Source organism: Caretta caretta, chromosome 2, assembly GCF_965140235.1.
Source record: "Caretta caretta isolate rCarCar2 chromosome 2, rCarCar1.hap1, whole genome shotgun sequence".
In the NCBI taxonomy this organism is placed as follows: Eukaryota; Metazoa; Chordata; order Testudines; family Cheloniidae; genus Caretta; species Caretta caretta.
The window spans coordinates 82,818,277-82,890,365 of NC_134207.1; the positions used below are offsets into that span (position 1 = coordinate 82,818,277).

The 72,089-nt window shown below is 41.8% G+C and overlaps 1 long non-coding RNA gene across 2 annotated transcripts; it reads right to left on the reverse strand.

Moving 5' to 3' along the window:
• Positions 1-2,343: 2,343 nt before the first annotated feature.
• Positions 2,344-9,605, reverse strand: LOC142070787 (uncharacterized). Of its 2 annotated transcripts, none has more exons than XR_012666721.1 (3): positions 9,519-9,605; positions 4,666-4,737; positions 2,344-2,672 (listed from the first exon to the last, which is right to left on the reverse strand). It is a non-coding gene; the product is annotated as an uncharacterized LOC142070787 (long non-coding RNA). The 2 variants fall into 2 exon arrangements; XR_012666720.1 differs by lacking the exon at positions 9,519-9,605 and adding an exon at positions 5,380-5,460.
• Between the last annotated feature and the right edge of the window lie 62,484 nt (positions 9,606-72,089).

Consider the following 72,089-nt stretch of genomic DNA (forward strand, 5'->3'; position numbering starts at 1 on the left):
TGGAAAAATCAATTATGTGCACAGCGCTATTTCAGACTGACAAAATAATACGGAAATAGTACGAGTGATGGTTTTCAGTAAGAAACAAGGAGCAAGGCATATTAGACCAGTGGTTCTCAAACTTTTGTACTGGTGGCCCCTTTCACATAGCAAGCCTCTGAGTGCGACCCCCCCCCCTTATACATTAAAAACACCATTATAAATGCTGGAGGAAAAGTGGGGTTTGGGGTGGAGGTGACAGCTCACGACCCCCCATGCAGGGCCGGCTCTAGGTTTTTTGCCACCCCAAGCAAAAAAAAAAAAAAAAAGGGGTGGCCAAAACGCCGCCCCTGGGATTGTGCTGCCCCAACCATGTGCTTGCTTTGTTGGAGCCTAGAGCCTGTCCTGCCCCCATGTAATAACCTCCCAACCCCCTGAGGGGTCCCAACCCCCAGTTTGAGAACCCCTGTGTTGGACCTTGCTCAGGCAAATTTTAACGGAATGACATGAATGACAGTGAATGTTACTTGGCTGGCTGGCTATTGACATTACTTTGGCATGTTAACATGTCACAGTGAACTAGAGCTCAAAAGAGAGGAAGCTAGTAAATATTTCCACCCCAGAATCACTTTATAGGTTCACTGCATTAAAGCATTTTCTTCTTTCAAGCACATGTATACAAATAAATACACAGGGCTAGTTCCTCAGCTGATGTAGATCAGCAGAGCTCCATTGACTTCAGTGGACCTATGCCAGTTTACACCAACTGAGGATCTGGTCCACATGAACCGCTTTTAAATTTATTGAAAGATGTTTATTTTTATCATACCTATTACACTTTAAAGATATCCTTTAGTCCTGCAATCAGTATGCAGCTAAGAAGCTGTGCGGGTTTAAGAAACAATCAAGCAGTGATCTGTCACCTCTGGAAGTACAGTCGAGTCTAGCGTGGGACTAACTCTCCCCTTTAACCACAGCCCTCGGGGTGGGGGGGGGAGGGGTTCCTTTATTTTTTGTGGTTTGCTTTTAACATGTTGCACACGGTTCACTTTTAAATGCAATACTGTACAATTCAGAAGACAAGGGAAACAGAACATCATTTGCACAAGCCACATTCTAGGCAATGCAGCTTCACTTCCTTTGGATTTTTGACTCCCTCTTTTCTCCCTTTGCTAGTGTCCCAGCTCTGTGTCTAATAAATAACTAGTCCACATCACTAAACTACGGCACATAACTCAGAGCAATTTGTTACTGTTGGCAATGTCTGTATAGTAGAGGCCCAGGAATAGGCCGGCATGGAAGCAGCATTACCTCCCACTCTTAAAGAGCATGATTTCTGCCTGATTACAAAAGGGGTCATTGGTAGGACAATGTAGGGAAGGTCAGACATATTGACTTGCAGAGTAACTGCCTGGGATGAATTCTCCTTTCCGTGAGGAGTTACTCCAGATTTACCCTGGAGTATCTGAGAGCAGAATTCGGTTCCACCTTTTCAGCACTGCAAGTATAATGGTACATTTTAAATTTTTATATCTTTTGTTTAATTACTGATTTTTTTAAATGTCTTAAGCAAATACAGTCTCATGCTCAGAAGTTCATTTAAAATATATAAATACTTCTAAAAGTAACGACACAACAATACCACCACTAAGCCTATGGCCTTTCCAAAGCACTACTCCCTGTGTGTGGTTAAAAAAAACAATGTGTTTGTATAATTTCAAAGGAAACTGGAAAGGAGAACGACCTCCTGAGGTCTCTTCCAACCCTAATCTTCTATGATTCTATGTTTTGCATTGATTCCTCCTTGGCTTATGTGATCTTCAACTCAGGGGCATGTCCAGTGGGTGTCATGGGAGGAGACAGTAATGCCCCCGTGGAAGAGCCCATGGCAGGGCAAATATTTTCTTTGCGTTTGTCCCATGAAATAACTAACTGGGAATCAGGGATGGAAGGAAACTGGAATTTTCAGGGTTCAGCATAGAAATTTGGCAGACATTAGCCCTCCTAATAATAAAAAATAAAGGTTTGATTGTTTTCTGTCTAAAAGGGGAGAAGAGGGAGCTAAGGGCTGCTGAAGATGGGAGCTTCCCTCGAGGAAATTTAGAAATGCATAGGGAGAAGGAATAGTAGTTGCCATAGGCATCGACTTCCCCTCTGCCCGGTGGGTGCTCGACTCCCCTCCGCCCCTGCCCCCGCCTCTTCCTGCTCCTGCACCACCCTCGCCCCGCCCCCATTCCACCCCTTTCCCCCAAGTCCCCGCCTCTTCTCCGCCTCCTCCCCTGAGTGCACTGCATCCCTGCTCCTCCCCCTCCCTCCCGGAAAGTCCTAAGCGCCACCAAATAGCTGTTAGGTGGGGGGGGGGGATGCAGCACACTCGCGGGGGGAGAAGGAGGCAAGGAGCGGGAGCTTGGCTGCTGCTGGGTGCAGAGCACCCCCTAATTTTTCCCTGTGGGTGCTCCAGCCCCAGAACACCCACGGAGTCCGCACCTGTGGCAGTTGCTGCCTCCTATTCAAAGAAAGGTTGTTTTCTTGTGAGATACTTGGTCATACTCAGAGGTGATGATCAGTCTCAGCTTTTCTTCTGTGTTTATTGGTAAACACTTGTCAACGTGTTCCTCCCATCTGCTCTTTTCCTTGTAGCCATCTTCCTTCAGACAGCTTGAGTACACCACCCTGGTAAGGTACAACATCCTCTGGATATAAACAAAGAGTATCTTATCTACAAGCCACATTTTTAGGAGTTGGTAAGTAACTGGTCTCATCAAGTGCCAGGATTCTTTGAGCGAGTCTGCAAAATATTGGGACCCATCAGAATATAGTCAGATGGCAGGTGAATCCTGATACTGTAGCAGGTCAGGAGGAGCAGCAATGTGATGGACAGCCATAGTTACAAAAGCTGGCTTGTTATGGCTGTCACATCCAGAGCTCGGATATAGTTTGTGCTCTAGAGATGGTCAAAAAAAATTATTTGAAACTTTTTTTTGTGACAAAAATTGCTTTTTAAAATGGGAAACTTTCAGAAAAAGCTTTCTTAAAATTTTCAGTGTTTTCATCAAAATCAAACATTTCTAAATTTGCTATTTCAGAGTTTCAAAATGTTGGTTGTCAGGTTTTATGTTTCTTTTCCCTCTTTCTCTCTTTTTGCCATGGAATGCAACAGAATGAACAATGTCCAGGGTTTGGTTGGTTGGGTGCTGGGGTGGGGGATGCTGGAGAGATTTTTTTAGTTTTTGCCACTCTGTAACTTCTGAAAATGTCCTCAAGTATGTAAAACTTATAGCGTGGCAAAAAAGAAACTTGAAAACAAAAAACAAAAAAGTGAAAAAAGCCAAAAAAACCCAAACCATAGATATCATCCATTCTACTGCATTCTTTGAGACAAAGGAAAAAGTGAAGTGGGGTGTGAAAGAAGGGAAGAGAAATTTTGGAGTTTTTCCAAAAAAAATGTTATGAAAAATTTCAAGGAAACAAAAAATTGTTTCATTTTGGAACAAAGATGACAAACGTTTTCATAATTTGTTTTATTTTTCTTCTGCCAAACTGTTCTTGTGTGTTGCAAACAGGATGCGACAAGAAAGAACCAGTCAGGCACCCACCAGCCTTAAGCATAAAACCAAGATGATTATGCTTGCTCTGGTACTGGGTGTAGTACAGTGTAATGTTCATTTAACAGAGGGAATCCCAAGAGCTTTGTATAAAAGCCTCCAGAATCGTCCATGACATTCGCTTGGGCCCAGAGAGCTCTCTGTGAGAAGTGCCTCATTTCCAGGTAGACTAGTGAGATCTGAAGAGGCGGATAATATAGTCCAAGCAGTGGGTAAGGAAATTATTTTGGCTGCTGCATGCTGGATATACTGAAAAGGACCAAGATGGGGAAAGGCAGCCATTTTGAAGGAGGCTGCAGGAGTAAAGGGGAGATAAACAAGGCAGTAAGGAGAAAGCCAATGGGCACATGCTCCCCAGCCTCCTGAAGCCAGGCTGCCCAGAGAGAATAGCAGATTTTACCACTCAAAAAGCCACAGCTTAACTGGAGTTCCACAATAACAATAACATAAAAGGTAACCATGCTGATGACTAAAAATGTCTACCTCAGTAATCTAAGGAGGAGAACAATGGAAAGTGACCTATTATCTTCAACACCAAGCAGGAAGATAAACTTAATAGCCTAAAGGACCAGCAAATGATAGCCTCTTTCCCCATCTTCCTTAAGACTTATCTTGGTAGGTTGATGATTAATATCAACGTGTGGGTGCCCCAAAATATTCTATAAGCCCCACCACACTCTGCTGGTTACTAATTGATAGTCTTAAATCAACAACAAACTATTCCTAAAGGGAAACATTAAAATACATTTACCAGTTCTAATTGCATCATCCACAATAGCTACATCTTATTGGAAAAGAGAGGATACAAATCTCTTACAGCTACAATTTGGGGGTTCACTTTAGTTTGGATGTTTCAGTTTCACAGAAGTAAGGGACTGACTCAGCAAGGTGCTGAAACGTGTGTAATGTGAGCTCTAACTATGAGTCCATAAGTCGTCCTCTGGAAGTCAATGGAGCTACTCACACGCTCAGAGTTAAACACCAGCTTATGTACCTTGCTGAATCAGGACCTAAATTTCTGACGTCTCCAGAACTGGGCAAGAAATCTCTCAAGAATTTTCACATGACTTCCAGTACTTACGGTTTCTGGCTGGACTGCAAATCTTGCAAGAACATTCCTCAATACTCCAACTTCATTTTGGGCACTGTAATTCTAGCCAGCACCAGGAAATGCAGAGTTTCATGAAAAATTAAAAATAGCTTAAGTTGTCCAAATGCATTCAAAACTCAAAAAGATTCAGTTTGGTTCAATTTTGGGCATACGGTTCAGCTCCACTTATTTATTTTTAATCAGAATTAAATTTGCCTGTTAACATCTTTTCCATGATCTCTTTCCCTGACTCAGTCTTTTCCAACACTGCCAGAACTGCTAAATCTACACCCCTACCCCACTTATTTAGCCCCTTATATCCCATTGTAACTAACATCCATCACTGTATCAGCACCTGTCTGAACAGCACTAGAGAAGAGAACTATTTCCTACTCTTCATAGGTGTTACAGCAGTGGTTCTCAAACTTTTTTTTTACTGGTTACCCCTTTCACATAGCAAGCCTCTGAGTGCAACCCTCCCACCCCCTTATAAATTAAAACCACTTCTTAATATATTTAACACCATTATAAATGCTGGAGGTAAAGCGGGATTGGGGTGGAGATTGACAGCTCGCGAGCCCCCATGTAATGATCTCATGACCCCCTGAGGGGTCCCAATCCCCAGTTTGAGAACCCCTGTGTTATAGCAACATTAAACCATCCTAAACTTATAAAAGTTTCCATTTAAAACATTTGTAAACATACTTTTTCCTCCTGCTATTCCTTCTTCCCCATGGATGCCTCAGCTCCACTGGTGTGAAGGGTGAATGCCTTTTACACTTGCACAAAAGCAAAGGGAGGGACAGATTTTCCCTTTACTGTATAGCAAGACTCATTAATAAGAAACAGCAAATCTGTGCACTCAGTTGCACAACTGTATGAACTGTACAGCACACTAAAAACAGGAACTGCCACTCCTAACATCAGTCACTGCCTAACACTCTGTGATGGGAAATCTGCTGCTTAGTATGGTCAGATTCAGACAAACTGTAGCACTAGCTAACCAAAATAATCCCTCATATAGAAAACACATAAATATAGGCATGAAACCAAACAGATATTAATGCTTAATTTTATAAAGATTTCTATATACACTTTGTAAACTTTATTTATTATTTCTATTATAGTAGGGTATAAGAACCCCAATCAAGAATCAGGACCCAGTTGTGCTAGACATGGTAAAGACACATTCCTTACCCTAGAGAGTTTAAAATTTAGATGTCTGTGAGGATGCAGCTGTTGGACAAAACAGAGAAACAGGGAGAGGTGTTTGGGAAGGATAAGATAAACAGTTTTAGAAGAGAAGTAGAAGTGTGTATATAACACTGATATATTATTAGATTCCCTTTTTTTCTCTGCATTTCTCAATTTTCATTTTTGCTCCCTGTACATATGTTTGTGTGTGCATATGTACACACACACACACACACACACAAGTATTTGCTATAGTTCCATTATCTTGCAGCATTCTCTCTTTACCATGCTGTTGGTTTGTTCTGCATTTTATTTTCCAGTTTGTGATTTGCCATTTTATTGAGAAGAGTCCAATAGTGGTTTTTAAAAAGGACAGGTGGAACCTTTGTACCTAGGTTGGAGTAACAGCCACAGTGTGAAAAGTTTAAAAACAAAACTCACTGCCAACAATGTGAGAGAAGTGATAATATATGGGAGACTAGCTTATTCTCACACTGTTGAAAGATGTCGTCTATCTTCACCCTACACATTTCTCATTTATTAGACGTTCATCAGACGATGCAACCAGTGTCTCATCCAAGGAAAAAGTCAAGGCCTTGGAGAGTTTGGCTTTTGGGACTCAAAACTCTGATTGTTCTAGACATCCTCTCCCCGCTGGGCCTAAGTTCATGCTAGTCAGCAAAGTGCCACAGAAAACAACAGTTTCCTGAACTCCAATGTTATAACTGTATTCTTCCCTGTGGCACTCCAGGAAATGTGAAGGGATTTGTATATCTGGATAATCGTGTGGGCTGGGGGATTATTGCTATGGTTGTTAGTACATATTTAGAGCATCCGCCAACAAGAGAACATCTACCATTCTCAAATGTCATCCCCAGAAAAACAACAAGGAGTCTGGTGGAAGAAGTGGTGTTTTACCCATGAAAGCTTATTCCCAAATAAATCGGTTAGTCTTTAAAGTGCCACCAGACTCCTTGTTGTTTCTGTGGATACAGACTAACATGGCTACCCCATGATAATTGATCCCCAGAAAGTGTTTCTCTGGAGGAATAAGCATGACATGTGACTTTCACTTGCTGGTGATCACTGTTGAGAAGTCGCAAGTTTACTGCCTCGCAAGTATTTGACTAGTAGAAGGTTCACTGGATACTTTCAAAGGTGGGTTTAAGAAACCTTTACCTCTCTCCCCATCCTGGGGCATCCAGATCATAGCATGAAGCAGAGCAGGCTCAAGGCTACTTCTACTTTACAGTGGCTGCTCACAGTCCCAAGGTTGGGGAATGCTATAGGAGCCACTACGATGGCTCTATGCCACACAAGGAATCCTCACAGGACAAGCTTACCACCTAATTAATGATTTAATGAATCTAATTAGAGGATAAATAATAATCAAAGCTGAAGTATTTATTCACCAAAACCACGCAACTTCTGAACTAACATAACTGATCCAGAAGCTTTTAAATTATTTGCAAAAGTATATTCAAACTGTAGTGCTCTGAAGTCCAGAAAAACAAACTGCAAAAACAAATGAGGGTAATAAAATAATACACTATGTAAAGGATAAAGAAAAAGGTTAAAGTCAGCATTTTATCTGATAGGCCTTCTTCAGGAAATGCCTGTGAAAACAGCTTTGGAAAGTAATAATTCGCTTTATGGATTCCTCTGCAGATATTCCTTGAAGCAAATAAGGCACAAAGTTCTAGTGCTTTTTTTTCAAATTGAAAACAAAACAGCTTTCAGTGGAAGCAGAGAGGCATCTGCCACTGCTTGTAAAAGGCAGGCTGGGTTATTAAAAGTCAAAAATTAGAAGATACCAAACTGCTAGGAGACAGATTTAAATTTCTGAGATCAGAGCAAAAGAAAACACATCCACGCTGAAAAGAAACAAATAGAAAGTGATGGCCAAACACAAGGAGAGACCTATGGGATGGTTTCAAGTAGTTACCTAGCTAACTTCTCTCCAAGTCTGTGGGTGCTATCATCTTGCCTTTCCTGGAATGTTTGATGTTATTTTATTGACAGACAGTTATACAAGTGAAAACCATGGAATTTTCTAATTCACAGCACACATTTCCTTTAATCACAAGAGACGTATTCTTCCAAGTAAAAAGATAGATGAGAAAGATGATAGGGGCCATGTTACTATCAAAAATTACATAATACAATAAGGAAGACACTTTCATTATTATAACAGCATCGTAGCCAAAAAAGCACTATAACTATCACATCTAAAAACCAGTGTATCTCTACTGATATCACTGGACTTACACCTGGTTTACATTGGTGTAAATGAAGAAGAATATGGCTCATTCTCTCACTTGCTTCAAAATCTTTTCATAAGGGCCGAACTTCACCAACACTCAACAGCTCATCCACTAACCAAGTTGTATCTTGAAGATACCGCAGAAAAGTTCATTGGGAATATATCTCATCCAGACAGCTCTTTCTTGGAAGTACCATCCTGAAATGCAATAGTTCTATGAATATTACTGGACACCAGTAACTGGATGACATCTCTAGGTTATCTCGGGAAGTATAGTCTTTGGGAGGTGATATTTTTGGGAGCATAACAAAATAGGCTGGCCACCTCCAAACTGAGGCATAAGCAGACATATGTCTATATTTTATACTCTCCGTTTCAAAGAGATTCTCTCTTTCTTTGAGGGTATTGGCCTACATGTAACTGGAGGGTTTGAGGATTGGAGCATGAGCAGCTCTGTGACTGCCCAGAGCTCCAGCAGTGTTGATGAGACATGTGTTCTGGTCTATTTGGCTAATGTGAGGGACAGGGTCCAAATGTCTTCCTCAGTTCTGGTATGTAGTTTGAGGAGAGGGACAGAGTTGACACTATAGAACAGGGAAAGGTCAAATGCCTGTTCTATTTACATGCTACAGAACTGACAGAATCAGAGTCCCAGCTGTTACCTGAATGAAAACGGAAAGCAACAGCACCAAACAATGGCAGCTATATGGATTTCTGTTTAGAAATTGCTAACACAAACTACAGCACAACTCAGGACAGCAACCTAATCCATTTTTAAAAACATGATGCTCCAGCAACAGCAGCATATGGAAGACAATAACCATCCTTTTATACTAGCTGTAGTCCTCCAGGACTGGAGAGAAAAAAGCAAGTGAAGGATCAAATGGATTCCAAGTCAAGTAAAGCACTGTGCAGACTGAAGATGTTTGAAGCCAAACTACCGGACACATTTGTCAAACTCTTAAAAAAATAGCAATGTGGGATCAAAGCAGAAACACTTGACAAATATCAACATTTGTCACCTACTTTTACTTTTGATGTACTTCATTTTGAAGACTTTTTTTTAAAAAAAACAGGACAGTCTAATCTTTCAGCACACATAGTTGGCTCCTTCAAAAAGAAATGCAAAGACAATATTGCTGAAACATGGAAGTTTTTAATGAGGGCAGATTAAAAGAATCAGTGCATGAAAAACAAGTAACCCGTGAAACTGTGTTAAGCAACAGTGAAGAGCTCATTTCTTGGAGATGTCATCAAGATGTATAAGTGTTTGGCTAGTTCTCCCCCAAAAAAACAAACATGAAACAATAACACATTGTCTTATTTCAAATTTAAGTAAGGGGTCATGGAGCACTTAAGTCAACAAAAATAGAGAGTTATTTTATACCTGGACAGTGGGAAAGAGCCATCCTTGATAGATGTCCATTCATCTCAGGGGAGGTGTGGCAGTGATGAATCCAGATCAATAAATTTACTCTCTGATCCAATATGTGGACAGAAAAGAAAAAAGAGTTAGAAACCTTTGTCCTGACCACTTTCATTTGTGTGTTTTTCTCAAGCTTTGTGAACTGTGCAGTCCATATTCTTCAGACAGAAAGAGACAGAGAAAGTAAGTCAAGTCCTTGGGTTAGTCATGTTAACGTTTCTACAGGCCTGGGCGCCAGTTCTATTTTCCTCATCCCTTCCATCAGATGCTTTTCTTATCTGCACTGACATCTAGAGCAGCAAAATTCCAGTTTGAATCTGAGGACCTTTAACTTGTTTTATGAGTGACCTTCTCCATGCTGAAAGATTTACAATTCTGTGGTCAAGGTATTTCTCTGCATAATGTGAAATACATAATAACAATAATAATTTAGGAAATTCAGTAATTGTTAAGTGTGGTAAATCATCTTTAAAGCAAACACTCTTAAAGTCTTAGAGATAAAGTTCATTCCCCCATGAAGAGGTGATAGCATGGAATGCCATGAGGTTCTGGGCAGGGTTTCAAAGCAGTTAAGTCACATTAGGTGAGATATAGTTGCCTATTGCTGCTGGGATTTCTGGGAATGCTGGCATCTGGGTAACATGCCGGATAATCTTTAACAGGGGAAGTCTGTCTGGTGCCTGTCTTTTGTTCCAACTTCACTTTCATAATTGAGAACCCTTATGATATACTTGCTGTTCACAGCAATGCTTTAGCCGATCACAAGTGTGGCCCTGGTGATTAGAGTTAGGCAAATAAGGAGAGAACCCACACATGTTTAAGTCCTTCAAAGTATCTTTTTTGTTCAGTTTCCATTTGTTAATATTTTACCGAGCCTGTGGTTTGAACAAGTACTTCCCAAATATATTTCAGCTTTTTTGAAAAAAAAATAATTATAAGGTGCTAAGAGCATTTATGGATAGAACTAGTTTTACAGGTTTAGCCATCTGTCCCTTCCTTGCACAGTGCTACTCTTGTAAAACTCTGTCATATAACTCGTGAACTCACAATGCCCCCATGGCATTACATTCATTTCCTGGATGTCTAATCAAGATAATTTCTTAGAGATTGTAAAGCAGGAGATCTAGGAAGAAGTGGCTCAAAATACTTACTGCTGCAATTGGGAAAGCTGGCATTCAAACGTTGAAGGAAATATTTGAAACTTTGCTTCACTTTGCAAATGATATTGTAATCAAAACTCCTTAGAAAGGTGCTCATGACCCTGGTTACACTAAAACAAACTGTTACCATAATGAAAATTATGACTGGAGCAAAATGATTATCACTAAGGTTATTAGTTACCTGGGGGCTAGACTAGATGCCCCTTGAGGTCCCGTCTAACCCTATAATTCTGTGATTACAGTAGAACCTCAGAGTTACGAACACCAGAGTTATGAACCGACCAGTCAACCGCACACCTCATGTCATAAATATAAAGGGAAGGGTAAACACCTTTAAATCCCTCCTGGCCAGAGGAAAAACCCTTTCACCTGTAAAGGGTTAAGAAGCTAGGATAACCTCGCTGGCACCTGACCAAAATGACCAATGAGGAGACAAGATACTTTCAAAGCTGGAGGAGGGGAGAAAGAAAGGCCCTCTCTGTCTGTGTGATGCTTTTGCCGGGAACAGAAAAGGAATGGAGTCTTAGAACTTAATAAGTAATCTAGTTAGATATGCGTTTGATTCTTTTTTGTTCAAGTGGCTGATAAAATAAGTTGTGCTGAATGGAATGTATATTCCTGTTTTGTGTCTTTTTGTAACTTAAGGTTTTGCCTAGAGGGATTCTCTATGTTTTGAATCTGATTACCCTGTAAGTTATTTACCATCCTGATTTTACAGAGGTGATTCTTTTATTTTTTCTTCAATTAAAATTCTTCTTTTAAGAACCTGATTGCTTTTTCATTGTTCTTAAGATCCAAGGGTTTGGGTCTGTGTTCACCTATGCAAATTGGTGACAATTTTTATTAAGCCTTCCCCAGGAAAGGGGGTGTAGGGTTTGGGGAGGATTTTGGGGGGAAAAGACGTTTCCAAGCGGGCTCTTTCCTGGTTATATATTTGTTAGACACTTGGTGGTGGCAGCAATAAAGTCCAAGGGCAAAAGGTAAAATAGTTTGTACCTTGGGGAAGTTTTAACCTAAGCTGGTAAGAATAAGCTTAGGGGAGTTTTCATGCAGGTCCCCACATGTGTACCCTAGAGTTCAGAGTGGGGAAGGAACCTTGACACCTCATTTGGAACCAGAAATATGCAATCAGGCAGCAGCAGGCGCACACGCACACACACACACAGAAAAAGCAAACCCAGTACAGTACTGTGTTAAACGTAAACTACTAAAGACAATAAAGGGAATGTTTAAAAAAAAAGATTTGACAAGGTAAAGAAACTGTTTCTGTGCTTGTTTCATTTAAATTAAGATGGTTAAAAGTAGCATTTTTCTTCTGCATAGGGAAGTTTCAAAGCTGTTTTAAGTCAATGTTCAGTTGTAAACTTTTGAAAGAACCACCATAACGTTTTGTTCAGAGTTCTGAACATTTCAGAGTTCTGACCAACCTCCATTTCCGTAACTCATTCTTGTAACTCTGAGCTTCTACTGTATACCTGAATTCCGCTTCTGTTATGCACACAAGGAATTTCAAATATTTGTTCCATACATGTGGGCCACGCTCTGTCCTATCACTAAGGTTGCATGTATAAACGAGGGCAGAAATGTCCTATGATTGAGAAGATTTCTGCTCCCTCACTTTTTTTGTAAAGAACGCTCAGTTTTGGCTTTCGTGTACTGATATTATCAAATATTTATATGATGGTAGTGCCCAGAGGGCCTATCGTTATATTTATCATTAGCACACCGACTGTACATGATGCTTTACAAAAGTTGGAATAGAAGAGGTCCTATCCCTAAAGAACTAGGAGCTGCTATTCCAAATATTTATTAGTGCTATGTAATCACAATACAGGCAGCCTGATTCTCATTTACACTAAATCCCCTTCACGCCACCACTGGCACAGTCAAAAGCCTCAAAGTGGGTATAAATTATATCAATTATATAGTATTTATGTAAATTACATATTTACACTCACCTTAAATCCCCTGTACACTGCCAAGGTAATACAATGGAGTGTTACTGTAAATGAGAATCCGGCCCAGAATTTTTTCCTACAAAGCATGTATGAGAATTCTGATGTCTATTTTTGCAAGCACCAAAATGTTGTTTACACACTATATAAAGTGGTGAAAGGGGGAGGTTGTAATATTAACCAATGAAGGAATTTCAAAAAGAAATGTTAATGTTTCAGTTCAAGGCATCATGATAGAATTCAACACAGGGACAATGATGTTGTCTTAAAAAACAGTGGCATTTTACTAACTTTTTTATCAGATTGTATTGCATTATCACAGTAAAGTAAACATTAATAATGGATACGCCTCAAAGGTTGGCTTTGGACAGTGCTTAACACAATGGGAGCTCCACTCTTGGTTAGCTCTTAGCTGCCCCCAAAATAAACATGATTATTAATAATAAGAAGAATTGTTCCCTGCCAAGCTCACCTCCTATTTCCCCACTGGAAGACCTTGGATAAACCAAATTTCTTCTAATTACTTACAATCTCCTACAAGCCCTAGTGGGAAAATAGACAACCTGCATGTTCTTGTTTGCAGAAGTTCAGAGCGCTGTTGAACAACTCCCCTTTAGCTTTGTAAACTAAGCCACTGAATAGTTCATGTTTTCAAAGCATAAATCAGGTTTGTATCTTGGATGCAACTGGTACAGTTACAACAGGGTCTGTTTAAATCAGCTCAGAAAGTGAAAACCAAATAATGAATGAGCACAGAATATTAGGTTGGCAAAACTCCATCATGATGATTTGTTTTAGAAGTTGTAGCTGATTTACAGGTTTGGGGCCTTCACTGGTGCTCTGTAGGTTTAAGGCAAAATAGTTCCATAAAAATTATAGCTAACCACAGTTCTGCTGATCCAGGAAATATTCTAAGGATGACAGTATATGACAGAGATACATGAAACAGCGTTATATTCTAGCCAGTTCCATTATACTTTTGAACAATACATTTTACTGGAATTCCTAAAGTTCTGGGACATATTCTTAGCCCCAATACAGGCCCTTTGCAGTGCTGTAGTGGCACAAAGGGGTCCTAAAGCAGGTTTAGCAAGATTTTTATGGATTCCCTGGTGGAATCCATACAGGGGCAATCTCTGGGTAGTGTCGACAGGGCCGGCTCCAGGCACCAGCGTTCCAAGCAGGTGCTTGGGGCGGCAGTCAGAAAGGGGAGGCAGAGTTTCCACGACGGTGGCAATTCGGCGGCAGCTTCCTCTCTCTCCTGCCATCCGCGGCAGCAATTCAGCAGCAACCGGTTTTTTCACTGCTTGGGGCGGCAAAAACGGTAGAGCCGGCCCTGGGTGTCAAGCTAGAGTTGTGGCTTTACATCCCACCAGCCCCGGAAAGAAAGGAAGAATGGCCAGGTCATCTCTACTTCCCAGCCATCCCCTACCACTGGAGTGGTCCTTGGTGACCAGACTTTATGCTGCTTTAAGTTGTGCAGGGTGCAAACCTGTCCGCCCCTCCCCCCACTCCAGCCCCAGGAATAAGGGTATTTAAGGTGGTATAAAATCACCTTTCTCCCACACACCCTGGTCTTGTACCAGCAAACTTAGGCCAGACCAGGAAATCTGAGCCTCTGATTTTAAACTGACCTCTCCCCCCAATGATTTTCCTTGGTGCGTCACCCCTTCCACATCAAGGAGAACAACATAAAGAGCCTTGAAAAGATAATATTGCAGAGAACATAGCCTTTGAAAAGTTGCTGTCTTGGGCCTAGTGTAATGTTTCTTTCATTGGGAATGAGAGGATCACTGCTTTCCCCTGCAGTATAATTGTAATATGTTTTATTTTTGTAGTATCACCTTTTAACATCAAACACGTATCCTTCAGAAATAGCTCCCATCCTCATCCCTGACATGAAGGACAGGCCATTTTCATATGATTAAAGGGACACAACCAAAGTATTTTTCAGCATTAGTAAAACCTTCCCCCCTCAGTGCTGATTATAATAAACTGGAATCTGTTTCTTATCCTTTTGTTAGAGATACTGATGGCTGGGATAGAAGTGATTCATACACCTGAATTCATCAGTTTCTTCTGTAGGGACACTGTCTACATGCATTAACAGGTTGTATCAAATAAAGCACATTTTTCTCTTGTACCTTGCCGTGAGACAATGGAAATAGAAACTTAAGCTATGTTAAGGCAAGACAATATGCCAAATTCAGAGCTGCTGTAAGCAGGTTGCAACTCCACTAAGTTCAGTGCTGGGAAGCAGGGCTGTTTTTAGCCACTCCAATTTTTTATTTTTTTAATGAAAACAAATACAAACTCAAGGGGCCAAATTTTGCCCTCAGTTAAACCCATGCCACAAAGCTCGAGTCAACTGCGCTTTACAGTGTGCCAAAGAGCAGAATTTGACCTACAAAGAACAAAATGTAATGGCCAGGAAGCCAATACCGAGCTTTGGCTAAGGTATTGGCTTAGCCAAAGCTAAGATTCTCCTGTAAAATCAGACAAAAAGAGAGGTCTCGTTAGGCCTGGCAAATCAAAAAGAGGCAACAACGGAACATTATTTCAACTAGTACATGAGAAACAAAGAGAGGGAGGATCTCAAAAGATCCAGGATAAAGGCTGATTTATTTTTCCCAACCACTGGAAACTAAACACATGAAACAATAAGCTAGAGGCAATAACATTTCAAGACTATTCTTCTCCCTTGGTGATCTGAAAAATGAAAATAAAATGCTGTCTCAAAATATGCGCATTTTAGAAATACTATCAGCGACCAAATTATCCCATAATGAAGGGATAGAGCTCTTGTGCCAATGGCTTTCTGGTTAAAATTAGGAGAGTAGATACACTTGACCTGGGGAACATGTATGGAGTTAGTCATACAAACAAGTAATGGGTTTAATCTGCAGCAAGGGGGAGTTAGGTTAGATATTAGGGAAAACTTTCTAACAAGAAGGATTGTTGAACTCTGGAATAGGCTTCCAAGGGAGGTTGTGGAATCCCCATCACTGGAGGTTCTTAAGAGCAGCTGACACCTGTCAGGGATGGTCTAGGTTTACTTGGTCCTACCTTAGCACAGGGGGCTGGACTTGACCTCTCGCGGTCCCTTCCAGCCCTACAGTTCTATGACTCTATAAAATTATAGGCAACAACTTAATACACAGTAAAATATCCAAGGTTGATATGAAAGCATCTTAAGGCTTAAGTAAATTTTAGTAGATTTTACAGAGCTTCATAGATTGGGACTGGAATACTCCAGATTTTGTTAGTATTGCTTGATGTCTGCTGGTTCCTGGATATTGTATGGCTGTTTTGGTCTAATGGGAAAACACCTTTGATTAAGAAAAATGTATACAAAAGTTGGTCATTAACAGAACAATACCATTCTGCAAGCATGGGGCCCAATTATTCAACAGCATCTCCTGTGATGCTCCATTGATTTCAAAGGAGACTATGGGTCCAGGGATCCATGCAGCAGATCCATCTGCAGGATCAGAGTAGAGCAGGTCACACTGTACTTGATCCTTTAATGTACCCTGCGTTTGGGCCCCAATCCAACAAAGTATTTAAGGAATGATTTTTCATTAGTTCAATATTTCATTAGTTTCAACATCTTGAAAGTTTTTATTGAAAATTTTTGGTTTTGAACATTTTCATTTTTGAATTTATTTATTTTTCTGTCATTTTCCTTTTTCCTTCTCCACTCTCCCCATTTTCCCTTATTATTCCCCTTTTCCATTCTGCCACCAAAAATGGAGGGGAGGAGAAAAAAGGTGGAGAGAGAAAAGGAAAAGGAAAAACAATAAATCAGAAAGCCAAAACATCAAACTAGCTTTTTGTGTTGGGCTTTTTTTTTTATACTTTCTGATTTTATTTTTTAAAAAATTGAAAAACAAGAGGATTTTTCAAGAAAACTTTGTATTTTGAAATATAGCACATTTTTGATAAAAACATTTTCATACAAAAAATGTCAACCAGCTTTACTCAATTTCTACATCTATAAAGTGGTTCTAATTAGGGCTGTCAAGCGACTAAAAAAATTAATCACGATTAATCACGCTTTTAAAAAAAATAATCATGATTAATCACACGATTAATCGCACTGTTGAACAATAATAGAATACCATTCATTTAAATATTTTGGATGTTTTCTACATTTTCAATATATTGATTTCAATTACAACACAAAATATAAAGTGTACAGTGCTCACTTTATATTTATTTTTTATTATAAGTATTTGCACTGTAAAAAAAACAAAAGAATTAGTATTTTTCAATTCACCTAATCCAAGTACTGTAGTGCAATCTCTTTATTATGAAAGTTAAACTTAGAAATGTAGAATTATGTTAAAAAAACTGCTTTCAAAAATAAAACAATGTAAAATTTTAGAGCCTGCAAGTCCACTCAGTCCTACTTCTTGTTCAGCCAATCTCTCAAACAAGTTTGAGGAGATAATGCAGGAGATAATGCTGCCCGTTTCTGGTTTACAATGTCACCTGAAAGTGAGAACAGGCGTTCAAATGGCACTGTTGTAGCCAGCGTCGCAAGATATTTACATGCCAGATGCGCTAAAGATTTATATGTCCCTTCATGCTTCAACCACCATTCCAGGGGTCATGTGTCCATGCTGATTACAGGTTCTGCTCGATAACAATCCAAAGCCGTGCAGACCGATGCATATTCATTTTTATTAACTGAGTCAGATACCACCAGCAGAAGGTTGATTTTCTTTTTTGGTGGTTCAGGTTCTGTAGTTTCCGCATCAGTGTGTTGCTCTTTTAAGACTTCTGAAAGCATGCTCCACACCTTGTCCCTCTCAGATTTTGGAAGGCACTTCAGATTCTTAAACCTTGGGTCGAGTGCTGTAGCTATCTTTAGAAATCTCACAGTGGTACCTTCTTTGCGTTTTTTCAAATCTGAAGTGTAAGTGTTCTTACAATGAACAACATGTGCTGGGTCATCATCCGAGACTGCTATAACATGAAATATATGGCAGAATGCAGGTAAAACAGAGCAGGGGACATACAATCTCCCACAAGGAGTTCAGTCACAAATTTAATTTACGCATTATTTTTCTAATGAGAGCATCATCAGCATGTCCTCTGGAATGGTGCCCAAAGCATGAAGGGGCATATGAATGTTTAGCATATCTGGCATGTAAATACCTTGCAATGCCAGCTACTAAAAAAGTGCCATGCAAATGCATGTTCTCACTTTCTGGTGACATTGTAAATAAGAAGCGGGAAGCACTATCTCCTGTAAATGTAAACAAACTTGTTTGTCTTAGCGATTGGCTGAGCAAGAAATAGGTCTGAGTGGACTTGTAGGCTCTGAAGTTTTACATTGTTTTGGCTTTGATTGAAGTTATGTAACGAAATAAATCTATGTTTGTAACTTGTACTTTCACGACAAAGAGATTGCTCTACAGTACTTGTATGAGGTGAATTGAAAAATAGTGTTTCCTTTGTTTATCATTTTTACAGTACAAATATTTGTAATAAAATATATATACTTTGATTTCAACTACAACACAGAATACAATATATATGAAAATGTAGAAAACCATCCAAAATATTTAATACATTTCAATTGGTATTCTATGGTTTAACAGGGCAATCAAAACTGTGATTAATAGCAATTCATTTTTTTTGAGTTAATCACATGAGTTAACTGCGATTAATTGACAGCCCTAGTTATAATAAAAACTTACCTAGCTCACAGTGGGTTTGAGAATAAATTCACTGATGTTCATCATGTACTTTGAGATCCTCAAACAGAAGGCGTTAAAAGACATGCAAAGTATTATTGCTTCCTCTTATTCAGACATAAGCATCCAACTGAACATTCATCTGATTCAGAGTGCAGCATCTAGGAAAGAAGAAGACTGGGAGCTAAACTCGAAGCTGAATTCATGCTGGCTACCAGAGAAAAATGGTAATAATGCCCTTCTGTCTGCTGAGTGAGCTATTTAATATATTCTGCTACTATATATTAAAGGATAATTCAGTTTTATAATATGTCATTCATGTAGAGTGGAAATGATGTTGGCAGCTGCAGGATATTTTTCTGCACGTGTTTCACATTTTTCCGAGAAATATGGGACAAAGTTTTGTGTAATTTTCAAAGTGACCTTGATTATGCAATTCAGTATAACTGCAACTCCAGACTACCTCAAAGCCTCCACTAATTTTGTCAGGCACTAAGGAGGAACTGAGAAGAAACATTCAGTGTGCATATGGCTATATACCATGTGCCTTGCTTCCCTATTCAATGGTCATATAAGAATGAGTGAATGCAGAGGAAGGAAAGATCTAAAAAGCTTCCACAGTTTGGGTTCCTTTGGGCGATATACCCGAAGAAGCAGCATGTAGATGATGATCTATTGCAAAGAATCCTAGCCTAAATTTATTTTTGTTAGAAAGATAAATATAGAGAGGTCCCAGTTCAACAAAGTACTTCAGTACATGCTTAACTTTAAGCAGAGGCTTACGTTCTATTAAAGGCAAAGGGTGAAATCCTGGCCCCATTGGAGTAAATGGCAAACCAGTGCTTTAATATAGAACTGAACTGCAAAATCGTTTCTTTTTTAGAGAAACTTTCATGTAGTCAGTGGCTTTAGTTTGTAATGCTTTCAAGTTTGAAGCCAATACAGGGTAGGGGCCAAACGTATTTACTCACATGAATAGTCATAGAAATGAATGGGAAATCTTGCATGGGTAAAGCCTTGTAAGGTCAAAACCCTGCTCCCCTCATCAAACTTGGTCAACCATCATAACATTTAATGTCACTGACCTGTGTTGAGGAGACAAGCAAAAGGAACGAGAAATAACTTTTCACAAAGTGCCCTTTGCCATCAGAGTAACTGATGTAGCTTAATAAAACTGCTCTCCTATCCTGTTACCACTGTATGTGAGCAACTCCCACTAACGTCAGTGGGAGATGTGCAGGCAACAGAACCAGATTAGGATACCTGGTGCCATTTTGCACTGAAAAATATCTAACAAGTTATCAGAAATGACAACGGGGTTATCTTTAGATTCAATCATGATTTAAACATACAAAGATGTAAGCCGTCTACCCTCAACATCACAAATTCCCAACAGAACGACAAAAAAAGGAACCTAAAAGAGGCTTCTTCACCGGGCATTTCTCTCATTTCCTTGACATCTTTCTCTTCTGTCTTAAAACCTGGTGGTAGCTTTTCCCACCCAGGTGACATGCCTTCCAAGTCTTGTTGACTTGGTGAGGCAAAGGCGGCTAGAAGAAAGATTTTCCATTAATCACTGGTTTCCTAAAGACTGGGAGTGCCATGTTTCTTGCTAAATTGGACAAGAATTTCCCAGTCATTGCAGGTTCCTTCCTAAAGCATCTCCAAAAAGATCAACTCTGGTCAATCAAACCCCAGTTCTCTTGTCTCTAGCTTGTGATATGTTTTATGATCTGAGACGCAACAGATTGCTAGCCTGCAATGTTTGGAAATAGTAGATCATTAAACACTCTGGCCAGGTGTAAATGCAACCTTTGTCTTCTGAATGCTGTGTGAGAATTACCTTCCTGCTCAAAGTCCTCAGCTGGCACTGCTTGCATTCAGTATTATAAATGTTCCCTACTGCAGTTACAGCCAAGATGACCTCCCACTTTCTAATCTATGAATGAAGCAATGAAATATGTATCACTAGATTTTCCTGAGTTACTGCAAAAATGCTGAGCAAGCGACAAAAAATTTGAAAGAATGTGGTCTGGGAGTTGTGGGGGGGGCTTTTTCCCCCCCTCCCTTCCCCTGGGGGATTTTGTACCAGGTAAATAATAAAAAATGTGTAATGATTTACTAGGCTTTTAAACCTGAACTGAAGGTAAGTTTGCATTGCTGTTCCAGATAAATATTCTCACTGGCTCCTTTTTTGCCTTTTCCATGATTGTCACACCACAGAGTCCCCCAATCCTGATTTATCCTTTAAAGGTCAGCTCTGAATGTTGCCCAAACTGCTGAAGAATAGAGTCATAAACTGTTTCGCAATGAAATAACAAGAAACAATATTGAATAGCTAGGTTTCCATTGGGTTTCTGCTGAAAGGAAAAGACTCCACAGTATAGCGAGAGAGAGAGAAAGCATGCAAATAATGTGGATGTTTCACTGTGCAATTAAATTGCTAAGCTGAGGGGCAGACAGCCCTGTGTCCACACTAACCAGCATCAGCAGAGTAAGCCCTTTGAGAATCATTCTCCGAAGCCCTTTTATTTACTTTTTAAGATAGAGCTCTCACCAAGAGGCATATGCTGTAGCAAGATTATTACTGAACAAATACCAGGCAGTAAGAGCACTCTTGTATTTTCTCAATACACTGGGTCTGGCTACTGTTCAAGGTGAAATTAAAGGTAGCTAAATCAGTCTCCAAGTATCTTTATTTAACTAAAACCATTTCCCCCCTATGCTTTTTGTTTATTTGAACTTTGCCTGCCTATAATCCACACTACACACACACACACACACACACACAAAAACCCACCTCTGCTTTTGGTCCTGTTGACATGCCTTGAGGGGCAGGACTGCGTCACCTGCTATTGACTCCCCTGAACTGATCTTTGGAAGTGGAATGACTATACCAGAATCAAGTCATTTTTATTCTGGCATGGCATCCACGTGAGGTGGTAAAACACCATAGTTATAACGACGTAATTATACCATTATAGTTCTGCCAGCCAATATCCCTGTGTAGACAAGCCCTTTTGAGTAAGATGCTGAGACTTCAGTAGCTTTACCACAGAAAATTGGAATGTAAAGACTTTGGGTCAGATGCCCAGCCCTCATAAGGTTGCTCAATATCCTTAAAGCCATGGCGAAGTAACCAGGTGGGGATTCCCGGAATAGGGGAATCACCAGATGGCGTAGAGCAAACTCTAGCTGCCACAACAGGCCCTTGGTGGTTAAAAGTTAAATCCCGAAAGTAAAGTTACCTTTGCCTTCAAGTTCTTCTCAAGTTCTGCTTGGGCAGATCAGAGGATTGTGGCCATTGTTCAACTACCACCATCACAACATCCTATCAAGGCTATGTAAAAGCAGAACCCACAGTTTGGCTCATAAAATATCAACTCCCCCTCATTACAAGGGAATCCCCTGATTTTAGATCCAAATTTCACTCCTGCTCATTACAAAGCTCTTTATAGTTTGTAAATGTTCTGTTTTGAGACTTAAATAAAAGAGCCACACAGACAAAGGAAACAAAATTGTGAAAACACCATGCTTTGCTTCTGACATGGAGTACAGTTAGCCACATCTGGAATGCAGGGTCAGCAGAAACACGTTTGCAGATACAAAATGTGCAACTGCATGTATATCTGTCTATTTGTACAAGCAACCGTCCATTTCATATGTACTAATACCCACCAGCGCACAACAATATGCTGATTTGCAGGTGTCACCGTTGTGTGCACATTTTTGCAGTTTCGTCAGTGTTTCATCTTTGAGAAATTTGGTCTAATACTTTGTTCTTATTAAAAATGCAAGTGTCATGTAATAGTCTGAGAAAGATTTGAAGGTCAAACTCAGTGGATTTTTATTTGGTGAGAAGGACACTATTAATATATATGTATATGCTAGATGCAGGGCCTGATTTTCACACAGATGAGGCATGCAATTGTGAGCACACTAACATGTCTAATTTGTCTGCGCAGTTGTCGTGACTGGGTACACAAAGCAGGTAATTTCAAGCCCAATGCATCTAATTACCCATTTGCTCATGAAATTCACAATTACACAAAGTCTTGGTTGCAAATTACAAATATTTGCCTTCTTAAATTAATTCAATTTTTAAATGAAAATCAGGTCTATAATCTAAACTTGTTTTATTTCCATAAATCCTTTTACATCAGAATTATGAAGCTATGAATCTTTCTAAATGTTTATACTACATTCATGAGCATGGTATCTGAGCACCTTAAAATCTATATATATATATATTCTGTATAATCCATTACTTACCTATTCCCTGTACCGTTTAAAAATGGAAATACACATCATTAAATCCTTCTCCCTGCCTAATTTTTGTTGTGCACTTTGGAATATCATTCCATAGTTTGAACATCAATCAAATGTATCCCTTTCTCACCCACTTATCGGTAACATCCTGGTTGTCCCACCTTCAGTGTAAATTCCACCAGTTTACCTCTCAACTTTGCAAGACATCATTGAGGTTAACAGGGTACAAAATAGGTTTAGACATTTACGTGGTTAATGTGAACATATAGAGTTACTATAGCAATGATTAAAACACCAAAACTTACTACTGGGAATAAGGAACCAAAGTTTTATTTCTATCAGGTTATTCCATAATTTTCCACTACAGGGCTTTCATAGAAACATAAAACCATAGGTTTAGAAGGGACCGCAAGGGTCATCTAGTCTAATCCCCTGCCAAGATGCAAATTTTGTTTTGTCTAAACCATCCAAGACAGATGGCAATCCAGCCTCCTTTTGAAAACCTCCTGTGAAGGAGATTCCACAACTTCCGTAGGCAGTCTGTTCCACTGTCCTACTGTTCTTACAGTTAGGAAGTTTCTGCGCTTCCTATAAAGCATTTGTATTGCCTGTGGTTGGAGACAGGATACCAGACTACACGGGTGGACATGCAATGTGGCAACTTCTAAATTCTGATAGCTCTGCTGAATTAGAACGATTCCTAGTCCTATCTGCACGCTCATCTGAACAATGGAGCTTAAGCCAGAGAGTTTTAGTGTAGGGGAGATGATAGTGCTAGAAAATGGCAGTAGCAGGAGTCCTCACAGAATCAGTAGGGACTAGAGGAGTGTGAAAATTCTAATCATTGGAAAACAATGATCCCAAATGATATTTTTTCACTATTTGTGAAAAATAATAATTTTTTGAATTTTGAAGAGGAGGGGGCCCTTATATGTAGCAAAAGCAATTTTCACAAGTAAAAACATTCTTCTGCTGAGGATCTTCTACCTTATTCTGTGGGAAAAGATTGTTGAGGCTGCGAACAGAACTGGTGGACGGTGGGAGCTCTAGTGCATTTGGATTAACAATATAAGCAAATAGACAGGGCTTTTTCCCCCTGTCAGAGTCCTGTTTCCCTTGATGTACACTGCTTACCCTGAACCCTCCTGAGACCCTCATTATGGCCACAGACCTCAGGGCCAGACACAGCGAAACAGGATTCCCTTCAGCATCTATCAGCACCACACCTCACTTTCCTGGCCCTCTCTTCCATCCCACAGAGCCAGAGAGAACTACCAAGACTTGAATCATGAGCTTGTACATGGCAGCACAGACTAGATTACTACTGCTAGGCCCCTGAGCTAGCCTGAACGTAACCATTTTACATTGTTTCTTTCTTGCATCTGCTTCTTAGCTAATAAAATGTACATTCAGGGGCACAGGGGAACATTCTCCTGCAGCTATGCCAGACTTGAGTTTGCCATACCCAGTATTGAGCGGGCTTCCACGGTGAAGCCTGCTCACCTGAAGTGGCACTGCCATGCCTTTCTATCTAGCTTACTCATCATGGCCTCATGTAAGCCCCTACCCTGTGTAAGAACAATTACAAGAATAGTTCTCTCTTCCTACCAGCAAGAATCAGGCTTGGGTTTTGATTTGGTTTATTAATATTTATGCTTTTGTTTTGTTTTCTGAGCACCCCAGATGGCTTTGTTGCCTTTTATTGTATCAGGAAGAGTGGTCAAAGCCTTTGGGGAGGCATTCATAGTACTGCAGGAGGGGAGTTATGAATGATAATCAGGTCCAGAAGTTCTGAGGCCAGAGACATCAGAGATGATTCAAACTAGCAGAGGGCTGAGGATGGGAAGCAGAGGCTATAAGGAAACTACAATCCATTGGTGATCTTCCTGATAACACCATCCTGGCCACTATGGATGTAGAAGCCCTCTACACCAACATTCCACACAAAGATGGACTACGAGCCGTCAAGAACACCATCCCCGATAATGTCACGGCTAACCTGGTGGCTGGACTTTGTCCTTACCCATAACTATTTTACATTTGGGGACAATGTATACCTTCAAATCAGCAGCACTGCTATGGGTACCCGCATGGCCCCACAGTATGCCAACATTTTTATGGCTGACTTAGAACAATGCTTCCTCAGCTCTCGTCCCCTAACACCCCTACTCTACTTGCGCTATATTGATGACATCTTCATCATCTGGACCCATGGAAAAGAAGCCCTTGAGGAATTCCACCAAGATTTCAACAATTTCCATCCCACCATCAACCTCAGCCTGGTCCAGTCCACACAAGAGATCCACTTCCGGGACACTACAGTGCTAATAAACGATGGTCACATAAACACCACCCTATACCGGAAACCTACTGACCGCTATTCCTACCTACATGCCTCCAGCTTTCACTCTGACCACACCACACGATTCATTGTCTACAGCCAAGCTCTACGATACAACGGCATTTGCTCCAACCCCTCAGACAGAGACAAACACCTACAAGATCTCTATCAAGCATTCTTACAACTACAATACCCACCTGCAGAAGTGCAGAAACAGACTGATAGAGCCAGAAGAGTTCCCAGAAGTCACCTACTACAGGACAGGTGAATCTAACAAAGAAAATAACAGAACGCCACTAGCCGTCACCTTCAGTCCCCAACTAAAACCCCTCCAACGCACTATTAAGGATCTATAACCTTTCCTGAACGATGACCCAACACTCTCACAAATCTTGGGAGACAGGCCAGTCCTTGTCTACAGACAGCCCCCCAACCTGAAGCAAATACTCACCAGCAACCACATACCACACAACAGAACCACTAACCCAGGAACCTATCCTTGCAACAAAGCCCGTTGCCAACTGTGCCCACATATCTATTCAGGGGACACCATCACAGGGCCTAATAACATCAGCCACACTATCAGAGGCTCGTTCACCTGCACATACACCAATGTGATATATGCCATCATGTGCCAGCAATGCCCCTCTGCCATGTACATTGGTCAAACTGGACAGTCTCTACGTAAAAGAATAAATGGACACAAATCAGATGTCAAGAATTATAACATTCATAAACCAGTCGGAGAACACTTCAATCTCTCTGGTCACGCGATTACAGACATGAAAGTTGTGATATTACAACAAAAAAAACTTCAAAACCAGACTCCAGCGAGAGACTGTTGAATTGGAATTCATTTGCAAATTGGATACAATTAAGTTAGGCTTGAATAGAGACTGGGAGTGGCTAAGTCATTATGCAAGGTAACCTATTTTCCTTTGTTTTTTCCTACCCCCCCCCCAGACATTCTTGTTAAACCCTGGATTTGTGCTGGAAATGGCCCACCTTGATTATCATACACATTGTAAGGAGAGTGATCACTTTAGATAAGCTATCACCAGCAGGAGAGTGGGATGGGGGGAGAGAAAACCTTTTGTAGTGGTAAACACCCATTTTTTCATGCTTTGTTTGTATAAAAAGATCTTCTATACTTTCCACAGTATGCATCTGATGAAGTGAGCTGTAGCTCACGAAAGCTTATGCTCAAATAAATTGGTTAGTCTCTAATGTGCCCCAAGTACTCCTTTTCTTTTTGCGAATACAGACTAACACGGCTGTTACTCTGAAAGCTGTAAGGAAAGGGATTTGTTGTCTCTGGATGTGATGGTAAAATGATCCTATGGGACAAGTAGCAGCAATTGGGGATAGATGACTTGTTTCAGGTGCATTCTCATGCTTACAAATGAATCACTGCTGGAAAATTTCCTCCTGATTATTCTCTGGTATATAATGGAAACTCTGATTACTATGGCAGCGCCTCATAAACTGTTTCATCCACCTTCTCTTACCCAGGTCTTTTGAAATTACTGCCAGATTATGCCTTCTTGCATTGTTAATTTCTTTTCCAGGGTGAAAATTCTTCCCAAATCACCCCCACACACACACACACAAGCACACTTTTTAGAAAGTGTTTACTTATGTGGGGGCAATAGTTGAAAAGATAAATGGAAAAGAGGATGTAACCTGGATGGCTTAGCAACACAAACAGTGTCAGAGGGGAAAGAACCTGTGCCTGTTCTTTCCCAGCCCAGAATTGTTCTAACATGACACCCCTTATAATTAATTGTACAGCACATGATTAGTCTTTATTGACAGACCTAGAGCCAATTGACTTTTTTTATCTGGCTGAGGAGAAAACATGAAGTGTCTGCAGCCATGCATACAATATGCCTTCTCATGATTATACCAGCTAGCTGAGCAATTAGAATCAGGTGTACTAGCTCATATGTTAGAGGCAGGAGCAGCAGGATTACTGTCTAACTTTTGCCTTTAAGATGAAAATGAAGAAGGTAGCAACAAATTCAATAAACCATAAAAGCCAAACAAAGTCCACTTGCCAATAAACTGAAAGGCTCAGAGGAAAAATGCAGTTGATGAAGGTGCTCATGGTTCTCCAGGGGCTGATAGGATCAAATACACAAGAGAAAACAGGCACCAATGGGGGGAAACCAAAAACAAAACAAATGGCAGAAAAATGTGTCCCGTTCATTTTCAGGAGACCAAAGTTGAAATGGATTTGCTTATAGCACCTTTTACATTCCAGGCATCCAGGAGTGCTTTGCAAAGCAAATGAGCGTGCTGGTTGTGCAGTGACTAGACGGGCTGTTTTCCACATAGAGAGAGAAGAACAGGGACTTTCCGTTTAGAGGGTTTTATTTTAGATTAAGGAAAACAATAAGCAGAGACAACTAAAACAAAGTCTCCATGACAGAGAAAGCAGAGTGGCCCTTTCTCCCTGCAAGATCCTCTACCTTGAATCGCTAAGCAATTTGGCCCCTCAACAGACAGGCTGACTTCTTAGGCCTCATCTGCACAAGAAAATTATATGAATTTAACTACATCATTTTGGAAGCCCTGGGTAATTAAATTGGTGCAACCCACTTGCGTGGATGCTCTCATTTCAGTTTAAAACAGAGCACCTTATATCCACTTAGCTAATGTCTACACACAGAAGCTGCACCAGTTTCATTTCAATTGGTTTTAAAACAATGTTAAAAAAAATGGGTTAAAACCCCTGCATGGGTTCCCTTAAACTTATTTAAATCAAGCTCATATCAGCTTAGCTTACACTTGAATTTACAAAGCCAGGTTTAAACCAATATAAAGGAGTTCACATAAGAGCTTGCACCAATTTCAATAGATCTGTTGTTTTTTTTAAAAATCACATCTTTACCTAACCAGCACAATCTGTGTGTAGGCCAAGCCTTAGGAACTGATCTAAGCTAAATCAAGGTAGAACATGCTTAAACCAAGATAAGTGCCTCTATGCAAGAGCGTTGCACTAGTTTAACTTAATCAGTTTAGAAGATAATTAAGTTGAATTAGTATAATTTTCTCGGTATAGGTAAGGCTTTACCTTAGCAGGAGCAGTACGTAGGAAAAAAGAATCATAGCTCCATACACACGTTACGAGTCCAGTTCTCCCTTCCACTCTATGGCTGCAGCCTCCCATTGAAGTCACGGGGACTTGTACCCTCCTCGTCTGAAAGCAGAACTGAGGTCTTCATGTCCAGCAGTTGCTCACATGCAGCCTTGGATATTTGGCTCTGTTTTACTGAGCAAAGGAATGTTGCCAGGGCGTTTGAAGAAATTAAATGAGGCCTCTCCTAAAACTCAAACCAAAACTTTGTTTTATAACCTAAAACCATAGTCATTTTAATGATTATGTTGTACTGTACTCAAAAGCATGCTAGGTGCTTTATATGATGTAGAGAAACAGGCCCACCCAAAGAGCTTACCATTTAAAGCCCAGTTCTTCCAAGAAATCCGGTATGGGAGTAACTTTTTGCATGTGAGTAGCACCACAGAATTCACACCCCTGAGTACTTGCCTATACAGCAAGTTAATGTGCAGTAAGCTGAGGTGTAAATCAACAGCGCTCCAGTGTGCTACACACTAACTATCCACATGGCCTTTGCTGCTGAACACTAAAAGTTCCCTAATGCACTTTGACCACGTATGCAAAGTGCACTAAGGAAATGTAGGTGTACAGCTGCAGGGACCACACAGATAGTTAAGAGCGTGGCACTCCGGAGAGTGGTAGGTTTACACCCCAGCTTGCCACACACTAACTTGCCGTATAGACATGTTTGCACAATTGGTGTCTTAATAGGGACATGCCGTAGCAAATGGTTTCATGAAAACTAAAGGGAATGGAGAAAGTGAAAGGAGAACATGAAAGGAGAACAGGGATTATATTATTCAGAGTAAAGCATGCAACTTGATTTTTTATTTTTTTCCTTTTGGCTCATTTTTGTAGGCAATCAGACATCTTTAGCTATTGTTTTATTTCTTAGTTTCAAGGGAGAATTTTTTATCTTATTTTTCATTATTTGTGGGTGCATCCTATCCAGAGGCTTTGTGATACCACAAGAAAGCCTGCTGTCTGTGTTTTCCATTACAGACAGCTGTTATTCAATTACTACTACAAAAATTGTATCCAGAAATCATATTTTGGATTCGATTCTGCTCCCACTGAAGCCAATAGTAAAAATCTCATCCCAGAAAGGGGATTCATAATCTGCATATATTTTACATCATATTTTGAAACATGGGCACCTAAACTACATCTGCAAATAATGTGTGTATATTTTATGTACATAATAGAGGTACTATACTATGAATATTCAACAATTATTTTATTCATATTTAGCTGTGGTGATAAATGCACTGTCTAACGCTGGCTCTCAAGGAAAGAGACTCCAAAAGTTGTTTTAAAAACCCGTTCAACAGAACAATTTCCAAAACACGGAGGTTCAGAAATTTACAGCCAGTTTATTACTTCTTCTGACCCACTACCAGACTATTCAGTAATACTTAAGTTGCACTTATATCTCCAGAGGGAACTTTTAGAGCTCACTAAAGAACACAGTCTTGCTTTTGGATGGCTTGCCTCAGCTCTGTCGAATGTTACCTCTTTGCTTTTCGTGAATGGTGTGCACCTTTGGCAGCAAAACAGCTTCCTAGTACCCCTAAACCCATACCACTGCTTGGATGCGGGCCCCTGGTGGCAGAACAGAATCTCCTCCAATGTTGAATTCTACTCAGACTGAGGTTGAAAAGAGAAGTAGAGGGACTCTGTCGGGTAATTTTTGTGACTGATTGCTGCTCTCTCACTAACACTATCTCCTGTATAATTTCAAAACCCTTATAATATATCGCCTAGCAATTTTCCTTCTCTATTTCTTTAGAGAAATGTAACTTAACACTCAAATGTTAACCTTCTGGCTTGAAATTAGTTCCCCAGCCATAGCCAAACTTCTTTTCCTCCTCCCTCATCCTTTTCCAGCGGCTTTTCTGTCAGATTCAAACAGCTGCTTCTCTTTTACTAGACCTGTCTTCCCACAGCTGCACTAACAAGCCTTTCCAGGATTCTGCCCAGTCTCCAAGGTTTTCTTTTGGCTCTCCATCTGGCCTATGTCGGTAGGTTAGTCCCAGCACACAAAGCAAGCAGCTCTCATGAAACTTCTTGATAGCCCCCTTAGCTGTATTTCATTCAGTCCTGGTCTTATGTATTGCTAGAAGAAGTGCAAGAATCTCTTAGGAAGGATCCAGTTTCTTCAGTGTCCTGCTGACCTTCCCCGAAGAGGGACTCACTGCTGAACCCTGTTCTCATAAGATTCCTGATGCTCCCCGCTCCCAATGAGTCTTCTTGTTCTTCTCGCCTCTTCCACCTCCTTTCTATCGGAAAGCAAAAACCGTGCTTTACGGCCGCAGTTCCAACTCCCAGCACTTTGGTTGCCGAGGGGGCAACAGCTGCAAGGGAAAGCTATGTGATCCAGGCCTAGGGCACCAGCTTGTAAATCAGGGAGCCTGGGTTCTATTTCTAGTTATGACACTACTGTACCTTGAGCTCCTGTTTCCCATCCCTAAATAGGGACAATGATGTTTGCGCACCTTAGAGACACGTGACACAGATGAAAAGTGTTATATCAAGGGTTAAACGTTATTCCAAAGGGGATGCCAAATGCAGCCATGCTGTTTGCCCATCCCCAGAACTGGCTCCTGCGTCACTGGACTAAAGAATTAAGGATATTTTACTGTCAGACACAAAAATGTGAATAAGGCCTGGTCTACACTATGGGGTTAGGTCGAATTTAGGCATGTTAGATCGATTTAAAAATGACTGCGTCCACACAACCAACCCTGTTCCGTCAACCTAAAGGGTTCTTAAAATCAACTTCTGTACTCCTCCCTGACAAGGGGAGTAGCACTAAAATCGATCTTGCTGGGTCGAATTTGGGGTAGTGCAGATGCAAATCGACGGCATTGGCCTCCAGGAGCTATCCCAGAGTGCTCCAATGTGACCGCTCTGGACAGCGCTTTGAACTCTGATGCACTAGCCAGGTACACAGGAAAAGTGCCGGGAACTTTTAAATTTCATTTCCTGTTTGGTCAGCATGGCGAACTCAGCAGCACAGGTGACCATGCAGTCCCCCCAGAATCGTAGAGCGTAGAATGTTTCTACACTCCCCTCCATCTCCGTCCCTGAAGTTATCGCAGATTAGAAGGCAAAAAAACCGCACCGGGATGACATGTTTTCCAAACTCATGCAGTCCTCCTGCACTGATAGGGCACAGCTTAATGCATGGAGGCATTCAATGGCAGAGGCTAGGAAAGAATTAAGTGAGCGTGAAGAGCGGAGGCAGGACGCGATGAAGTGTCTGTTGGGGGAGCAAATGGACATGATGAAGCATCTGTGGGAGCTGCAGGAAAGGCAGCAAGAGCACAGATCCATCCCCCTGCTGCATCCACTGTATAACCGCCTACCCTCCTCCCCATGTTCCATAGCCTCCTCACCCAGAAGCCCAAGAATGTGGGGGGGAGGCTCCGGGCACCCTGCCACTCCACTCCAGAGGATGGCCCAAGCAACAGAAGGCTGTCATTCAAAACACTTTGATTTGTAGTGTGGCTACAATAAGCAATGTGACCTTTGTCCTTCCCTCCTCCCCCACCCCACCCGGGCCACCTTGTCCGTTATCTCATTTTTTTTTAATTAATAAAGAAAGAATGCATGGTTTCAAAACAACAGTTACTTAATTTCGAAAGGGGGATGGTGGCTGGCTTACAGGGAATTAAAATCAACAAAGGGGGTGGGCTTGCATCAAAGAGAAACACACACAACTGTTACACCAAAGCCTAGCCAGTCATGAAACTGGTTTTCAAAGCCTCTCTGATGCGCAGCACACCTTGCTGTGCTCTTCTAATCGCCCTGGTGTCTGGCTGCTCAAAATTGGATGCCAGGCGATTTGCCTCAACCTCCTACCCCGCCATAAACGTCTCCCCCTTACTCTCACAGATATTGTGGAGCACACAGCAAGCAGCAATAACAATGGGAATGTTGGTTGCGCTGAGGTCTGACTAACAGCGCCAGTGAGCTTTTAAACGTCCAAAGGCACGTTCTACCACCATTCTGCACTTGCTCAGCCTATAATTGTACTGCTCCTTACTACTGTCCAGGCTTCATGAGCCATTGGAGCAAGGGGTAGTCTGGGGTAGGTGCGACCGTGCGGTACTGCCAGCTGGGAGAGCAGCCTGAGGCAGAAGCCTCCAGCTCGCAGGAGAGTTGCAGCGGAAACGGTGGAGCCGTACGCCCTGGATGAGGACGGCTAGCAGCCCTACTGCACCATCTGCTGCAAAGGCACCCAGGAGCTGCTGCTGTGTAGCAATGCCAGAAGCTGCAGGTGCTTCTGTGTTGAATGTTTGGAGGTCCTGGTCGGGCACGGTACCTCAGCCAAGGCAAAAGAGCAAGAGCCCTGGAGCTGTTACATGTGTCAACCACAGAAGTGCTATGGGGTGTGACAGCGCCGACCGGACTGGAACATACGGCTGCAAGACTTCTTCACCAGCGACAAAGGACAGGAATATGATGCATCTCAAATCTAAAAAGGCCCGCACACATTTCCCAGAGTCACTACCCTTGATAACAGAACGGCAATGATTGCATGGGCTACTTGGATCACAGCAGCCACCACAGTAGACTTGCCCACAACAGCAATGGTGAAAATGAGCTGAGCGGGCTCCATGCTTTCCGTGGTATGGCGTCTGCACAGGTAACCCAGGAAAAAAGGCACGAAACGATTGTCTGCCATTGCTTTCATGGAGGGAGGGGCGACTGACGACATATACCCAAAAACACCCACGACAATGTTTTTGCCCCATCATGCATTGGGAACTTAACCCAGAATTCCAATGGGCGGCGGAGACTGCGGAAACTGTGCGACAGCTACCCACAGTGCACCATTCCGTAAGTCGATGCTAACCATGGTAGTGAGGACGTACGCCACCAATTTAATGCACTTAGCATGGACATATGCAATCGACTGTATAAAATTGAATTCTAAAAATCAATTTCTATAAAATCAACCTAATTTCGTCGTGTAGACATACCCTAAGAATCATAGCACACAAGTAATTAGAGAAGGAAAGACCTAGAAACCGGCCTGTCCATTCCCCTACAGGATTCCACCCATCTCCACCCCCAATCATAGTTAAAGAGAATAAAGAGGAGGAATTAATAATTTCTTGGAGAGTGCACTCAGCAATTGCTGCATAGCTTTTATAATCATCTCTGATTGCTCCACAGCTCGATCCTGTGCTCCCACAATATGGACCAAACCCTGTTCTCAGTGCCCTGCTCAAGTAATTGGGTTATGCACAAAGAAGCTTCATATCAGACAGAATCTTTCCCCTCCATCTGGGAAGCAGCAGTTCCTGTAATCTCAGAGCTGTAGTAGACTCACCAGTCACTACAACCCCTTACCAAGGGGGTAATGAACTACATAATCAACAATATTTCTAAGCATGCTGTCATAAATATAAAGGGAAGGGTAAACTCCTTTAAATCCCTCCTGGGCAGAGGAAAAACCCTTTCACCTGTAAAGGGTTAAAAAGCTAAGATAACCTCGCTGGCACCTGACCAAAATGACCAATGAGGAGACAAGATACTTTCAAAGCTGGAGGGGGGGAACAAAGGGTCTGTCTGTCTGTGTGTTGCTTTTGCCGGGACCAGAGCAGGAATGCAGGTCAGAACTCCTGTAAAGAGTTAATAAGCAATCTAGTTAGATATGCGTTAGATACTCAATGCTTTTTTTGCCTCTGTCTTCATGAACAAGGTCAGCTCCCAGACTGCTGCACTGGGCAGCGCAGCATGGGGAGGAGGTGACCAGCCCTCTGTGGAGAAAGAAGTGGTTTGGGACTATTTAGAAAAGCTGGATGTGCACAAGTCCATGGGGCTGGATGCGTTGCATCCAAGAGTGCTAAAGGAGTTGGCGGATGTGATTGCAGAGCCATTGGCCATTATCTTTGAAAACTCATGGCAATCGAGGGAAGTCCCGGACGACTGGAAAAAGGCTAATGTAGTGCCCATCTTTAAAAAAGGGAAGAAGGAGGATCCTGGGAACTACAGGCCAGTCAGCCTCACCTCAGTCCCTGGAAAAATCATTGGGCAGGTCCTCAAGGAATCAATTCTGAAGCACTTAGAGGAGAGGAAAGTGATCAGGAACAGGCAGCATGGATTCACCAAGGGCAAGTCATGCTTGACTAATCTAATTGCCTTCTGTGGCGAGATAACTGGCTCTGTTGATGAAGGGAAAGTGGTGGACGTGTTGTTCCTTGACTTTAGCAAAGCTTTTGACACGGTCTCCCACAGTATTCTTGCCAGCAAGTTAAAGAAGTTTGGGCTGGATGAATGGACTATAAGGTGGATAGAAAACGGGCTAGATTGTCGGGCTCAACGGGTAGTGATCAATGGCTCCATGTCTAGTTGGCAGCCGGTATCAAGTGGAGTGCCCCAAGGGTCAGTCCTCGGGCCAGTTTTGTTCAGTATCTTCATAAATGACCTGGAGGATGGTGTGGACTGCACCCTCAGCAAGTTTGCAGATGACACTAAACTGGGAGGAGAGGTAGATACACTGGAGGGTAGGGATAGGATACAGAGGGACCTAGACGGATTGGGCCAAAAGAAATCTGATGACGTTCAACAAGGACAAGTGCAGAGTCCTGCACTTAGGATGGAAGAATCCAATGCACCGCTACAGACTAGGGACCGAATGGCTCGGCAGTAGTTCTGCAGAAAAGGAACTAGGGGTTACAGTGGACGAGAAACTGGATAGGAGTCAACAGTGTGCCCTTGTTGCCAAGAAGGCCAATGGCATTTTGGGGTGTATAAGTAGGGGCATTGCCAGCAGATTAAGGGATGTGATCGTTCCCCTCTATTCGACACTGGTGAGGCCTCATCTGGAATACTGTGTCCAGTTTTGGGCCCCACACTACAAGAAGGATGTGGAAAAATTGTAAAGAGTCCAGCGGAGGGCAACAAAAATGATTAGGGGACTGGAACACATGAGTTATGAGAGGCTGAGGAACTGGGATTGTTTAGTCTGCGGAAGAGAAGAATGAGGGGGGATTTGATAGCTGCTTTCAACTAGCTGAAAGGGGGTTCCACAGAGGATGGCTCTAGACTGTTCTCAGTGGTAGCAGATGACAGAACAAGGAGTAATGGTTTCAAGTTGTGGTGGGGGAGATTTAGGTTGGATATTAGGAAAAACTTTTTCACTAGGAGGGTGGTGAAACACTGGAATGCGTTACCTAGGGAGGTGGTCGAATCTCCTTCCTTAGAAGTTTTTAAGGTCAGGCTTGACAAAGCCCTGGCTGGGATGATTTAATTGGGGATCGGTCCTGCTTTGAGCAGGGGGTTGGACTAGATGACCTCCTGAGGTCCCTTCCAACCCTGATATTCTATGATTCTATTATTCTGTTTTGTTCAAACGGCTGATAAAATAAATTGTGCTGAATGGAATGTATATTCCTGTTTTGTGTCTTTTTGTAATTAAGGTTTTGCCGAGAGGGATTCTCTATGTTTTGAATCTAATTAACTGGTAAGGTATTTACCATCCTGATTTTACAGAAGTGATTCTTTTACTTTTTCTTTAATTAAAATTCTTCTTTTAAGAACCTGATTGCTTTTTTCATTGTTCTTAAGATCCAAAGGTTTGGGTCTGTGTTCACCTATGGAAATTGGTGAGAATTTTTATCAAGCCTTCCCCAGGAAAGGGGGTGTAGGGCTTGGGGGGATTTTAGGGGGAAAGACGTTTCCAAGTGGGCTCTTCCAAGTGGGTTATTTTTCTTAGATGCTTGGTGGTGGCAGCAATAAGGTCCAGGGACAAAAGGTAAAATAGTTTGTACCTTGGGGAAGTTTTAACCTAAGCTGGTAAAAATAAGCTTAGGGGGTTTTTCATGCAGGTTCCCACATCTGTACCCTAGAATTCAGAGTGGGGAAGGAACCTTGACACATGCAAAAACTTTTAGGAGTTTACACACTAAATAATAATGTGCAGATTACATGATGGATATTATAACTAGGAAAGAGCTATGGGGCCAAATTTCTAGCTATTTTGCTTTGCTTTGTGGGGGATATGTGGGTAATGGGGTTCAAATGGAGGTTGTGAGGTTAGTGGAACGAGGAGGAAAGGGAGACTGAAAGATGGGGGACGTGGGACAATGAAGAGATGGAAAAGGACACAAGGGATTGTGACTGGAGGAAGGAGTGGTCCAGCTGTAGATGTCTAGGATGATGTTGGGAGTTGAAGGTCTGCAAGCTGCTGCTGCTGGATGGGGAAACTACCAAGATCAGGTCTAAAACTTCTCCCATTGGTCAAAGCCGTATGGATGGGCTATGGAGATCAGTTGGGGGACTAGTGACGTCTCTGATGGCAGGAGAGGCAGTTTGATCCAGAAGGCAGTGGCACTGGGAGTCTGGAAGCTTGGGCTCTGTTACCAGCTCTGCTATGTGACCTTGGTGAGTCACTTCACTCTACCGTGTCTATTTAGATAGCAAGCATCTCTGAGGGATTGTCTCTTATTCTGTCTGTGTACAACACTAAAACAATGGGGCCCCAAATTGCAACTAGCACCTCTAGGCAACACTGCAATACAAATAATAAATAATAACAAGAAGAAAAGTAGTGGCAGAGGCTGTGAAGCACAGGCATAGCTGTGATCCATTACAGACAGATGATGATGTTGATCATTTTGGTTACAAGGGGAAAAATGTGAGGAGGGCAGTGGATTCAGGCCGACAACTTTCATCTAAATGCTGTTGGAATGGCTGAGGCAAATGAGAAACACTGGCAAACCCCAATGCTGCTATGAAAGCCCTAAGGACAGGAGGCACCATTTAAAATCTCCATCACAACCCTACCTTTATTCATCAGGAAAGACCCAACAGTAAATTTGTAAGCATGAGCTTGTTTTCACTTTACCCAGTTTCATGGTTTTCTTTAGAATGTATTTTTCTGGTTTTTGAATTAAGTGCCCTTGGATAAGAACGACTGAGCTACACAACTCGAAAGTAATGTTTTCCTGTCCTGGTCAGAATACTTCACAGACAGCAATTAGCTATCTTGGAGTTACTTGCAGCACATCTCTTGCTTCACTTGCAAACTTACGCTGGTAACTTTCCTGTTACTGTTATAAAACAACAATAATTTCTCTCCTCAACTGTCTATGGGCCTGATCCTGCAACACTTACAGAAATACTCCCAATGGGATTACAGGGATTCTCAAACTGAGTGTCATGACCGTTCAGGGGGTCATGAGGTTATTACTTGGGGGTTGCAAGCTTTCAGCCTCCACCCCCAAGCCCTGCTTTGCCTCCAACATTTATAATAGTGTTAAATATTTTTTAAAATGTGTTTTTAATTTATAAGAGGGGGTTGCACTCAGAGGCTTGCTGTGTGAAAGGGGTCACCAATACAAAAGTTTGAGAACCATTGGGTTACTCACATGACAAGAACTGCACAGTCTGCCCCTAGGGATATCAGCGAGAATCCTATGCATAGAGGGCCTGTAGGATTGGACTCTTCATTTGTAGGAAGTGTGTAAGTGTTTGGCACACTTATGGTTATCATTCAGTTATGCATTTGACATACAGGCAAGCAGCTGATTATTCTTAGCATAAAACATCTGAGAGTTGAATGACTGTTCACAGTTGGTCAGAAAATGTAATTTCCATTTTGAGGAAAATTGTGACAGTTTAAAATTTGTTTGCAAAAAGGAATGAAGAACAAAAAAATAACTTCTCACAGAACAGAACTTTTGACACATTTTGTTTAGATAAGGTTGAAACCTTTCATTTTGGTAATGTCAAACCAATATAAAATATTATAATATTTACATTTATATTTTAATATAAAAGTCCAAATGAAATTAATCAAAATGATAAAGCTGACATTATGAAAATGAAACAAGACAGTTGAAACAATTCCTTTTGTTTTTTCCAGTGACGATTTCATCAAAATCAACATTGTCCCGTGAGAAATTTTGATTTCAACAAAAAACTGCATTTTCCGATGGAAAACAGTTTGGGGGGAAAAAAGGTTTTGACCAGCTATAATAGGTAACAATGAGGTTATTACATGTTGCTAGGTTGCATATTTCTTAATCTGTCTTCTTATTGTCCCCCTACAGGTGAGAGTCAGGTCACACAGTTATTATTTATCAAGAAATGCCCCATGGAAAGCAATTTCAAAGACTCAGCAATATGGGGGAAATATATATATGGGTGGCTCCGCAAGAAAAAACATAAGTTTTGCCATAAAGGATCAGGCTCTACCTGGGGAGATCCTGGAAAAACAGTGTTCCCAAGCATTCATTCGGATTGTAAATGACCATTCAGTTAACCACGTTTGTACTTGTTATTCACGATTCATATGAATAGGTTTTTGTTCACATGAGTGTTTTAGGGAACAGATGTTCTTCATGTGAATATCCATATTTGCATATAACCAAGAGTGTATGCTATTCATGATTTGCAGTTCCTTATTCTCCTATTTAAAAGTCTGAGACATTAAATAAAGGCATAGGGACAGTACCATGTGATTTTAGGCAACCTGTCAGATACCACCAACAGCATGATTTAAGATGAACATTTCACAATATAACTAATATACTGTACGTTACCTGTCACAAATACACGGTAAATATTTCAAAAGAGTACATACAGACATCAGGATTGGGTCACAAACAGAAAACACAACTTATTTCTACTGACTAATTTGACCAGCTTTAGAACAGCCATTAATTCATAAATTCTGGCATTCTGCCTCCTCCAGCAGTGAGCAATAGCTGATGTTCAAGAGAAAGGTTTAAAATAAACATACTGTACCTAAGTAGTTGTGCTATCTTTCCACAATGAGCCAGATATATATTTATCTGCTCCCTGTTAGTTACAGATCAGCTGTGTGGTTGCGTGAAACAGAGTGTAGTGACAAGGAAGATGATTTTTACCTCTGTATACAATTCTGGCGGTACCAATACTAGAATACAACTGTCCCCATAACATTTAAAAAGGGATGCTGAAAATTGGAGCACATGCCGGAAGAGAGCCACAAAAATTATTCGAGGGCTGGAGAAAATACTTTGCAATGTTTAGCTTATGTGACAAAGTTCCTGCTCTACCTTGCGCTTATTGGCCGATTTGCTCGCCTTGGAGCTTCACGGCAGCCCTCAGCTTGGCCGTTTTTCTGAACCCACAGTCCAGGTCGACTCCTCCTGTGTCTGACCAGGAGTTGGGAGGATCTGGGGGGAACCCGGGCCCGCCCTCTACTCCGGGTTCCAGCCCAGGGCCCTGTGGAATGCAGCTGTCTAGAGTGCCTCCTCGAACAGTTGTGTCACAGCTACAACTCCCTGGGCTACTTCTCCATGGCCTCCTCCCAACACCTTCTTTATCCTCACCATAGGACCTTCCTCCCAGTGTCTGATAATGCTTGTGCTCCTCAGTCCTCCAACAATCCGCGTTCTCACTCTCAGCTCCTAGTACCTCTTGCTCCCAGCTCCTCACACACACACCACAAACTGAAGTGAGCTCCTTTTTAAAACCCAGGTGCCCTGATTAGCCTGCCTTAATTGATTCTAGCAGCTTTTTGATTGGCTACAGGTGTTCTAATCAGCCTGTCTTAATTGTCTCCAGAAGGTTCCTGATTGTTCTGGAACCTTCCCTGTTACCTTACCCAGGGAAAAGGGACCTACTTAGCATCGGGCTAATATATCTGCCTTCTATTACTCTCCTATAGCCATCTGGTCCGACCCTGTCACACTTAGGAAAAGGATTATTGAGAGGTGACAACTATAGTATGAGTACCTTCATGAAGAGAAGATACCGGGTACTAAACGGCTCTTTAAAATAGCAGAGAATGGCATAACAAGAACCAATGTCTGGAAGTTAAAACCCGCCAAATTAAAGTTAGGAATAAGACCCAACTTTTTAACAGTGAAAGCGATTAGACATTGGAACAGATTACCAGGGGAAGCAGTGGATTCTCCATCCCTTGATGTCTTCATATCAAGACTGGATGCCTTTCTAGAAGATCTGCTTTAGTCAAACACAAGTTATTGGGATCTATTTGGGGTAACTAGGGGACATTCTGTGGCTGTGCTCTATGGGGGGTCAGACTAGCTGATCTAATACTCTCTTCTGGCCTTAAAAATTGATGAATCTATGAATAATGTGGCAATCAGAAGAGGCTTACCTTTATGAATAGTGACATTTAGTAAGGTTCCGTGGGACTCACATTTACTAGCTGCTGTCAGTGATTGTCTGTTAAACTGTTTCTCCTGCTGATTCTCATCTTTTGAACTCCTGGTTGATTCTTCTGTAGGAAGAACTCATGAAATTGTTAAACAGCTTTACCCATTTTTAATACACTCATTTTCATGTCACTGTCAGCCCATGGCCATATATTTGTTATCACACCAGCTTTCCCAGCTGCTGTATTTCTAGATGCAAAGAATTAGTCACCAGGCAGATAGGAATTTACATCCACCAGAAAGAAATCACACATATAGGTTATTTCATGACCTTAGCAAATGTTTTCAGGACAAATCTGGTGACAGGCACAGGTATATTTTACAGAAATTCAATATCAGTTTAGGATGTCACAAAGTTGACCTGTCAGCTGCCATTTACAAAGATACTTGCAGTGGCCAGAACTGGGGGATAATGGTTAGAATCATAGAATCATAGAATATCAGGGTTGGAAGGGACCCCAGAAGGTCATCTAGTCCAACCCCCTGCTCAAAGCAGGACCAATTCCCAGTTAAATCATTCTTTACTTGTATGGTTCTACTTGTATGGTTCTATTCTCCCTGTAGAACATGAAATGTGGCCAGATACAAGGCCCTGATGGCTGAGGCTTGCAGTAGGCAAGGCATTCTATTGACAAACCTGTGGTATATAGTATAAAAAGGGCTGCTAGGTGGGGACACTTTTTAACCCATCCCCTCCATTTAAAAAAAAAAATTCATCCTCAACCTACACCATCATTTTCAACTTATTTCTCCACAGCACTCCCAGTCTGCATAAAAGAGGGGAAGGTAAAAGAGTTGCCCCCAGCCTTTTGAGTTTAGCCAAGCGGGGAGATATTAGCCAGCTGAAAAATTCAGATGCAAATCTCGGTTCAGATTCCAATCCCTATACCCAAATCTGGTATTTTCTTTCTGGCCCATTTCCATCATTAACAGAGTAAATGTTAAGTGTAGCCTATGCTGATGGGCACTTTAGAAATTTGTTTTTTATATTATTTTTATGTTAATGTTATTTTCTTGGTTGTGGGCCTGCAGAAGTTCTGTGGAGAGAAATGGAATTGCACCACTAGCCCAGCTGGATTCAGTACCATAAATCTCACCAGCCTCTCCTCTCAGGAAGTTAATCCTTACTGAACACTTTGCAGTTTGTTAGTCCAAGGCATGCTGACAGCAATAGGGTACCTGTTGCATTTACACAAAGCACTTCTTCCCTCCACTCAGTCTGGTTAGAGAACATCTTCCCTATCAAGAAGACCTCTATTATGACTAAGGCAGAAGGCCACAGATTTAGTCAGTTTGTATCATTTGCAATGATTCAACTGTTTTAATGAATAGAAAGGCCTTGACGCTTGTGATGTCACAGATAAGAAAGTGTGGAAAGCAGCAGATGTATGACCTTGCCTCTCTCATTACTGCTTTTTCCTTTGTACAGTACATTGTTGCTTTTCAAGGTTTTCATACCAGAAAAGGAGGAGAGGGAAAGAGACATTTATTAGCAAAATTAAAAAATCCAAACCATGGAAAATTGTCCTTTGGTACAAGCCATTAGCGTTAACAAAACTTAAAGCTTTAGCTAGAAGAAACAGAATGTCCGTCCTGTGGGAAATTCCAATCTTTTGAGATTTGTTTTTGTGCCAAATTGGGAAGAAAAGTCTCAATATTGAAACAGAAAAAACAACAGACCAGAAAAGTTCAGAAAAATTTCCATTAAAAAATATTCAAATGTTGCATTTTGACATTTTCAATCAAAACAGCCTTTAGACATTCCTGTATGAAAATGTCCTGGTTTGACTTGGTTTGACATAGTCTGTGCTCCCCGAGCTTCCTCAGTGAAGTTAGTTTCCATCCTGTACCATAGCCAGGAGCTCCCATGATGCATCAAGGGGAGAGCACATTGTATCATGAGAGATGTAGTCCAGCCACTAAGCCCAGCCCACAGCAGAAATGGTGGACATGAGGCATCCAAACGGTCTCCCATGAGACATGGTGGCAGCTGAGGCAAACATTGGATTTGAAACTGACCCAGAGTGAAATGTTTCAATTCAGTTTGACAAACTGAACTGTTTTGATTTGGGTTATCCTGACCTGAAATGAAATAATTTGTTTAGATTTTTCCCAATGTAAAATCAATGAAATTTCCCCACAAAAAATTAAATGTTGTGGACACTGTATTAGCCATTGAAATAATTTTTTTGACCAGCTCTACTTAAAAATAAGCTTCACCTTCATACCTGGAAGGAAAACAAGGGTCAGGAATTGTTAGATACAATAAGCATTTTACAGGGAAATATTGAAAGGCCCCTTTCTGAATGTGGCTTCACCATTTGGCAACTTGCCCATAAGGCATAAATGAGTTAGAATCCACTAGATGCTATGGATTATTTTGTATTGCATGGCCCTGGCACACTGGTCCACAGATTCTTTTCAACAAGCTTTATGTGAGCGTTGAATGATTCTCCTCTGCTATAAATTAAAAGTTACAAAATTATTACACATTTTAATTACATTATTCTGTGAACTGATACATTAAACTCCAGACTCTCAAATTTATTATAGCATGTTATTACTTTCATGTATTTTATTTCAGTTCTGATAGGCTGATATTATGACCTCCTTCTTTGTAGGTATATGTATTTGTACATGTATTTTTAGCGGTTTAATTTGATTATATTTTTATTAAATGTTTGTATTTGACTTTTGATTATGTGCATCAAAAATTAATATGAAGACTTGGGGAAAAACCTCTGACACATTTTCTCCTTGGTAAGCCTGGGAACTTTTATTACATAGAGTTTCGCATATCCTATTCTGTCCTACAAGGAATCGAAATTACCTTGGAAAGTTGCTCTTCACTGCAATTAATTTATATGGTATTGACAACTGTCACAACGTTATCACTAATCTTGCTATATTTGGTATTTTTTCTTAAAGGTCCCAACTTCTGGAGTCATGTGATAATCTCAGCTTCCATTTACAAATAAAACAGCAAGTCTTTAGACCTCATGATTGCAGAGCAAAGTTTGAAAACATGGCCTGAGTGTACCCAAATGGTTCAAAAACTGAGAAAGAAAAAGAACCCAAAACATATTCTTTTGATAAAATCCGATGATTGCTCAGGACCTGACTTTTGAACTGGAGGTTCTATATTTTCAGAGAAATTTGTAGGGAAAAATATGTATTCAACAAAAGTCAGAGTGACCCTGATCTATATTTTGAATGTTTTACTCCTAGGATAGTGTCTTAGGGCTAGTCTACACTGGCAATGTTAAAGTGGTTTATGTAGTTGCAGCAAAGCGCTGGGAGAATCCCACCTCCACGAGGGACATGGCTCCCAGAACTGGTGCACTGTCTCCACTGGCACTTTACAGAGCTGAAACTTGCTGTGCTAGGGGATGTTTTTTCACCCCCCTGCGCAAGAAAAGTGCAGCACTGTAAAGTGTCAGTGTAGACAAGCCCTTACTGATCTCAGCTGGAAATGAACATAGCATGGTGTCCCCAGGTGAAAGTGTTTTTCAGTAGCCAACAGCTCTAAGCAACCTTTGCCAGTTAGCAAAGCCCTCCCATGCCCTGTATGTGTGATGTTCACCACACCTCAGGAGCAGTTACTCCCTCTGGGATTGTACTAGTGCATAGGCTGAGCTACTAGGAGTTGCACTTGCCTTTGTCTTACCTTAAGCAGTTACAGACATCACAATGATTGCTGGGACCAGTCAGTGCTTTTTAATTCATACTGTGCCCAGGAATATTATCAAGTACAGTAAAAAAAAAATCAATAAACTTCCTATGAAGACATTTCTCTATTTTTGTGGGTTCCCTGCGATTTGGGATTCACAGATTACCCTTTGTATAGCAGTGATCACACAGAAGTGCACGCAGGATGGAGGTGGGTTGATCAACCTGTTCTTTAAATGTTTTTTTAAGGTGCATTTAGTGTTGATGAAAGCTACTGGACTGACAGCTCTGAAGACTAGCATTGTCTGTTTATCCAGAGCCCAGGTACCACACAGGCGGTAGCTGCATGAGTGTCCCAGTCACAGCCCCAGAAAGAAACACATTGTAATTCTTATCAGGGTGATGCACATTTTTTGTTCAGGTGGCAAAATGCCCAGTAGCCACCCTGCTGCCAAGATTTTGACTAAAAATAAAAATACTAAAGGACAGATCTAAGCCTAGGTCCACTTAAAAAAAAGAGAGAGAGAGTGAGAGAGAGAGAGAAGATAGCTCCAGCCACAATAATAATAAAGTGATCCAGGGACAGGGAACCAGAGAGACAGAATGAGACCGGGCAAAAGGAAAAGGCTAGAGATCTGAAATAGGCAAACACAAGTGGTCACCTTGGCTCAGGCTGAAAGCCTGGCTCGACTCTCTGTCCTGGTTCCAATGACTGTGATCCAAGGACAAAGTGAACTGAAGAGAACGTTCAGGCACTTAGGTATACAGCCAGGACATGGATTGTAACACAGTCCTGCAGAGTTAGCACTGTAATGTTTGGATCCTCCTGTCGCTTGGCTCACATGGCCAAATTGGGTACTTTCATTAGCTACAGCCTGCCTGGTGTAGCTTTGTCAGCAAAGAAAGGAAGAAATAAGTGCTAGACTGTTTAGAGGAATGAGGTAGAGTCCCCGATTAAATTTATAATTTTCTATCTTCTCTCCTATTCTGAAAATGTAATCCCCTTATGAGTTTGCTGCACAAAATGCTACTACCCCCCACCAATAATTTTAGAAATGCAAAGGGAACTCTGTGACCCTCTCTCCTCAGAAATTTCATCTTCTACAACCAGCGGGACTCTTGGAATGGACAATGGACAGAGACCTGGACTGAGTAAGAGAGAGGGGAAGCTTAGGTGAAGACAAGAGAGATAGCAAGATAGATGAAAGGCAGCCTGGAAAGGGTCAGAAGTAAAGAGGCCTGGCAAGGAAACAAATGAGGCTTGAAAAAGGAGGTCAAGAGAGGGACAGAAGCACACACATAAAGATGGGTGCAGAGCACAGTCAGGAGAGGGCTGGATGCAAAAGGAAGACTATTTTAGGCGGACAGGAGATAGCGGCATGAGAGAAAGTTAAATGAGAGACAGGAGCTAAGCAAACAAAAACGATAATAGAGAAAGGTGGGAAAGAAAAAAAACAAAACAAAGCAAACACCACAGGTAATTTGTATCTTTATTTGAAAATTATTATATGCAGTGTGGTTGTAGCCATGTTGGTCCCAGGATATTAAAGAACCAAGGTAGGTGACTTGAAAAAGAGCTCTGTGTAAGCTCAATAGCTTGTCTCTCTCTCACCAACAGAAGCTGGACCAATAAAAGATATTACCTCACCCACCTTATCCCTCATGAAAATTATAACAGCGTCCTCTTGCACCAGTAAAAGTTAGGCTCTATCCCAACTGCTCCCAGTACAGAACCCAATTTGGAGAGAGCTATAGTTCGGAATATATTTTGGAAGCCAAAAGGGATGCCAGCCTGCACTTTGAATTCCTTGGCTTTTGTCAGTCAGTGCCCCAAGGTTAACTTTAATTAGATGTAGCCTGTTTTGTGTTAGTAACGTACCAAACTTCAGGAGGAGTCCTGAGGGATTAGAAGGGGTTTCAGGCTGGGGCTAGTCCACATTTCAGAACTGACTAGTCTGTGTGTTTGTTTTTTTCACATTCTGGCTTTGTCTTAAGAACTAATGAGAACTTCAGAACTTTCACTGATACAAGGTGTACTACTTTTTGACCTTGCAGAGATAATCATGTGCCAAATTGTGCAGTGTTTAATTGTCGTCTCTGATGTGCATTCTCATTATCATTTAATGAGACGGAAGATGATGCTGAAACCTTTTTCCAAACATTTGTTTACTTACTACAGGTACAGGTACAATGAGGGTCAGGGTGTACCTTGAGCCAAAGGCAGTGAATGGACAGAAGACCTCAGGAGCTGAGAGATTGCATTTTATTGTACAGAGGTATTTGAGGTTTCAATTTGCGCACGTGTACACAAACACACACACGCAAACTGAAATGCAGCGTGTTTTTCATATTTCATTGTCGACATTATCCATATCTAATGTGATGAATTTATGGTGCAGACTTACCGGTATCTATTTGTACATTCTGGAAGAGCATGAATTGTGTTCAAATTCCCTTCCTTATGATCAGGATTGTTCTATCAACATGATACTTCTTGTGGAACCACTCCAACTATAACAATTCTAGAAGCATTTTTTACACTTATATCTAAAGGATCCCAAAATGCTTCACAAGCTACATATATATGCCAGAGAACCTTTCACCTGCTGCCAAAGTGAAACCACCTCTAAGGTGGCTCACAGCAGCTGCTTAACAAGGCACAGCAACCCAGGACAATCAGAACAGGAGGCAACGAAGAGTGTCCTAGTCAAATGAAACTCCAGAAAATTTAGGGTGGCACTCTTACTTCTGAGCCAGAAGATGTAAAATTAACTCAAAGTCACTAGCACACTGAATGGCGGCTGCAGCATGGACCTTGCCAGAAGAATGTGACACAAAATAAAAGCTGGAATAAGTCAAAAATATTGTGTTTAGACATTCATTTAATACATAAAAGCAACCGTAACAGATGTAGTTTGGTGAAGTAGATGAGGTAACTGGACTGGGAGTCAGAAGAGACCTGGAGTCTATTCCCAGCTCTGTCCTTCATCTGTCTGGTCTATTTAGATTGCGAGCTCTTCAGAGTAGGGACTGTTTCTCCCTTTATTTTGTATGTCGTTCCTAGCACAATGTGGCCCCATCTTGGTTGGGGCCTCTCGGTGCTACCATAATACAAACCAGAACAAAAAAATTAACCTTTACTAACACCTAGCTCTTATTCAGCATTTTTCATCAGTAGATCTCAATGTGCTTTACCAAGGAGGTCAGTGTCATGATTGGTTTCAGAGTAGCAGCCGTATTAGTCTGTATCCACAAAAAGAAAAGGCATACTTGTGGCATCTTAGAGACTAACAAATTTATTTGAGCATAAGTTTTCATGAGCTACAGCTCACTTCATCGGATGCATTCAGTGGAAAATACAGTGGGGAGATTTATATACACAGAGAACATGAAACAATGGGTGTTACCATACACACTGTAAAGAGAGTGATCAGGTAAGGTGAGCTATTACCAGCAGGAGAGCAGGGGGTGGGGGGGAACCTTTTGCAGTGATAATCAAGGTGGGCCATTTCCAGCAGTTGACAAGAACGTCTGAGGAATAGTGGGGGGGGGGAGTAAACATGGGGAAATAGTTTTACTTTGTGTAATGACCCATCCACTCCCAGTCTTTATTCAAGCCTAAGTTAATTGTATCCAGTCTGCAAATTAATTCCAATTCAGCAGTCTCTCGGAGTCTGTTTTTGAAGTTTTTTTGTTGAAGAATTGCCCTCCCCCCCCCGCTCTCCTGCTGATAATAGCTCACCTTACCTGATCACTATCAGTGTGTATGGTAACACCCATTGTTTCATGTTCTGTGTGTATATAAATCTCCCCACTGTATTTTCCACTGAATGCATCCAATGAAGTGAGCTATAGCTCACGAAAGCTTATGCTCAAATAAATTGGTTAGTCTCTAAGGTGCCACAAGTACTCCTTTTCTTTTAGTGTCAGATTGTTAGGCAAAGTAAGTGTTGAAAAGTAAGGTTTCTAGCTGTGTGGGGGAGAGGAGTTAGTGCTGCGCTAAAAAAACAGGCTGTTATGTCTTTCTGAATTGCATTTTATTGTTTGGCTTTCTAAAAAGGAGAAATACATGACTACAAGGACAGAACAAGTGCCTATATCCCATTTACATATTTCAAAAAAACAGAGAGAACCATCTCTTTGCAGAGAAGGAAGACATTGTATATGCAGTATTAAAGGGAACATCTTATATTAATTCAGCTAAGCTATGGCAAGGAAAAGTAGAGAGAAAAAATAACAGCACTGAGAGAGGTGATGTAAAAAGCTACTGTTGATAAATCATCAGAGAACAACATGCGCAGAGACCTATCCATTTCTGAGTTGGAAAATACACTTTCTGCTGTAGCTCACGAAAGCTCATGCTCAAATAAATGTTAGTCTCTAAGGTGCCACAAGTCCTCCTTTTCTTTTTACTTTCCTCACAGCTGCTGGATCTTTAAAAAGCCAAATATCCAGTCAGATATGAGGACGGAGGAGGGGAAACAGGGATTTCTAAAGTACAAAAGAACCACATTTTTCATGAAGTGTTTTCCAAAGTGTGTGAGGAGAGCCCCTCTGGAAAGTGTGAAGACTAGCTGAGGGAACAGTCATGGAAGATGTATAAATTCGTGTGGGAAAGCCTTTAATACCACACGGTGAGGTTGCAATCAGTTTCCTTTTCCTGAAGCGGGACTCATTTTTTAAAAGTTTAGAAAACGTTGACTTAGGCATATTAAACACCAAAGTGTCTTCAAATAAAATTTTTAAAATGGATTGTTAGCATTTAGGGTCAATTTAGTGGGCTGAATGACATTTTCTCAACCTCTTGGTGGTGCAAGACAATCCCATTTGTGACAGAAACTAGTGTAGGAGTGTGCCTAATATTTCATTACCCTTCCATTAAAGTCTGGAATCCCAGATACACGTAGTAGCCATTCAATCAGAAGGCTTGTCTACACAATGCAGCAAAGCGCGCCAGAGAGGTGTGATTTGTAAAGCACTCTTATGTGTTGCACTTTAACGGCTCCATGTAGACCCTGCTGGTATGCTCCACACGGTACCTAGTTTGCAGCATTAACAGACTACATTGACGTGTACAGGGTACCTTTTAGAATGCACCAGCAGGATCTACATGGAGCAATTAAAACACAGTACCTTGGAGCACTTTACACATCAGATTCCTCTAGGGCACTTTGCAGGAGCTGGGTTGATAAGCCCAGAGTGAGCTGTACTCTGAATCAAATGTATAAGCTCTTTGAAGCAGGGTCCCTCTTTTTATTATGTGTGTATAGTGCCCCACCCAATGGACCCTGTTTGGGACTCCTAGATCCTACCACAAAACAATAAATACAAATAATAATAATTTAGGGAATAATATTGCACAGAGCATCAAAATGAATGGGTCTTTTCCATCTCTAATTTCTAGGATTGTGTATATAATGAAGTTTATAATCAGTGGGGCATCTCTTGGAATTTGTCTCTCTATTGGCTTAAGTTAGTTACAGTTTCTGTCACTGTTGGAATTCTGGTTGCTACCCAGGGTGTCTGTGCTGAAGGGTACTACAGACAGAGTATGACTAAATCAAAGGCTTTTATACCAGAAAATACAATTAAATACCTACATCAGTTGATCTCCTACTTAGTGTTGTCTATGCCAATTCCTTCCCCTCCAGCTCTCAGCCCTAAATTAAGAGCAACTAAGATTAAAATAATAATAAATCAACTGCATCCGATGAAGTGAGCTGTAGCTCACGAAAGCTTATGCTCAAATAAATTGGTTAGTCTCTAAGGTGCCACAAGTACTCCTTTTCTTTTTGCAAATACAGACTAACACAGCTGTTACTCTGAAACCTGCAAATGACACTGATTCATACCAGGAATCAGTTGGTTAATCATAATCTTTACATTTTCCTAACTGCACTGTTCCTTGGGACTTGAGTTAACAATTCAACAAGCATGTCCACATCTTAGCTTTGAGTGACTGCATTGAAACTAACACAAACTCAAACAGAAGCCTATAAAAAGCAAAGACTTATCATGTTTGGTGGTGGCGGAGAGAGAGAAAGAGAGGGAAGGAAACAATACACATCTGAGTGGAATGAGTGTTTATCTGCTTGCCATCAGAACAGGCTAGTCATACTGTTTTTCTTTCTGTTCAACATGTGAGCAGGTTATGGTGTACAGTACCAGGCTGTACAAAAGCCTGTGGTTGTGTCCTTCTGTTTGTACGGTTTGTTGACATAAGGTGGAGTTCAGATTATTGTGATGTAGGCAGTTTCCTGCCCCTGTTTCTGATAGCCATATATCAGAACAGCATTACAGGCCTCTTTGTCTAGAGGTCCTGAGTCTGCACTATGTGCATTTTGTTAAAAACTATATGCCCAATGTGGAGCCAGCAGCACTTTCATCCACATTTCCTGATATGTTTTATTATATAGTAAACATCTCCCTACTCCGGCCTAGATTCTGGAGACCCTTCCTCACGTGGGTAATACTTACACGCTGTCCCATTGAATTCCTTGCCCTCACGAGCAAGGGTTTGGAGGATCTGACGCTTAAATGTTACCTGTGGAGAACAATTGTTGACAAGAGATGTGCCGGAACGGGGGCCAGCAGAAACCAGTACAGCTCCCTGACTTCAACAGGGCTATGCTCATTTACTCCAGCTGAAGATCTGGCCCTCACAATGAAAAGAGTAATAAATCACGTGCCACACCAACCCTCTGCTCGGACATGTGCTCTCTGTGAGGAGGACTTCAGACCGAGCCACGGCTAGGACTCCAGATTCCCAGGCCTGTTTTTTCTGTCTGCCTGTCACGTCAACCTGTTCACCAATATAATCAAACACAACTCCATGCTTCAGTGTGTGGCTCCTACAAGGATCTCATAAAGCAGAGTGGGCATACCACAGGACGTGACTTCACAAGGAGGTGCTGCGGGCGTGCGTAGGGGCAGGCAGGCAGGAGGGAATGAGGTGGGTTAGCTAACAGCAGGAACGAAGAGCTGATCAACAGCTCCACGGATGTAGGCAGCACAGAGGTGCTTTGGAAAGGGCTAAAGCAGAGTGAAGTGGGGCAGGCTGTTTCAGAAAGCTGGCACAGCTGCAAAGAGCTGACCTGGGACAGACAGAGGCCTGAGAAGAGAAGCTGAAGAGTGTACGGCACCAAAAATCCCTATGTGAAAATGGGAAATACGTATAGGCCTTGCTGATTCTAGGCCAAAAAGGTGAGCACTAGTCTCATTCCCAGCTCACTGTGAACTGCAGATGAGCTTATGTCCACATATGACATGCTTTTAGAAGCAGCTGGAAGCAAGATCAATCCAGATATTGAGCCTTGTTTAGTGGTGGTGAATGTGTGTACTAGCCACGGACAGGAAATGAGTCTCAGTATTGTATGAGACCAGAATAGGTCTTTCTAGAGTGCTTTCTCCATAGTGTGGATGGAAAAGTCTGCTCTCACCAACTGAAGTGGTTTTGACTGTTCTGTGTGTGTCTGGCAATCACACAATACAGCAAACCAACTGTTACAAAGAATACTCCGTGTCTCCTGCACTCACTGCCCCTCGTGTTATGTCTCCCATGATGCATGTGTAACCCATACACCTCCTGGGTGTGGTGTTCTGTCCCATCCAGTGGCACCAAGACCACTTAGAGAGAGATTAATGAGTCTGCTCTACAGCCTTAGCTAACAGCCACATGGCTTTTAGCTCATGGGTAGAGGCTCATGCACTAACCTCGAGACTGCGGGTTCAATCCCTCTAGCGGATGACCAGGGTCTGTCAGTGTTACAAGTGGGGGCTCATCTGGGATTTCAACTGGGAAGTCTCTGAAGTTCGGGACGTGCTTCCTCAGCTAGCGAAAGTATGTAACCCACACACCTCCTGGATGTGTTGTTCTGTCCCATCTAGTGGTACCAAGACCACTTAGAGAGAAATTAATGAGTCTGCTTTATAGCCTTAGCTAACAGCCATGTGGCTTTCGGCTCATGCAGTAGAAGTTTGTGCATTTAGCTCCAGAGGTCCCAGGTTCGATCCCACCTGCCGACAACTGGGATCTGCCAGTGTAACACATGTGTAACCTAGAAGTCCTGTACTGGTATTTATACCCCAGCATCTAGTTTTAGCACACACCTCATTGGCAGCATCTAGATCTGATCTGTTGGATCACTGAACTCTCATGTTAGACATGTCAGTGGGGATTTATCAGCCACTTGGGCAAAGGCGAGAATGATCTGAAGTTCACCTCAATTCAGGTCAAGCTCAGCACCTTTGAGACAAATTTCCAAGAGGATTTTTGGCACATTTTCTAAATTGGGATTCCCAAGAAGTGCCAGGCAATGCTGGGAGAACTCCAGGACACCAACTGTTCAGAGTGAAGACAGAGATGGGGACAATAGTCAAAGTTCTTTTATATGTAGGATGGCCACATATTCTTGAAAACTGGGAATGTTCCTTCTTTCAGGATATGTGCTGGTGCCCCAGTTGATTTTACAGAAAAAACAGCATGTTGTTCTGTTTTGTGTAAACTCCCCCAGACAGACTAGCCACGTGAATGAACCATCAGCCAACTAAGCTGGTCAAACTGATGACAGATTGTCTGAAGGCATGTAAGCTTCAAGGACCACCCTGTTGATAACCTGTTCTCCCTGCTCCAGCCCTGCTAGTGAGCTTCTCCCCTCCACTCAAAGCCATGAACCAGCTCTCTTCTACACAGAAGCAAATTCATAAGGTGACAGTCAAGACAACACCAGAAGTTGCTGCACTGAGGAGGGAGAGAAGTGCGTACTGCTGGCTCTGTCACCCTCCCATACACATCCTTATTCCCCTCTTTCCCCCCCCCTCCCCCCCCGCTCCAGCATCCTGGTTTTTCACTTGGTCACCCTATTGCTTTATTCTGCAGCCATAAATGAGAGAGACAGTCACTGACCTGCAAGCAGAGCGATTACGGGAGGAGGGTCCTTAACACAAGGAGCTGTGCCGTTTCTTTTTCAAGTCAGTGTGTACCTTTGGTGGGGCAGAGAGCATTTAACTCAGAGCTTGAGTGTCACCATGAAAGTTTTCAGAGTAACAGCCGTGTTAGTCTGTGTTCGCAAAAAGAAAAGGAGGACTTGTGGCACCTTAGAGACTAACCAATTTATTTGATCACAAGCTTTCGTGAGCTACAGCTCACTTCATCCGATGAAGTGAGCTGTAGCTCACGAAAGCTTATGCTCAAATAAATTGGTTAGTCTCTAAGGTGCCACAAGCACTCCTTACCATGAAAGTTTTGTCCTGGCCGTTAATCCCATTCAGGCTGTGAAATATTAACCCCCTCCACCAGGAACTCAATTGCCTCTGCTTTTGTGAAGGCAGAAGTGACTTCCAGTGAATGCAGAAGTTACCTTACTCCCACAGTTAGGCAAAATGGTGGCAGGAGTACAGGGCATAGAGGCACTCCTGGTTTTATTTAAAATCAGTGCTTCTTTCACCCCCCACCTCCAACTCCAGCCCCTCAAAGACCTGTTAAAGCAGCAAAAACAAAAGCTGCTGTCTCTCTAATAGAGTCTTTGCTTCCCCGGGAACTTGGGCAAGGGGTACTGCCATTGCTACAGCTATGATGTCAGAAAGCTAGAAGGTCCCTGATTACCCTAGCAAATGCAAATGTGAGAAAAGTCTAAATATTTTAATCTGTTATCAGCCACAGAGGTCTATGTACTCACAAAGTTGACCTGTTCGTCGAAAGTACCCCAGCTAGCAAGTGTGATTGGACCAGATATTTAACGCAAATATGAATTTATCCTGGATTTCATCTCTCTCAGATCTTCCATTGTCACTTCAACAATTTTATGGAAAATCCACTCCACCAGTTTTGCAGATGAGTGCTTTCCACATTCATTCCATGAAACTTCACTCTCTTCTTCCATGGTGTGAAAGCATCAAGCCATGAGAATCCACCATTTAACAGTCTGATTGCAAATTTAACTGGATGGCCTTGGACTTGACCTTAAATGTCAAATGTAACATGGGAGGCTAACATTCACAAGTGAAACGTCCACCATTGCTGTGTGCCCATATGCAACAGCATGGTTACAAGATGACCTGCAAAAAGATATACAGGTAAAATTTAGAAGGAATAAACTCACACAAAAACAGAATTAAATTTGGAACTGTGGATTAAATATAATATTTATTCTAAAGGACACTGTAAAGTACGTGGCAGCTAAGAAAGAAAAGGAGTACTTGTGGCACCTTAGAGACGAACCAATTTATTTGAGCATAAGCTTTCGTGAGCTACAGCTCACTTCATCGGATGCATAAGAATGGAATTCGTTGGTACTTTAATTTAACTACTTCCAAATAATTTGACCCCTTTAATTGTATTGCTAAACCTTGTGCTCCCCCACCCATTTGTGGTATCCACCACACTCCTCTTTGACTATAAGTTCTTTGGGAGAGGGACTCTACTCTGTGTGGATGCATCATGCCTAGCACAATGAGGGCCTGGATCCATGAATGGGCCTTTTTGGCACAACCACCACACAAATAATAAACAGCAACAACATATTAAACAGATCTCCAAAACTATCAGAGCAAGACAGGGAAGGAAGCTCTAACGCATGGGGAACCAGGGAATTTACCATATAGTTATGGGATTCACTGAGCTCCCAGCACAATTCACTAGAATTCTGCCAGCTCTTCTTAGTCATTGAGAGTAAAATAGAGGAAGAGAGATGGTACCGAAGAGAGGCCAAGTTGAGGAGATGGGGAAAAAGCACAGACTGAGTTAATAAGAAGCCATTCAAGAATACACCCCTCACACCCTACGCCAACCCTACAAACTGAAGCATACATTTTCAAGGTACTAGTGATTTCGGGTGCCCAACTTGGCACCTTAAAAGGGTCCTGATTTTCAAGCAGTGCTGCACACCCACTTTTTGAAAATCAGGCTCCTCCAGGTATCTCAAGTTGGGCATTTAAAAATGCAGGCAGGCAAATCACAAATCCCTTTGGAAAGTTTAGGCCTGATAAAGCTTCTACCATGTGCAATATTATATGTATTCCATTATGTTAAAAAGACATAAATGTTTATGACTGTCCTTCAGACGGACATTCCAATCAAAGAGGCAAACTACTCATCATTCTTACTCTTCAAATCATTACTGGGAATGCTTTCCTTGCATGAATGCCCTTCCCCCACTTTCCAAACCTCTCCTACTCAACACCAGGCATAATCACAATTATATTCAAGTTGTTTAAACTAACAGCAGCACAATTCACAGCTAGAGGCTTCAGCTACTTTGGATTCGTTTGCTTGATCAACACTCACCCACGGTTAGTAACTTTCAGAGAAAACTGTCACTAGGTAGACAATGGGGTTGCAGTTAACAGCAGTAGATTTGTGTGTCTAAATGTTTGCAGACACTTGGTAAAATGTCTCTGACCAAGTTTCTAAAGGACAATCCTCCTGCAGGGCTGTATGTGTTTAAAGGAAGCAATCTCTGAGATAAGAGGTGGCTCTCCTTCTGCTTATGTGCCAAGAATTTCTGCAGGGAACACAGCCAGGAGACAACTTTTGGGAATTATAACAGATATACGATCTCCTGCCTCTCTCTCTCCCATTCACGCAACACACACGTGATGTGGCGCTCTCTCTATAGAGGACCTAGCATGCCTTGAACCCCCTATATTGCAAGAATAATAGTAAAATATATGCTCAGTGATCTCCTGTGCTGGCAAGCCCCTGGGACTAGGCTGCAAATCCCTGAATATCATGAAAATAATTTGCCCACTCTTTGTGGCTCAATTAAAACATTTCTTTGAGTACATAAATATTCTTCTAAGAACAGATAAAATTCAGATCATTTCAAAAAAACCCACCAATTTATTTTTCTCGTAACTCCATTGCACTCCTCAAACGTGGATGGTAACTCACTGTTGGAGATACCAGCAAGCGATGTAATGTCTTGTCGACATAAGAAAGTTGTACTAATTAATAAACTGGGTAAGTTAACTCAGTGTAACACCCTTGTGAGGAGGCCTCTCTCTTTGATTAAGAAATAATGCCTTTCAGAATTGATTTAAACTAAATTCATGTGTCAGTCTAAATTGGTACAACTCTCTCACGTAGATAAGCCTAATGCTAATGGTACCTTCCAGTTTTGGTGATAATCCCATCATGTTACATGCGCATTTACTTACAGATGAAGTTCCCTTTACACTCTTCCACAAACAGCTAAAATATAAAACATTACACAAAACATGTTATGAAAACTGTACACCACTCCATAAATCCAAATCTAACATAGGAGGCAAATTCATTTCTGTGCATACCAATTTTTAGGCCATTATTGAAAACTGGACTGTAAGCATTTCTGCGGCAGTAGTTTTTTGCTTTACTGAGAATAAAATTCATTAGTCAAAAATCTGATGATTTTCTTGTTACAAAAGGGTCACGGTGAAACCTTGGTAGCATAGAATGTATATGCCAAACAGCTCTTATGCCAAACATTCTTTCCTGCCCCAGGCTAGCAGGTGAAAAGAGGCAGGGTTGCCCAGGCCAGCCCTATGCTACAATAATTCTCAACAATGTTTTCAGCCCCCTGTAGCCATTAGGCAGCTATAACACAGCATGGGACAACAGGCCACCCTTAGAGCATCAACAAAAGTAGAGCATTTATACTGGGTTATACTGGGGAGGGACTGTGGATAGAGCACTGGACTGGGAGTCAGGAGATCTGGGTTCTGTTCTCTACTCTGCCACTGACCTGCTGTGTAACCTTAGGTGAGTTAATTCATCTCTGTTTCCCTTCCCTCCCTTTTATCTATTTGGATTGCAAGATTTTCAAGACAGGGACTGTCTCATCCTGTGTCTTTGTACAATGCCTAGCACAATGGGGGCCTCTCCATGCTACCATACTAGGAACAAATGAAATAATAATAATGCCAGTACAAAAGAGTGAGTAGGCCACCTTAGCACAAGTCAGGGGGTGCTGTGCAGTGCCATCTTAGCTATAACCAAAATCTGGCCCTCTCCCTTTTTTCATTTGCTCACAAGGAAGCTTCACATTCCCCACGTCTAAATACATTAATTATCATAAAGTCAGATTTAAGACACAACTCACCTCCTCGTGTCTTGTTCTTTCAAAGTTTCTAGTTGCAGTTCTTTGCTGGGTCACACATTCACTCTTTTACTTCTATTATAGATGGGCCTACAAATGCTGTTGTGTTTCTGTAATGAGACTATCAATCTCATCGGGGGGGAGGGGAGGAATACAGTTGAAAATGTCTGTTTCTGTGTGTCATCAGAATTTAATTTGTGGTGAAATTCTCCACTCCTCTTTCCCAGATTGCAACTCTGCTCTAATTACAAGTAGAGTTTGGTTGTATCCATAGGAGAGCCTCTCTTTTTTTTAAACATTCCCAGGTTTGTACACTCACATTTACTACACTGACTAAACGTGGTACACCCAGTCATTCGCCGGAGAGCCGCAGGTGGATCCTTTCCTCTTCCTGTCTCCATATCAGCATTCACCTCTCCCCCTCTTTTCCTAGGACCCTGGGCGATGTGGGAGGGGTAGGTTGTCCATGGTCTGGGATCCATACAAGATGATGTGTCTTTGGCTGCCTCAGTTGCCAGCAATATATTCACCATATTATGTAGCAGCAGCTAATGTATAGAGCAACCATGTCACTAACTAGCTGATTAAAAGTGATAATGTAGACGGAGACCTATAGTTTAGACATTGGTATGGTAACTCTCCTAATTCACTTTAGAGCATAATTATCCTAGACTCAGTCTGAGGTCCATGGACTAATGGATTGTTACAAAGACTTTAAAGACAAACAAAAGACACCAGAAGCTAATGGAATAATGAATGCTGTTACAGATGTTTTGGATTTGGGTAATAATTTACTTGGAAAACAAAGTTAGAATGGAGTTCTATTATCAACCTATAGGGGCGATTCTTCACCAAAAATATCTATGAGGGAAAAATGTTCTATTTCTGTCCTGCACATTTTCCTCAAATAAAGGCCATAATTAGATAAACTCAGGTTAGAGCTGATGTGTTTGTTTGTAGCCCACCAACACCATCACCTCCATAATGCTAAATGCTTCAGTTCAGAGGCCTAACCATTCGCAGTGTTGCCAACTCTTACACTTTATTTGCAAGTCTTATGATAATTGGTGCTTTTCTTAAAGTTCTAGCTCTTGGCTTCTTTAGATTACTGAGTGACTATCACAGTGGGTTTTGTTTGTTTAACTTCTTTCAGAGAAAAGTTGAAAACGCAAACCCCTGAAGGCTCAAAAAAAATAGAGAGGCAAATGAAAATAACCCAAAATGAATTATTTTTCAAAATCTCATTATTTTTAAGCCAATCTCATCATTTTTGAATGTTTGCTTTTGGCAATACTACAAGAGGGACAAATGGGGCAAACCCAGCTTTCACATACCGCGAGAGTTGCACACCGAACCGCGTGTTTGTTTTTTAACATTAATCGCTCCTACTGTGACTGTTTTAAGCATACAACTAAAAGAGACTTACAGAACTCACTTTAAGCTGCCTTCTACTTATTCATCCCTTCAGATAGTTCTGTGGAACTTGTCACCATAGCATGGGAGCACTTTCTATTCCTTAACTGTTTTCTCTTCCCTCCCCTGCCATCAAGAACTTTGCTCCTCTTGATCAGTTGGAGAGCTTTCCCATGACATTTTTTTCCCCTGGGCTGCCTGAGAGACAGTTTCAAATTCCCTGAACTGGATCCGGGAGTGTTCCAGCACCCCCTACTTTTTTCAGGGGGTAAACACACAACCAAAATATCCAGCTCCAGGACAGCTTGACCTTTCGGTGACCCTTACCCTGACCTAACACTGGTCACTCTCACCAGGAAATTTGTTTATCTTGGGACCTCAAGGCTCCAAACCCGAAGGAATCAGCTTTTGTCACCAAACTCCAAGGCCTACTGAAGCTAGTTGCCAGCCACAACTTGAATGCAGATTAGTCAGCTGTATGAAAAGCTTGGGTTTTATTTTCCAGTCCCCGACTTGATATTATGCTGACTGGTGACATGGAGAGTCCACAGACAGCTTATTTTAGCAACCCAAAAAACCCTCCAGCCCACCAGGAAAGAGATTCAACCTTAACGACAATGCTCTGTTATCAGTCTGCCTCTGATTAGGAGTCTCTTCCCTGCTCACTCAGTAAATTAAATATACACGCTACTTGCAGCACTCCATATGCAAGCATTTGCCTCTGTAGCCCCCTAAAGAAGAGTTTCAGAAGGTTCTTCCCTAGTTGCATGATTAATATACAATTGAATGATTAATATATAAACACTAAATCCCTAGTTACAGAGCACACAGATGAACCGAGGAGAAAAAAATCCCATCCATGTATTTTCGAATAAATCACATTTTTTTATAAAAAAAATTATCTTCATGTTGATCTGCAAGGCCTCACTTCTGGTAACAGTGACCTTGACCCTGCAAACACTTGTACACATGCATAACTTGGTTCACATGAGCAGTCCCATTGAATGGGAATACTCACGAGTAGGCTTCAGTATATGCCTATGTGTTTGCAGGATCAGGATCAGAATTTGGATATTTCAGGGGTGAGAGTAGCTTTTATAGCAATGGATTCATTATTGGGTTTTATTAGTCGATGAACTCAGTCAGTTTAACTAGAAATGGGAAAAAAACAGACTTCAGTTTTGATATTGCAAAAACTCATCTGTCGGGTTTGGGCTTTGCAAAACTAAACGTAAGGAAGGTTCTGCTTGGATTCTATTTTATCCAAGCTCTCCCAAATACAAAATTCTGAGCCATCGCTAGTTTTAACCGGAGTGATGAACACAGACATAAGCAGATTCCTGAGCAGATTCTTTTTCTTTAAACAAAACTGGGGAGGGGGAAGGCGTGTTTCAGACTTCCCTCCCCCCTTTTTAAATAGAGAAATGCATTGAAGGAGGCAAAGCAGTTGTGACAGCAGATGCAGAAATGCAGAGCAATTTTTCTCTTATCATACAGCTATGCATAAAGGGGGAGGGGGAAAACTGCAGCAGGATGCATCATTCCGGGAATGTCTGTTATCCCAGAAGTGACTGGAAACAACCCATCTGAAATATGCAGAGCCATTATCAGGCCTGGGCTTAAATAAACTTTACTGTCCATTCAGTGATCAACCTCCCTCAGAGTTGCTGGCTCCATTCATCACTGTCACCTTTTCAAAGTGACTGTGATGACAGTTCATGATCATTAACTAGTAATGGTGTGCTTTGCATTAAAGGGAAGGCACATCAAACAGATGGACCCACAATTCAAAAGTTAACTAAATTATATAATAGACATTCTCTGGCTAACTACATACAGATGGTGGCAAAGGTAGAGCAAAATGGTAAGCATGGAAAACAAAGGGGAGTTTACATTTTGTGCGGTATCTACTGGTTTCCCAATTGCCTTCTAAGTTGGGACTATTACTACTATCAAAAAGAAGCTGTTATAAAGATGGCTTTCTATGTCTGATATGAGCAGAAACACTGGCTGTAGTTGTAAGCCTGGTGTCAACAAAGTTGTGAGCATCAAAATGCCTTTGATTTTGAAGATTTGCTGTATTTGGGGTATGTTTTTTCCCTGCAGTGTATCCCACGATGATATTCATTTCGAGCAGGGCTAGGAAGACCATTTGAATGAGGGAGATTTAAAAGCAAACAAGGTAAAATTTAAAATGTCTCACTGAAACACAACAAAATCCTTCGTCCACAAGGATCAAAGCCTAGCTCATTGTCACTTCCTTTACTCCTATAGGCAACGGGCATTCTCCAACAGACCTCCGCACACCCATACTCCACACTTGCAGGCAAAAACATTCACATCCTAGTGGACCTTACAGCTTTGTTTACACTGACAAGGAAAAAAGCATGGTTGGGCAGGGGCGGCCAACCTGCGGCTCCGGAGCCACATGCGGCTCTTCCGAAGTTAATATGCGGCTCCTTGTATAGGTATCGAAGCCGGGGCTGGAGCTACAGTCGCCAGCTTTCCAAAGTGCTGGAGGGTGCTCACTGCTCAACTCCTGGCTCTGCCGCAGGGCCTACCCCTACTCCACCCCTTCCTGCACCCGCCCCTGAGCCTGCCCTGCCTTCACTCCCCCCCCCCCGCCCCCAGCCTCCTGCACGCCACAAAACAGCTGATCAGGAGGTGTGGGGAGGGAGGGGGAGGTGCTGATCGGCACCGGTGGAAGCAGGAAAAGGGGGGAGCGGAGGGGGGGGCTGCTGACGTATTACTGTGGCTCTTTGGCAATGTACATTGGTAAATTCTGGCTCCTCCTCAGGCTCAGGTTGGCCACCCCGGTCCTGGGGTTACGAAACTAAATGGGATTCAGAAGATCTGGAGTCAATTCCCAGCTCACTCAGGGAGACAGAACAATCCCTTGTGACTTACAAAGACGGTGTGAATTACAAATATCTCCATCACTACCTGAGCACTCTGCTGCCCAAGAATCACTTAAAGAAGAAATTTGTGAATTTCAAATAGCTAATAACTCTGAATTCCACAGGCTGTTCATGAACAAATAAAAGCAATGATTGCTAGTATTTAGTTTATTATGGGCCAGGGTCTTTTTAGTTGACATTGATCAATCTCATATATTTGGGCCTTGTTTTTCAAACAAAACTGGGCACCTGGTAGGTTTTTAAACACATAGTTAGACACCTCTGTAAACAGCCTGACTTTAAAACATGCTGATTATGAAGTCAGTGGGGGCTGCTGGGTGCTCAGCAGTTTTGTGAATCACACCCTTAAGGGTCTGATTCAAACCCATCAAAACCAATTGGAATGTTTCCACTGACTTCAGTGAACTTTTTATGTCACAACCTATCTATAGACTGAGGAGCCTATCTTTAGGCACCCATTTGTTAAAATCTTGGTCTTCTTGTTCTGAAATATTGCACAATAGCTTGTGCCAAGAGACCTTTGTATTCAGTGCACTTTATACATTAAAAAAAAAAAATCAAACAAACTGACACATCTCACACCAGTTCATCTTAGCCCCGCCTCCTCACATAGTAGCTCTTCAGTTGCCTGGCAGATGACATTACTTTGTTCCTTTAACATGTGTTTATTAAAAAGGGTTAATAGAAGCATGTCCCAGGAAGGGGAATATTGCTTAGGAGTCTACACACATTCATACTGTCGGCTTTTCAGAGCCGGGACTATCTTACGACCAGCGTGTGTTTGTGCAGCGCCTAGGACAATGGTGCTCTGCTCTTCACTCGGGCCTTGAAGAGCTACTGTACAGATAAATAAATAGGGGAGATTTTCAGAGTCCCAAATTGGAGGTAGGCACCCAGCTCCCACTGACGTGCAATGGGAGTTGGATATCTAAACGCCCTTTGTGCCTTTGAAAATCTCCCTTTAAATGTCAAGAGAACAGGTCATTTCCCAGGTTTACTACTGACCTGCTGTGACTCTGGACAAGTCACTAGACCCAGATTTTCAGAGTGGCTTCTAATTTTCTAAGCTTATGCTCAAATAAATTGGTTAGTCTCTAAGGTGCCACAAGTACTCCTTTTCTTTTTTCTAATTTTGGGTGATACAGTATTTGGGTGCCCAACTTTAGACACATTTGAAGTAGGGTGACCAGACAGCAAGTGTGCAAAATTGGGACGGGGGTGGAGGATAATATGTACCTATATAAGACAAAGCCCCAAATATCAGGACTATCCCTATAACATAGGGGCATCTGGTCACCCTAATTATAAGACCTAATTTTCTGAGCGCATGCAGCTCCCAATGATCTCTGTTTTCATGTGTTAAATAGGGACAATATTTACCTCCCATGGAGGGGTGTTGTGAGAATTAAATCATTAGTGTTTGCCAAGATCTAAGAAATCCTCACGTATAAAGTGCTGTAGATGTAAGGATCTGCAGGTCTAGAGCTTGGATCTGCTGGTCCCTAAGTGACTGCTACAGCCACACCACCCAGCAGCTCTGGCAGAGCTGCAATTGACAGGCTGTGAGGCTTGTGGTCTCAAGCAGGACAGGATGTGCCCCCCACAGAGGGACTGATTGGCAGTGCTGCCAGGGTCCCGGCTTGGTCAGGAGTACTACTTAAGCCTGGAGGGGATACCAGGAAGCTGTCTGTGCAAGGCAGATCCCCAGCTGGGTGCTATGCCAAGCCTTGCTCCCAGCCCCGCTCCAGCCTGGTTCTTTTCCTGGCTTCTGAGTCCAGCTCTGACCCCTGACCCTCAGCTCTGATTCCTGACTCTGATTCCACCCACTAGTCCTGGCTGCCCATGCCCAGGCCTTCACAATAGAAGTGCAAAGTATGATTGTTGTTGTTCCCAGAATACTGACTGGACAGAATGGGAAGAAAGGAATGCATTACACATCACTTCCCCTCTTTACTGCTTCTCAGTTCAGCCGAGTGTTCCTGCAGCTATATTGGACTGTGAGCTACTGGGGTCCAAGACCGTATGTACTTTGTGTCTGGTACAGTGTGGCGTGCTTTGTCTGCGGTATACAATATTACTAATAAAGAAAGAAAGCTGAAAATAATTGGTGGTTAACACTGAAGTGGCACAGATGTTGAATTCAGCAATTACAAATAAGAACCAGGAAGTGCTGGTACAATACTCGCTTCAGCTGATTAGAAAAAGTGGGAACTATCTAACTTTCCATTCAGTCTCATTTATCTGCTGTATGTAGTTTATACTGCAGTGAAATAAATGTAGTGGCAGGATGATTCTAAGCCATACAAGGCACCTGTCTATATCCTCGCACTCTCTCCCACCCCCAGGTTATGCCTATACTGCAAGCACGACAGTAGCACACCATTGTAGTGATGTAGTGTAGAGCTTCCTACGTCGACAGAAGGGGTTTTTGTGTTGCAGTAGTAAATCCACCTCTCCAAGAAGCGGCAGGCAACTACGTTGACAGAATTCTTCCATTGACCTAGGTGTGTGGGTCTAGGTCGACCTAAGTACGGCACTGAGGGCACAAACTTTTTCACAGCCAGCCCTGCATGACATAGCTAGATGGATCTAAGTTTTCAGCACAGACCAGGCCTTAGTGTACCTGTCAGGATCACAACCAGGCTACTATCCTTCCCCAACATTGCTGCCTTTTAAGCATCTCTTCTTGGGAATGTATTGCAGCATCAGGAATGGTGACTGGAGGGTGAGGTGCCATCCTTCCAGAAAGTGGCCCTTTCAAGAACAGCAGCATACTGTATTTTGTTGAGGTAGTCACAGTCACGTAATTATTTTGTCTGGAGATACACTTTGGTAATGGGGAATTTGCTTAGAAGATCTCTGAAGTTAATGTACTTTAATATCTGTCCACACCTCAGCTCCTCGACTCTGCCCCTCACCGAGTGGAAGGGCTAAGAACTGGCTGGGTTGTAACAAGTTATTTTTAACATTCAGATTAAGAATTCACCCAAACATTTAAAATGACAACCAACAGCTAGGGACATAGGTGCTTAAGGCAGCATTGTCTAGTAAGCAGGGCACTGGGCTAAGATTTAGGAGATCTGGGTTCTATTCCTGGCTTTGCCATTGAGCTGCTATGTGACCTCAGGCAAGTCACTTCTCTTGTCACTCTATGCCTCTGTCCCCACCTTTTTTCTGTTTTGCCTATTTAGATTTTACGCTCTGAGTCAGGGACAGTCTCTTCCTATATTTGAACAGTGTCTAGTGCAATGGGTAACCAGCCAGGGTCAGAGCCTCTAGGTGCTACTGTCTGACAAATTAATAATAATAAATAGTAATAATGACGTTAAAACACAATACAATTCCTTAGCCAACCAAAAGCTGATGAACACATGAAAGACGATCAATTCAAACGCACTTGTAAATGAGACAGTGTCATATTAACGTACGTCCTGTGCAGGATTGATACAGATTCTGCCCTTCTTACGGAAGGCTCGTGACTGAGCTCAAAGTTTCTTTATGCTTTAAGAATGCTTCACTCACCACTGACTGGCCATGGAAGTTGAGAAATTTAAGTGACTATACACTCAGACCCGCTTAATCCATGGTTGTGATATCTACACGCCTGGGTACCCAAAAAATGCTACACAATGGTAACCTGGCCAATTATGTAATTCTTTATCAGCCGGACATACAGGTAAACCAATAAATTGGTTTAAGATCTGAAGTAATGAGAACAGTCATCCCTGACAGCATTTTTTACTTTACTTGCTAGATGAATGCAGTTGCTTATGTCAGACAGTACTTGCATGGTGTATATGAAGTCTCCTTTTAAATCTTTCTGTACAGTCCGATGAAGTGAGCTGTAGCTCACGAAAGCTTATGCTCAAATAAATTTGTTAGTCTCTAAGGTGCCACAAGTCCTCCTTTTCTTTTTTCTGTAGTGTGCATCTCCGTGATTTCCCACTGAGGTGAATGCCATAGTTTGTCTATACACTGCTTAAGTAAATGTTTCAAGTGTGCCAAGTTAATTTCATCAAGCAACTTAATGCCCTTGTGTTACAAGACTGGCTGAAATGGACTAGATCAATTTAATATCCATCAGTTTGTAAAACTTTATCACAACCCCCTGCCATCTCCTCCTCCTCCAAGCTACATCTGACTACATTTTAAAAAGGTCTCCTCAAAGGGAAGCTTCTTGCCATTTTTGTCCTTTTTCCCTGGACCATTTCACATTTCTTAGAGTTGTGTCATGCAAGGTGAACCCTTAGGATGGGAGCATATCACAGGAACATGCGTTAAAATACCAGTTCTGTTATTCCAGAAATGGAGACAATGTGGACGGGAAATGGGGGACTTCCCTACCCACTGAAAAGATGACTTCAGCTTTGCAGCTCACAGAGCTGGGGAATAAAACAAAACAAGAGACAAACTGGAGAGGAATTTACAAACTTCCAACAATCTGCATCTGGTACATTACCCTCCAGTTAGAAGCTGCCTATTCTTTATGTAACTAAAGAAAGAGAAAAGAGTTAAACTGAGGTTTTAAAATATTCCCAAGTGTTTACATATATTTATTTAAATTCTTGCAAGTACCTTAAAAACAACAACTCTCCCGCACTCTCTCTCTATCTTTGTTTTCCTTCTCAGTGAAGTTCCAATTTGGGGTGATGATCCAGAGGGGGGTTCTTACTGCATGTGATCAAGGCACCTGCTTAACACCCCTTGTTTCCCCAGTTCAAAGGTTTATATAGCCTTAGTCTCAAGAACACTGAGCAACTAATCTACTCAACTGTGTGTCCAAGTCAGGTAAATATAATACCTGTTGTCTCCCTTCAAGTATGGTTAGGAAAGACTGTGTTGCCAGAAGCCTCAAGATTGTTATGACCTTGATAACCTGGATAGAAACATCAGCTGAACATTTTCAACTGGATCTAGTTAACTAATTTCCATAAAAGAGCAGTTGGGTCTACTGGTTCCTGGTGCTCCCACAGAAACCGAAGATCAATTGACAGATTCTATTGGAGTCTCACTAGACTTTCAACAAGGGAACCACAAGGAAAGCATGACTTGGTCTCTTTAGGGGCAAAAACATTTTGGGCTGAAGAGGAAAATCCAGGAAACTCCATATGCACTTTATTTTAATATTATTTCCCCTATTAGCATCCAGAGTTAGTTTTGAATCAAGATGGTTACGTGGGGAGTTCAAATATATCCCTGGTACTCCTGCAGCATAGGCTATAAATAAATAAGGCCCTTCTGTAATGCCTTCTACCTTAAAGCACTTTACAAACACTAATGAATGAAGCCTCCTCACCTCTGAGATAGAGGAGTTTTATCATCCCTGGTTTACAGATAGGGAAAACAATGCACAAAGAAGTTAAGGACTGGGATGGCGACCCTTTAAAAAGCACAAAATTGTTCCAGTCAAGCAAGCACTGAGTCACACACACAATCTATGTGGACGTGATTCTTGCTGGGTGTCATGCCTTTCACAACTGGCTACCACTGAATGAGTTTATGCCCTCCTAGGGGATTCATATGAATTATGGACCAATTTAGGAAGCTTTTCAGTCCTGAATCAAATGCCAGCTTTCTGGGTCATTAGGCTAATGACATAAATGACTCAATGCAATATTTGCTGCTGCAGAAAGTTCTCTTCAAGTACCATATAACTTTTGCTCCGTATATACTTCAAATTGTATCGCCAGGATTTTCTCTTGCATCCAGATAAATACAGTAGCTCCACTGCCCTGAGAGCTAATATGGTCTAGCAGCTAGGGCACTCTCTGGGCCTGGCTCCCTTCTCACCCTTTTCTATCTGATCTATTTAGACTACAAACTCTTTGGGACAGGGACTGTCTCTCACTTTGTGTTTCTACCGTGCTTAGCACAATGGGGCCCCAGTGGAGCCTCTAAGTACCACTTCAATATAAATAATTAACAACTCCACTCAGTCATCCAGGATTGATTTCATCTTTCTCCCCACCCCAATTCTATTGGTGTAAGCTTTTCTGAGTTAATAGAGCTGACTCAGGGTGCCTGGATTTAGAGTTAAACTTCAATTAATTCTTCATTTCCCAGGAAACTCTCTTCCTTTCTCAGAGGAACAGCCGTGTTAGTCTGTATTCGCAAAAAGAAAAGGAGTTCTTGTGGCACCTTAGAGACTAACCAATTTATTTGAGCATGAGCTTTCGTGAGCTACAGCTCACTTCATCAGATGTATACCACGGTATACATCTGATGAAGTGAGCTGTAGCTCACGAAAGCTCATGCTCAAATAAATTGGTTAGTCTCTAAGGTGCCACAAGAACTCCTTTTCTTCCTTTCTCGGCTCCCAGGATTGTTCCCATAGGTAAGGAGTTTATTTCTGGTTCACTTTTGGCTGGCTTTGGCATTTTTTCAGTTCCCCTTTTAGTGAGAGCCTTGTGGATTTCAGATGGGACTTCCAAACTGCCCGAATCCAAATGGGTGACTTTGCCAATCAGCTGGATAGCTAGCTTCAGAGCTATTGGCGTAGAGACAGCAAAACAATAAAAACACTCCCTAGCCCCAAGCAGGCTTCTTGGTCAGCAAACCTCCTGCTTTCCTCCCAAACACACTGTAGTGACTTTGGAGAAGTGCATTCTGAAGCTTGGGAGCTCATCTGTGTTGATTTGGTGGGCTTACCTTGCAGGCATCACCGCAAGAAGCAATGGCTTTATGGAAGACTGTGTTCTTCACACATTAAAGCAGTGTTCCCCCGCCCCCGTTCAGGAAAAAGAAAGTAATCATGCCTCTCCTGCAACCCTGCTTTTTAAAGGCCTATGCTTCATAATTTATGTGTTGACTCGGCAGGACCCCTTCTACTCCCTCACCACCACTAGTGCCTCACCACCTCTTTGGGAAACACACACATGTACATTTTGACAGTATGATATTTCCCTCTCCTTTCTTACATGCTTTGATGAGCAGTGACATAGTTGACAATGTTGACATTTAAACTTTCATTACTGGCATTTGAGTTAGTATCCCTTGAAATGAATGAGACTCATCACACCTCAGAACTATTGTTTCAGTCTCTCTGCAAATTGAGGCAGACATTTCTGCACTGGTTATATTCACATTTGGAAGGTTTTCTTTTCTTCCCAACCGTAGCCACTGGAGATTTACTAAAAAAGCTGAGATGACAGAGAATGATTGAGAAGTCAGTCCAGGCTTGCAGCCTAGTCCTACACACTCCCACTGGGAATGCATGCAACACTTCGGAAAATTACATTAAGTATTTAGGTTGAGGGAAACAAATATATAGGGGTTAAAATGCTGCTATGGGATATTGTCTCCTCAGAACATACAGAGATCTTTTTTCTTTGTGCCTAGAACAAGAAGTAGTCACCTAAATTCCTACTTGACTGATAACAAGACCCCTTTTGTAATAGTGACAGCCATGCATACTTTGGACAATGAAGAGCTTCCTGGATAACCTGGTACGGTGGAGTAACAACCAGTCATCTGGTGCTCTCAGAGAAAAGTCCTAACAGCTGTGCTGGGTGTGAGGTGAGTGAAGTTGCCAAAATGGTTTGCTCAAGAAGACCAGGACTAACTCATCCTAGCAAGGTGTACCCAAACCCTCGCGGGTTTGCACCCCCACAAAAGGGGACTCCAAACAACACACTTGCTGCTGCAAGCAATGAGGGATTCAGGTTTAAGAAACCCAATTTTTGACCTTCACCCCTTTATTACCAAAAAAAAAAATAAACCAAACCTACTTTGTAAGCAAGGAACTGAATTCAAAGTGCAACTTAATTTAATACCCATTCTTTAAAAAACAATTTATCAAGGACACTTATCAGTAGTTAAAAAGCATTTTAGTTTAAATTGCCTGATGTTTCTGTAAAAGTTTCAAAGACATGTACAGTTAAAGGGACATGAACTATGCTAATCATTTTTAAAGTGCAGTTCTACTCTGACATTGTGGAGTTCAAGGTTTATTACATTGCATTGATTCCAGATCAGATTCTCTCCATTTGTAGGTAAAAAGGGAAGGAGATGGTCTTGTGCTTAAGGTACTGGACTGCATCACGGGAGGGGGAGGGTGTTCAGTTCCAAGTTTGGTCACAGACTTTCTGTGTTTTCTTGAATTAGTGCTTCATCTCCCTGTGTCTCAGTTCCTCCTTGATAAATTGGAGATAATTCTTAAGAAAAAGTGTCCTTAATTTGACTTAGCTAACACAAGTTAATTCAAGGTAATATCCTTGTGAAAACAAGGAAGCATGTAGTTTTCACACAAGTTAGCAGGTAAAGATAATTCTTATATTCCCCTTTAGTTTGTAACTTGACCTGATAACTCATGTGAAAACTACATGCCACTTTGTCTTCACTAGGATTTTACCTCAGGTTAGCTAACTTGAGTTAAGAATACACCATGTTCTGTAGTGAAGACAAGGCCTTAGACAGCAAGCTATTTTGAGTAGGGTCTGTCCCTTACTCTGTATGGTCACAGCACCAAGCGTGCCCTTAGATTTTTTTAAAAAAACTACAAGTATTATGCAAGTTACACATTTCCTTTTAAAAAGAAAAGGAGTACTTGTGGCACCTTAGAGACTAACCAATTTATTTGAGCATGAGCTTTCGTGAGCTACAGCTCACTTCATCCTTTCAGCATTTCAGTCAGCTTGGACAATAAAACACTAGTCATCTTTGCTTATGATTCTAGTCAGCTTCACTTTCTGGCTCTCATGCATTAAAATAATTCAAAATTGCGTAAGCTGCAACCATTGCAGGGGACCTATTATCACCACAGGCACCAGCTGTTCTTTTTCTTTTTTCTGAGTGAGCTCCATCCCTCTACCACTCTCTCCTTTCTCCCAGATGTGTTTTACATGGATTATTGTGCCCTCTCACCCCCTTCCCCTCCCCATCCCCCGCCCCCCAATAAGCAGCTAGGAATCAAGTCTCTTCTCCAATTGCATTGTGTAATTTCAGGATAAAGATAGAATTTTCCTCTGGCAGATTGATTTACAATAAAATGGTGGCTGTTTGAAGGTACTCAGAGGTTTGGAATGTTAGAATTAGTCCAAGGGATTTAGTAAGTACAGGGCAAATGAGCTGGTCAACATACATAATAAATTGCAGAACAATGTGATAAATACTATTTTATCACATGCATCTGCCAATTTTCACATGGATATCACCACTGCATATGGTATATACATATCTATACACTAGAGATGGTCAAATATTTCCCATCAAAGAGTGGTTTTCTTTTAATAAAGACAATGACTTTTTTGTGTAAATGAACATTTTCATAATAAATTCCCATTTTCAGCAATTTTACAGATTTTTTGTTGTTAAGCTGAAAATCCAAACCCTAAAAATGCTTTCTCAAATAAAAACCTGAAAAATGTCAGAGAAAATGAGAAAAAAAAATGTTTTGGTTTTGTCCATTTTTTTTCCCAACCAGTTCTAACACTCATACACGCACACCTACCTACCTTACGTACACATACTCTAACTGTGTGTGTGTGTGTGTTTGTGTGCACACACACACGCACGCACACACACCCCTACCTCAAAGCATTTGAGAATTTTGCAATTTATTTTCTTCAAGTCTGCACACCTTCCACCACTTGGAAATTTTACAGAAAATTTTTATGAAATGTACTATTGTCACACCAAACATGTGAAACACATGAATGTACATGTTTTCAATGCAAAGCCATTCTCACTCCCCACATGAGAGATATTTGTAAAGAATATTTGTGTATCTTCATTATATTTATTGAAGATCATGAATATCCAATATTATGTTCCTCAAAAAGGTATGAAAAGATCAGGATTGTCAAGTGGGTTTGCATCTCAATAGATTAGACTGATGAAACAGTGAGGGGGAAATGAATCCCTAGCCCAGATTGGCTATATCATAGAATCATAGAATATCAGGGTTGGAAGGGACCTCAGGAGGTCATCCAGTCCAACCCCCTGCTCAAAGCAGGGCCAATCCCCAATTAAATCATCCCAGCCAGGGCTTTGTCAAGCCTGACCTTAAAAACTTCTAAGGAAGGAGATTCGACCACCTCCCCAGGTAATGCATTCCAGTGTTTCACCACCCTCCTAGTGAAAAAGTTTTTCCTAATATCCAACCTAAATCTCCCCCACTGCAACTTGAGACCATTACTCCTTGTCCTGTCCTCTTCTACCACTGAGAATAGTCTAGAACCATCCTCTCTGGAACCACCTCTCAGGTAGTTGAAAGCAACTATCAAATCCCCCCTCATTCTTCTCTTCTGCAGACTAAACAATCCCATTTCCCTCAGCCTCTCCTCATAACTCATGTGTTCCAGACCCCTAATCATTTTTGTTGCCCTTCGCTGGGCTCTCTCCAATTTATCCACATCCTTCTTGTAGTGTGGGGCCCAAAACTGGACACAGTACTCCAGATGAGGCCTCCCCAATGTCGAATAGAGGGGGACAATCACGTCCCTCGATCTGCTCGCTATGCCCCTACCTATACATCCCAAAATGCCATTGGCCTTCTTGGCAACAAGGGCACACTGCTGACTCATATCCAGCTTCTCGTCCACTGTCACCCCTAGGTCCTTTTCCGCAGAACTGCTGCCTAGCCATTCGGTCCCTAGTCTGTAGCTGTGCATTGGGTTCTTCCGTCCTAAGTGCAGGACCCTGCACTTATCCTTATTGAACCTCATCAGATTTCTTTTGGCCCAATCCTCCAATTTGTCTAGGTCCCTCTGTATCCTATCCC